The 68,354-nt window shown below is 56.6% G+C and overlaps 3 protein-coding genes and 1 pseudogene across 3 annotated transcripts in view; all 4 read left to right on the forward strand.

Moving 5' to 3' along the window:
* The first annotated feature begins 4,122 nt into the window (after positions 1-4,122).
* LOC101529318 (actin-related protein 2/3 complex subunit 1A-like) lies at positions 4,123-5,711 on the forward strand (annotated as a pseudogene).
* Positions 5,712-27,476: 21,765 nt separating this feature from the next.
* On the forward strand, positions 27,477-53,928 carry EEIG1 (estrogen-induced osteoclastogenesis regulator 1). Its single transcript, XM_004593536.2, has 11 exons — positions 27,477-27,763; positions 44,877-44,997; positions 45,802-45,831; positions 47,390-47,506; positions 49,827-49,873; positions 50,004-50,155; positions 51,709-51,813; positions 51,898-52,093; positions 52,387-52,508; positions 52,604-52,673; positions 53,682-53,928. The coding sequence occupies exons 1-11, from the start codon at positions 27,618-27,620 to the stop codon at positions 53,725-53,727; spliced, it is 1,152 nt and encodes a 383-aa protein (XP_004593593.1). The 5' UTR covers positions 27,477-27,617; the 3' UTR covers positions 53,728-53,928.
* Positions 53,929-57,535: 3,607 nt separating this feature from the next.
* On the forward strand, positions 57,536-60,530 carry DPM2 (dolichyl-phosphate mannosyltransferase subunit 2, regulatory). The gene is made up of 4 exons (XM_004593704.4): positions 57,536-57,613; positions 57,832-57,921; positions 59,465-59,567; positions 59,926-60,530. The coding sequence occupies exons 1-4, from the start codon at positions 57,551-57,553 to the stop codon at positions 59,982-59,984; spliced, it is 315 nt and encodes a 104-aa protein (XP_004593761.3). The 5' UTR covers positions 57,536-57,550; the 3' UTR covers positions 59,985-60,530.
* A 1,376-nt stretch (positions 60,531-61,906) lies between these two features.
* The window catches only part of PIP5KL1 (phosphatidylinositol-4-phosphate 5-kinase like 1), a 6,737-nt gene continuing 289 nt past the window's right edge, over positions 61,907-68,354 (forward strand). Inside the window, exons 1-10 of the mRNA XM_004593537.2 lie at positions 61,907-62,072; positions 62,760-62,963; positions 64,067-64,117; positions 64,260-64,414; positions 64,566-64,690; positions 64,937-64,971; positions 65,070-65,125; positions 65,553-65,665; positions 65,930-66,083; positions 67,590-68,191. Coding sequence (XP_004593594.2) covers positions 62,043-62,072; positions 62,760-62,963; positions 64,067-64,117; positions 64,260-64,414; positions 64,566-64,690; positions 64,937-64,971; positions 65,070-65,125; positions 65,553-65,665; positions 65,930-66,083; positions 67,590-67,860 — 1,194 coding nt within the window. The 5' untranslated portion in view covers positions 61,907-62,042 and the 3' untranslated portion in view covers positions 67,861-68,191. The remainder of the gene's footprint in view (positions 62,073-62,759; positions 62,964-64,066; positions 64,118-64,259; positions 64,415-64,565; positions 64,691-64,936; positions 64,972-65,069; positions 65,126-65,552; positions 65,666-65,929; positions 66,084-67,589; positions 68,192-68,354) is intronic.

Consider the following 68,354-nt stretch of genomic DNA (forward strand, 5'->3'; position numbering starts at 1 on the left):
TCCCAGCTGCTGCATTTCTGATCCAGCTTCCTAATAACGCACCTGGGGAAGGAGGTTCACGTGGCGCAAGTGCTCAGGTCTGCGCCCACCTGGGAGACCCGGATGGCGTTCCAGGCTCCTGACTTTGGCCTGGCCCACTCGGGGACTAAATCAACAGACGAAGGATCTCTGTTTCTCCCTTTCTCTCTGCAACTCTGCCTTTGAAATACAGAAATAAATCTAAAGAAAAAAATCTAAAAATCTAAAGAAAAAAATGACTTGGGGAGTGAACCAGCAATGAAAGCTTTCTCCTTTCTCCTCTAAGTACTTTTTTTTTCCTTGAAGAAAAGGTTTTAATAATGCCTGCTGCTGCCACATGCTCTGTGCTAGATGTCACTGGAGCAGCCCCCACCACGCCCTGCCTGTCAGCCTCTGCCTATGCGCTGCCGTAGACCCTCGCAGACTGGCCACGTGACTAACCGTGGCCATCCAACATTGATAAGCACAATGCAAACCTTGGTTCACATTTTCTTTTTTGAAGTTGGAAAGGCAGATAATAGTCATGGAGAGAAAGAGAAAGAGACAGAGAGAAAGATCTTCCAACCGCTAGTTCACTCCCCAAGTGGCCACATTGGCCGAGTTGAGCCCATGTGAAGCCAGGAGCCTGGAGCTTCTTCTGGGTCTCTCACATGGGTGCAGGGTCTCAAGGCTTTGGACTGTTCTCAATTGCTTTCCCAGGCCACAAGCAGGGAGCTGGGAAGTAGAGCAGTGGGACACAAACCAGCATCCATAAGGGATCCTGGTACTTGTAAGATAAGGATTAATCAGTTGAGCCACATCAAGCCAGGCCCTGTTCTTTTTTTTTTTTTTTTTTTTTTTTTTTTTTGAGGTTTATTTATTTATCTGACAGCAGAGTTATACAGAGATTCTCCATTTGCTGGTTGAATTCCCAAGTGGCTATAGTGGTCAGGGCTGAGCCAGACTGAACCCAAGAGCCAAGAGCTGCTCCTGGGTCTCCCATGGGGATGCAGGAGCTCAAGGACTTGAGCCACCTTTCTGCTGCCTTCCCAGGTGCATTAGCAAGGAGCTAGATCGGAAGTGGAACAGCCGAGACTCAAACCCATGCCCTTATGGGATGCTGGCATCTCAGGTAGCAGCTTTACTGGCTATGCCACAACACTGCCCCTAGCAAACAGATTTTTTTTTTAAATATTAATTTTATTTATTTAAAAGGCACGGTGACAAGGAGAGACAGAAAGTGACCTATTTCACTCTCCAAATGGCTACAACAGCCAAGATTAGGCCAGGTTGAAGCCAGAAACCCCATCTGGGGCTCCCCTGTGGGTGACAGGGTCCTAAGCCCTGGGGCCATCTTCTGCTGCTTTGCTGGGCACTTTAGCAGGGAAGCCAGCTCTGAAGTGGGTCAGCTGGGATTCCACTCTCACTCATCTGGGTTGGGACTTTTCCTGCTGAGCCACAGTGTTGACCTGGTTCTGCGGCTGCTAACAGCACACCTCACTGGGAATCTCACTTAGATCCGTTCATCTGCTGGATGACCCCACAGTGAAACCAGGTCGACCTGTCCGCCTCTTACCAAGGGGCTCTGGGCAGCCCCCAGTGCTGTGTGTGAGACAAGCCAGACAAACTGTGCTACAGTAAATCCCTGCTCATGGGAGTGGCGTTCCCGGAGGCCTTGCTGCTGGGTTGTTGGGGAGGTGTTTGGGAAGTTTGCGCCAAGTCATCCTCCAAAGGGGTGCTTGTGAGGAGTGATTCGAACATCCCATCTTGGACCCTGTGCCACTTCCTGCTTCCCTTCCCCACAGCTCCTGAAATTCGTGCCGTCCAGTTATCCACCAATCATAAGTAATCTGGCGCCTCATCTGAGAATCCCACTCCCCAATCTCTCTGGCCCCTCCCCCTAGTCTCCACCCACCTGTGGCTCAGATCATCTCAGTCCCCAGTCCCTGGGGCCGGCACACAGCCCTCACAGCCCTCACAGCCCTCACAGCCCACACAGCCCACACAGCCCTCACAGACCTCACAGCCCACAGAGCCCACACAGCCCTCACAGCCCTCACAGCCCACACAGCCCACACAGCCCTCACAGCCCACACAGCCCACACAGCCCACACAGCCCTCACAGCCCACACAGCCCACACAGCCCTCACAGCCCACACAGCCCTCACAGCCCACACAGCCCTCACAGCCCTCACAGCCCTCACAGCCCACACAGCCCTCACAGCCCACACAGCCCTCACAGCCCACACAGCCCTCACAGCCCTCACAGCCCACACAGCCCACACAGCCCACACAGCCCTCACAGCCCACACAGCCCACACAGCCCACACAGCCCACACAGCCCTCACAGCCCACACAGCCCACACAGCCCTCACAGCCCACACAGCCCTCACAGCCCTCACAGCCCTCACAGCCCTCACAGCCCTCACAGCCCTTCCCTTCTCCTTTCCCCTCTCTCTTCCCTTCTTACCTGCTCTTCCTCATCCTCCTCCATCTTGTCCTTCCCCTACCCTGGCAGGCCCCATCCTGCCACCATGGCAGGCGATGTGTCCCCTCCAGTTTTCTCCCTCTCCAGCCCTGCTCCCGTTCCTACCCTGCTGGAATAAAGGATCTACTAAGCACCTTGCTGTGTCTGGGATTGTGGCTTGCTGTAAACTAATCGTGAAAAGAGGACTTACTGCGGAAATTAGCTGCGTCCAACAACGTAAGAAGTTTAAGTGAGTTTAAAACCTAACAGTTGGGCCCGGCGGCGTAGCCTAGCAGCTAAAGTCCTCGCCATGGATGCACCAGGATCCCATATGGGCGCTGGTTCTAATCCCGGCAGCTCTGCTTCCCATCTAGCTCCCTACTTGTGGCCTGGAAAAGCAGTTGAGGACGGCTCAAAGCCTTGGGACCCTGCACCTGCATAGGAGTCCTGGAAGAGCTCCTGGCTTGGGACTGGCGCAGCACCGGCCATTGAGGTCACTTGGGGAGTGAATCATCAGATGAAAGATCTTCCTGTCTGTCTCTCCTCCTTTCTGTATATCTGACTTTCCAATACAAATAAATAAATCTTAAAAAAAAAAAACACAAAAAAAACTCTAACAGTCCTGCCATCTCAGACTGCTGCCTGCCGTGGCCAGGGCCTCAGCACAGACCACTTGACCTTGAAAGGCGGCCTCAACAGAAAGCCAGAGTGAGTGTGAGAATGTTCCCCAGGGGCTGGGAGGCTGAGAGTGGGGCTGGCCAGGGGCAGGGCCTGGGGAGTAGTGTGCCCCATCCTCACTGCCACCTCCTGCCCGGCTCCTGCCCTCAGCCGGTTCCCGTTCCTGCCTCTTTTGCCTGTGCTCAGCACATCCTCTCCCAGCTGGCTTGCCTCCAGGACAGGCCCCAGTTCCTCTCGCCTTGACCCCTGATCTCCCCGACACTGTGACCTCTGCTCAGAGAGGCCCCTTTCCAGCCCCTGGCTCTGCCTCCTGCAGCGAGGGGAGTCTTGCAGGCTGCCCTCGGCTCTGACCCTCTCTGATGGGTTCCTGCTTGTGTGGGTGGGACCAACAGCAGCCACAGTGTGCTGCTGCTCATTCTTGTAGGGGAAAGAGCATGTTGACTCCTTGCATTCTGGATGCCCCACGATCCAGTGGCATCCAAGGCCAATGGCGTGCTCACACAGCGTCGTCCTCCTGGGTGCTTCCATACGGGTCTCTAGCATCTGGAACAAGGGCAAGTCCATGCACAAGGACTCGACTGAGCCAGACGGTGGGAGACCAGCTGGCTGCTGAGAACAGAGTGGCTGTGTCCCTGGTGAGTGCAAAGGCCCTGGGGCAAGAAGAGTGGAGAGATCATCTGAGAAGCTGGAAGCAGAAAGTTGGGGAGAAGGGTCTGAGAGGAGGTCCCAGGGGTGAGTGGGGATGATCCACCAGGTTGCAGGGGCAAAAGCTTTTCATGACCTGCGTCTCTGCCTGTGGTCCCTTCCCACACCTTTAAGGCCATGAACATGGAGCCAAGTCCTTACACCGCCATCTCTCTCGGGCCTCTGTCTTCTCCCACACTGAAGCACCCTTGCAGATCACATCACATCCACCCAGGTGACCCAGAGCCTTCTCCTGACTTTTTTTTTCTCAAGATTAAATTCAGTCCTCTGCCTGTGCCTGCCAGAGCCTGTTCGTGTCAACTGACCAGAGTCCGCGAATTCACCGCTCTGAGCCCTTCTGCAGCCCCCCAACCCCAGCTTTCTGTCCTTTAGAAACACTAAGAATAATGTCTCTGCATCAGTTTTTACTAGAGCCAATCACCTGTCATGCCTGGAACAGGAATCGCACCCAGATTGCCCTCAGCCCCAATACCCACAAGGTGCACATCTACCAGAAGAACGGGGGCCAGTGGGTGAAGGCTCACGAGCTCAGTGGGCACAGCGGGCACATCACAGGGACTGACTGGGCTCCCAAGAGCCACCGCGTGCTCACCTGTGGGGCCGACTGCAACGCCTACGTGTGGAGTCAGAAGGATGGTGTCTGGAAGCCAATCCTGGTGATCCTGAGGATTAACCGAGCGGCCACTTATGTGAAGTGGTCTCCCCTAGAGAATAAATTTGCTGTGGGAAGTGGAGCGCGACTCATTCCTGTGTGTTACTTCGAGTCTGAAAATGACTGCTGGGTAAGCAAACAAGGTCCATTAAAAAGTCAATACGCTCCACAGTCGTCAGCCTGGATTGGCATCCAATGTTCTGCTGGCAGCAGGATCGTGTGACTGCAAATGCAGGGTATTTTCTGCGTACATCAAAGAAGTGGATGAAAAGCCTGGCTGTACACCCTGGGTCAGCTGATGTCAGAGTTTGGTGGCAGTGGCATTGGTGGCTGGGTCCATGAGGTCAGCTTCTCTGCCAGCGGAAGCTGCCTGGCCTGGGTCAGCCATGACAGCACCATATCCGTCACCAATGCCTCAAAAAGTGTCCAGGTCTCCACTCTGAAAACTGAGTTCCTGCCACTCCTGAGTGTGTCGTTTGTCTCCGAGAACAGCATTGCGGCAGCCGGCCATGACTGCTGCCCAATGCTCTTTAACAATGAAGACCGCGGCTGCCTGACCTTTGTCTCCAAGCTGGACATCCCAAAGCAGAGCATCCAGTGCAACATGTCTGCCATTGAATGCTTCCACAACATGGACAAGAGGGCCACAACTGAGGACCACAACACGGCCCTGGAGACCCTGCACCAGAACAGCATCGCTCAAGCATCTATTTATGAAGTGGACAAGCAGGACTGTTGCAAATTTTGCACAACTGGCATCGGTGGAGCCATGACAATTTGGGATTTCAAGACCTTAGAGTCTTCCATCCAGGGCCTCCGGATAATGTAAAGCTGTGTGAGTGTCGCCATCCAGCATGACAAACCGTGGCTGCCTGCGAATCTGCCATTTGCATGCTGGTGAGGGCAGTGAGCCCGAGGAGATGCCGCGTGTCTGCCTGCAGTTGGTCAGAGTGTTGGGGAGATACCGCGTGTCTGACTACAGTCGATCAAAGTGCTGGTTTGTGAAAAGCAGCAGTGAGATTTTTTTTCCTCTCTCTTTCTCTTTTTTTTTTTTTTTTTTTGCTATTTCACCCCATTCTTGACCAAAGCTTCTTTAAGTAGTTAATTATGAAAAATTGTGCACTAATTTAAAGGAAAGGGTGAGGGAAGTATGTAAATTGCCCACTAGAAAAGTAAATTAAAAAATCCTGAATTTGAAAAAAAAAGATTAAATTCACTTTATTTTTGATGACGTTTGCATAGTTGAGAGGGATGCATGCCCATGTGGACCACCGATTAGGGTGGGGAAGGTAGAGGGATGGGGGAAAGTGGATGAGAATGACTCCACTCCCTTTTTTTCTTCCTGTAGCTGCAGAAAATGGGGAGAGCAAGGAAGGGCCGCACTCAACAGCCCAACCACATCAATACCCAGGAATGGGGAGTGGCAACCCAGTGTCATCCCAGGGTCACCAATGGGAAGCATGTTCTGAGGACACTGCTTAAGTGGTTTTGATAGTTCTAAGATGGTGTTGATTTTATGGCTCCAAGGCTGAGGAAATCCTACCAAGGTCCATTGGCTGACACAGCCAACCTTAGAGTCCTCACCCTGATACTTGCTGTCAAAACTTGACCAGGAGAACTATCCAATTTGCCGTACACAGTACTAGATGTCCTCTGAAGGCCTCGATGAACTGGTTGTCATTTCTCCGATGAGCATCTGGGCTTGCCATCCGCTGCACCATCTTCAGCAACTAAGGAGACCCAGTTCTGATACATGCACTCCATGGTCAGACCACAGATCCTATAATTTTCACTGTGGTTGGAGTTCTGAGTCCAGTGATACAGTTGCAGGGGGCAGGGTTCCCAAAAGCAATCTCATGAGAGGTGACTCTAGACATGACCTCTATGTGTGCCAGCCAGTGTAGGGTCCAGCTCAGTTCATCACCCACGTCAGCCCACACTCACACTGATGGTTGTAGTCACCTGGTCAGTTCGGTTCCCAGCACCATCTCATACACAAACCAATGGATACTGTGGCCCAGCCAGACCTAGCTCACTTTACACTAAGCCCTCACACACACCAGGTGGGAACTGCAGCTTAGTCAGAGCAACTCCCAATAACCCCTACCCCTGGTTCCTGCATATGCCAGTATGTGCAGCAGACTGGTTCAGTCTGTCCCGCATCCCATTCAGCTCTCATACATATCAATGGTCATTGGATCCTAGCTCAGCCCAAACGACCCCATTATCCAGTCCACACTCATGCCAGTGGGTGCCACTACCTGTCCAGCCAGGCCTGCCCCTAACTGTGGTTATCATGCTTACCAGTGAGAGCTGTAGCCCAAGAGGGGTGCCCACAATTTCCCTACTAGGCCTACTCCCAACCCTGGATCTTGCAATTTCTAGGTGGTACTGCAGTCTAGCCTAACAGGACTTAATCCCAATCCCAGCTAGTTAATGCTGTGGCAAAATCCAACCAGTTTTAACTTACTCTGGCTCATGCCCTATTGGATATGGTCACTTAGCTCAGCCTGGCTCTCCCCCACCCAGTTCACATGCAGGCCAGCTGGATTTGTAGTGCTGCCTAACCTGGTCTGCCCCTAGTTCTAGCTCTCAAGCTCACCAGTAGGACCAGTGGCCTAGCAGGGAAATCCCTACTGCTCCCCTATTGGTCTCATCACCCCCTCCCCATCCTGGGTCTTATATGTATTAGTGGAAGCTGCAGCCAAGACTGGCATAGCCCACTTCACAGCAGCACTCACCAGCGGGAGCCCCAGCCTAACTCGGCCCAGTTTACACCCAGTGCCAGCTCACGCTGGTGGATGCTGAAGCCTAGCCCAGCCCAGCCCCCAGTCCCAATATTAATGTGAATTGGTTGCTGTTGTGGGCCAACCTGGCCAGACTTGTACCTGTCTTGGTTCTCACATCTGCCAGTGGGTGCTATGAACTGACTGGCCCAGCCTGGCCCGCCTCCAGACCTGACCCATACATATGCTGGTAGGTACCGTAACCTGGCTTGATCTGGGCTGCTGGTTCTTACATTCACCTGCACGACTGTGTCCTGACGGAGAAGTTCCCCAAGCTCCTATCTCAGATCAGCTCACAGTCTCGGCTCTTGCACACACCAGTGAGTTCTTGGTCCAGACTGACTTGGTCCACCTCCTGTCCTAGCAGGTAGAGCAACCTTGCCCAACCGGCTCTTATCGTTGGGTACTACAGCCCAGTCATGCCTGGTTCACCCTCCAGACCCAACTCTCACATGGTTCAGTGGTGCAGAGACCTAGCCCAGCCTGTCCTATACCCACTTTGGCTTTTACAAGCACCAGCAGGTGCTGGAACCTAGCCTAGTCTGACACACCCCAAATCCAGTCCACTCCCATTCCAAGAGATGCTGCAGCCACGTCCAACCCAGACCACCACCCCCATTTCAGCTCTTGTACTCACCAGTGGAAACCGCAATCCAGCAGGGGTGTCCTCTTAGCTCCCCAACCAGGCTCGCTCCCAGTCACAGATCATGTTGCCAATGGTTGCTCCAATCCAGCCTGGCATAACCCATTACCCAGCTTGGCCTTTGCCACCAGATTCTATAGCCTGGCCTGATCTGTCCTAACCCCCATCACAACTCTCACTGGTGGGTGCTGCAGCCTTGCCCTGCCCAGCTAGACCCTATCCTTGCCTTTTATGAAAGCCAGTAGAGATGATAGCCTAGCCGAGCCCTGCATGGCCCACACTTCATCCTGGCTCCCGTGCAAGTCAGCGTGCTATGGTTTGGCCTGGCCCTGCTCAGTCTAATCCCCTTTCCCCTCTGGCCAACCCACATACCTGAGGGCAAGCGAAAAGACCTGCCCTGCTTGACCAACACCCAGCCCTGACTCATGTGCTCACCAACAGAAGCGATAGCCCACCATGGGAGTGCCAAGCCCACTCCCAGACCCAGATCTCACTCGTGCCAGTGGGTGTTAGGCCCTTACCCAGCAGTCTGCACCCCAGCTTTGGCCTTTGTGTGTGCTGGTGGATATCACGGCCCAACCCACCCCACAACCCATTCTTGGGTGCGCCTGTGGGTGCTACAGCCTGGACCAGCCTGACCTGTTGCCAGGCCCAGCACCCTGAGTGTTGGTGAGTTCCATGGTCATGCCTAACTCAGCTCATCACCACCCGTAGTCCTCCTCAAGCAAACCAGCTGGTATGGCAGTCCCGTAGGGGTGAGCCCACGATCCCCCATAGAATCTTCTCACAGATCCAGCTCTCTCATGTGCTAGTTAATGTCATGGCCCAGCCTAACATGGTCCATACCCTGACCTGATATCCATTGGCAAGTAGTGTGATTGAGCCCTGCCAGGCAGGCCCCCATTTATGACTTTCGTGTGTGCCAGTAGGTAGTAGTTGATACTGACAATCCCAGCTCAGGTCTCCCACGTGGGCAAGTGTATTGGTTTTCCTCCTCTAAACTAACTGGTCTCAGCCCCCTCGTTTACCTGCAAGTGCAGTAGCCTGGTGGAAGTCCCCAGAAGTCACTCTTTACCTGTCACATTCTCCCTCACCAGTCCTCCCTCCCACACATCTCTAGACCCACTTTCTTGAGCAATCCACAGTCACCCCAACCCCACCATGCCTGCAAGTGCACAAATCCTCAAGCCTGGTCCTCTGGCAGTGTAACCTGGCTTGGTCTGGGTTGCCAGCCTGGGGCTCTTCCTGGCTACCCAGGGCCCATGCATGTTCATGTGTAGGGTCCTAGACCCTGTCTGCTGGCATGCCAATGTTTACCCCCCACATATCTTAAAAAAATCAGAATAGGCAAGTATGCTGGTATACTGGTATAGTTAACACAAATTTTGCATTAACCAGGCCCAGGATGCCTGTCAGCTATTAGCTGCTTTTCTCCCAGCAGTGTAACACTTGCCTAGGTACAATGTAACCCAGGCAGTTGCCTGCAGCTGGAGCCTCCCCCTGATTTGAAAGTCAACTGATGAGCAGGCTTAATCCTGCCCCCCCTTTGCTGTGTCACCTAGCACATGCACACGTGTGCACGTGCACACACACACACACACACCTGTCAGGACATAGACATCTTGGGGGCAAGATTATGATCTTGCAGATCACACCTCCCCTGTGGGAGCCTGTCCTTTCCTGCACACACAGCCAGCCTGGGGGAAGTGTGCGCGGCCCAGCCATACACCTCTGCAGAGGCTTTTGCGTTTCTTTTTGGAGAAACACGGAGCCTGGTGTTATTTGTTCTAGTCCACAGCTGAGAAAACCAAAGTTAGGGAGCTCTAGTGGTTGTGCCAAGGTCACAGGGAGAGGGTTGGACATTGCTAAGTTGCCCTCCTCCTCCCCTGCTTCCCAATCTTCAAACAGCCTCACCTCCCCCCTCTTGTCATTGCTGTGATCCTCCAAGGCCACTCCAAGTGAGTCCTCTGGCCATTGTGCCCTTGCCGCTGGCTTCTTGCCAAAAGTCACAGGGTCATACTTGAAAGACTTCCTCCAGCCCGCCAGGCACTGCTCCAGAGGGTTCTGCCTCAATTAGAAGCAGGAATTGCTCCCTATACTTTGCTATAGGTCCTGCCACGGGTTTCAGTGTATTCCAAAAACCTTCAGAATGTGCCACATGAAGGAAACAGGCAGGGACGCACTTTCGGGGATGGCCTCGTAGTGAAATAACAGAGCCACCTGGCATACCCGCCACGAGGGTCTCAAGGGAATGGTGGGCTTCACTGAGCCTTCTGTGGCAGGTGCCACATCTGTGCATCCTGCTATGGAGTCAATCAGCTGCAGAAGAAAAATGTTCAGCAGCTTAAGCCACCACCTACATACAGTGCCAGCCTCTCAACAGAGTGCCAGTTTGAGTCCCAGCTGCTCTGCTTCCTATCCAACTGCCTGCTAATGTGCCTGGGAAAGCAGCAGAAGGTGGCCTAAAGACTTAAGCCCCTGATGCCCACGTGGGAGACCCAGACGGAGTTCCAGCCTGGTTCAGCCATGACTGTTGCAGCCATTTGGGGAGTGAACCAGTAGGTGAGATCTCTACCTCTCTTCTTCTCTAACTGCCTTTCCAATAAATATACACATCTAAAAAAAAGCATAAAGAAAAAAGATTATGCCTTTGCTGGTCTTGCACACTTACCCCTTTGCTGTTTTGCAAGCAGTACAACATAACTATGTATGTAACAGCCACATTGCCTGAGCTACTCTAAGGGCTCTTGAGATGGGTTAGCATCTACAGAGGATGCCCTTAGGTCCTGTGAAATAGGACACCATTTTACATAATGGAGCATCCCGGAACCAATCCCCTTTGGATATGGAGGTTTGACTGAGCTACTGGGTCATTAAAAATAAAATGTGGATCCTGGCCTCTCCATATTCCAAGACGGTTGCAAAGATGGAAAGCTGCTCTACTCCATTAGTGCATTAGTCAGCTTCTCGTGACATTAGTGAAAATGCCTGAGAGGCACAGCCTTGGAAGGGAGAAGCTTATTATGGCTCACAGTCTGGCTGTTCATCAGCCGAGGTCAAGGGGCCCCATGGGCTGAGGTGTGGCTGATGGGTGGCTGTGGAGCCTGTGCTGAGGTGGAAGGTCACATTCCACAGCGAGACAGGGAGCAGCGAGCAACAGGAAGCACTTTCAGCCCGAAGGATGAATCCTTTCCCAAGAAGCACCTTTGGAAGGCAAGCCGCCAGGGACCCAACCACCTCCCTTGGGGCCCACCTCCCCAATGTCAGCTATAATCCATTAAGCATGAACATCAATCCATTGGCTGACAACATAAGATTTTCGGGGTTAAATGCTGTTGGCATGAGTTTAGGGAAGCAAATCCTAATCAGATGGTGATAATTAGTCACAAGGGAAATGCAAATGAAAGCCACACAGATAAAATGGAAAAAAACTAAATTCCTCCTACTGCTCCCCTCATTCAGTATTGGCCAGGGAGTGGACTCGCTGGCACTTGTCCATGCTGCCAGTGGGGGTGTAGGATGGTAATAACCCTTCCGAAGGCAGTCTGGTCGTTTCTCAAAAAGCTACAGACACTTTTTCTAGCATTCAGGGGTTCCTCTCTGAGACATTTACCCAAGGCAAATAGCATGTGTCCTATAAACACTTGCATATAAATATCTATAGAAGTTTTACCTCCAAACTGGAAACAATTGAAGTGTCTATTAGCGGGTGATGGGTAATCAAACTGTGGTCTAACCACATGACACACTAGCACCCAGCAAAGGGAAGGAGCAGCCAGGAGCAGGCGTTCGGCCTTGTGATTAGGAAGTCCATGTCCCATCTCCAAGTGCCAGCTCTACTTCCTCACGCTGGCTTCCTGCTAATACACACTTTGTGAAGCAGCAGGTGTTGGATCCAGGAATTGAGTCCTGCCACGCACCTCGGAGACCTTGACTAGCTTCTTGGCTTCCAGCCCTGGTTGTTCTGGGCATCTGGTGAGTGAACTATTGGGTGAGAACTCGGTCTCTCTATCTCCCCATTTTAAAAAAAAGATTTATTCATTTTTATTAGAATTCTAGCAGATTTACAGACAGAAGCAGAGATTGAAAAATCTTCCATCTGCTGGTTTACTACCCAGATGGCCCCAGTGGATGGAGCTGAGCTAATCTGAAACCAGGAGCCAGGAGTTTCCTCTGGCTGTCCCACGTGAGTGCAGGGTTCCAAGGACTTGGGTCATCCTCTGCTGCTTTCCCAAGTCACAAGCAGCAAGCAGGGTGGGAAGTGAAACAGTTGGGACATGAGCCAGTTCTTGCAGGTGGAAGGATTAGCCTGTTGAGTTACAGCATTGGTCCCATCTGCCTCCCAAATTGAAAAGAAAGAAAGAAAGAAAGAAAGAAAGAAAGAAAGAAAGAAAGAAAGAAAGAAAGAAAACACAACTAATCAGTACACAATGAACATGGTGAATTTCAAAATAATTCTCCTGACTGAGAGGAGCCAGAGAACAATATGACTGCTTTCACTTCTATAAAATCCTGGGGAGATACAAACTCATCCCAATGACGTACAGCCAACCCAGCATTGCAGGCAAAGCAGAAGGGTGTCCAAGGGTACCAGCAAACTCTGGGGCTGTGGTTCCTGCGTAGATCGTGGTGAGGGATTTGTGGATACACACAAGTGCAAAACTCCACACAGGTTAGGTACAGTTTATTTATTTAATTTTTCATGATGGACGGGAAGGATCGAGGGTTAGGCACAAATGGGTGAACTCATTATTTCCAATTTTGCTATTTATTTTTCTTGTTTCTGGGGGAAGGGGAGATATAAAGGGGAAGGCACATTCAGCTTCTCAAATGGCCTAGTACCCAGGGATGGGGAATCGCCACCCGATGTCCGCCCAGAGTCCTGGTGTGTGCATGTTCCGAGGGTTCTGCCCAGGTGGTTTGGATATTTCTGAAATGCTATCAGTTTCACCGTTCCAAGGATGATGCAGCCCTCCCAATGTCCATTGGCTGACACAGTCAGCCTCAAGTCTCCATTCATCCTGGTCATTATCTGGCTGGGGTACCGTCTGATTTGCTCTGTTCTCCTTCTTCTGTTATGGTACCAAATGGGCTGCCATATTCTTCATGTGTGTCAGGGGCTGTGTCCATTGCTCCAGCTTTTTGACTGAGGAGGGCATATACTTGCAGGTGAATCCAAAGACCTAGGCCAGGCGACCCAAGTCCTGCCTGACCCCCACTCCTGGGGCTCATGAACCTGGCACCCCTTGCAGATGAGCACAGGGACCCCAGGCCAGGTGACCCAAGCCCTGCTAGATCCCCCAGCCCCATAGATCCCCCAGCCTGGGGCTCAGTTAGGTACAATTTATTTCATGTCAATTACTCCTTATGTAAGCTGTGTTTTAGGAAAACTGCCCTTTGGACACACACTAAGTTCAGGAAGCAATGGAAAACAGATTCCAACATTATATATAAATTTCTTTGCTGGGGGAGGAAAAAAAGTTTGGGTGTACATGTGTGCGTGTGTGTGTTTTGGGTAATGGGGTCAGAGGTGGAGCCCACCTTTTTGTTTAGATTCTTGGGAATTTGCGTAAAGCTCTTTAAAAACCACACGTTTGCATTTATATTTATTACAAACAAAGCCAGTTCCATTTTGGCGAGGGGAAAACAGCGAGTGTTGGCAATAGGGCTGACCTCGGGAAAGCTCTGCTGCAGCAGCAGGGACCCCTCCAGCCGGAGACACAGACTCCAGGGCTTCCTGTGTACTGCAGTCACGCCAGAAGCCCCAGGGCAGTGGTGGCAGGCAGATGCTTCCCGGAAGGTTGGGGTCAGCCTGGGTCTCAGAGGTAAATTGCCACTATTGGCGGTGACGGTGCTGGTCCTGGCTGTACCCGCTGCTGCAGGGCTGGGACAGTTCCTCTGCGGATGGAGGGCCAAGACAGGGAAGGGAAATGCAAACACTCAGCTTGGATGAGAGTGGGGGCTTCCGCTAGTGCTTGAAGGAGGTGGAAAGTGCATCACACCATGGGGCAAGTGGTGGAATCCCAGGGTGGGCAGTACAGCTCTGAGTCCCCCGCCTCTGGGGATAGAGACAGAAGGAAGCCAGAAGGACCCTCTGAAGTACTTTGCACCAAGGACTCTGTTTGATGCTCTGTTTCTCTGGACACATGGCTACCTGGTGGGTACTTCACATGCCAACAACACTAGCTCCAAGTCAAGAGTCCCAGGGTAGGATGAAATTAGTGCAGCTTCAGTCAGGGGAGGCCAGAATTCTACAGGGGTTCCCACGAAGCAGTTGAGGACAGCCCAAAGCCTTGGGACCCTGTGCCAACGGAGGAGACCCAGAGGAAGCTCCTGGCTCTTGGCTTTGGATTGGTTTAACTGCTGTTCCAACAACTTGGGGAGTGAATCAGCTGATGGAAGATCTTCCTGTCTCTCCTCCTCTGTGTATCTGACTTTCCAATAAAAAAAAAATCTTAAAAAAAAAAAGTGGTTCCTATGTAGTGCTGTCCTTGGTTGGGGATTCAGCACAGCCATCCTGGTCCAAGCACCCTGCCATGGAGAATTAGCACATGAGGATCTGTGCCAAGGCTAATCTTGGTGACAACTGCTTAGATTTGTGCCCCAGCAGCAAAAACACTCCTAAAATCAGAACAAGCTTATTGTGGGGCACCACTAGGCTCTAGTCAGTACAGTAGAGGTGGGAGAGTGTGTACAGGGCTGCATTCATTAGCAGTGGAGGGGCTTGTCACTGTCACTAGAGCCACAGTCCCCAGGCTGCAGCCTGGACATGACAACCATGACAAAAAAACATGCTTACAGTGTGGCCAGCAAGTCCCATACAGGAGGATGCTGAGTCATAACCATGAATGCCAGTTGCAGGTGTAACCTGGAAGGTCCCCATCCAACCATGAGCATTTAGTGTTAACATTAGCCCTGATCCAGCGCCTCATGTGCACTCACTCTTGTAGCCCTCCTACCAGCTCTGACAATCAGTCAGGTACCACCATCCCCATTTCACAGACAGGAAAACTAAGGTGCAAACAGATTCAATGATTTGCTCTAGTGGACAGAGGCAAAAGTCCAACCTCAGTTGTCTGGTCCAGTGTCATGTTCACGGCCTCAGAGCCGTGTTCACAGGTTGGCCTGTGCCTGACACTGTGCCAGCTACTGGGATATGGACCAAGATACAGATTGTACAGTATGGACCTGACCCCCTGGGGGAGATGGACACAGAGAGTAATGACCCATGGAACAAGCTGGCTTTGTTATCTTGGTACCTAGACTGGGGCTGTCCTTCCCCAGGGGTGTCAGGGAAGGCTCCCTTGATAAAATGGCATCAAGGTCAAGGTCTTTAGAGGGACAAGGTGCTGGGGGCAGGGTGAGCGATGGAAAGGGGCCCAGATGAGAGGGGATGGTGTGTGAAGCACACCCAGATTATGTCAGCATTCTGTTGAAGGTCAGCCAAGCACCAGTGATAGCTCAATGCCAGCCTCTCTGGGACTCCTTCTGTTTCCAGCCAGCAGTCAACGCCCAGGACTGTCTTGGAGGCGACAGGGCAGACTTTTGCTCCCAAGCATCCCAAAAGACCATGAGGCACTTCAGTGCCCAGTTTGCAGGACTCACAATGATTCAGGGAAAGGCTGTTGACTGGAAGCTGGATGGGAGTTCAGCCGGCCCAGCCACGCCTGCATGGAGATAACTAATAAGAGGCTCTGTACTTTGTGCTTGGCAGCCCTGGTCTCTCTCCAGGGACAAACCTGTGTGTTCTTGGGCTTTCCTCAGTGGGTGAAAAGACAAACACTGCAATTTTTGACATGTGCTTCAAGCACAGTCCATTTCTGAATCGCTGGACCAGTGCTGTGGCATTGTGGGTTAAGCGGCCATTTGCAATGCCAGCATCCCATGAGAGCACTGGCTTAAGTCCTGGATGCTTCACTTCTGACCCAACTTCCTGCTAATGCATCTGCAAGGCAGTGGAAGATGTGATCCACCTGCTTGGACCTCTGTCACCCACGAGAGGGACCTGGATGGGGTTCCAGGCTCCTGGTTTGAGTCTGGTCTAACTCTGGGTGTTTGGGCCATTTGGGGAGTCAACCAGCAGTTGTTACGATCAGACAGAGGCAGTTTTTTGTTTGTTTTACCAAGGACTGAAAGTAGTGGGGAATCAGGCACTAGCGTTTGTTTTGAATATTTATTAGATTTTTTTTAAGGTTTATTTATTTTTATTACAAAGTCAGATATACAGAGAGGAGGAGAGACAGAGAGCAAGATCTTCCGTCCGATGATTCACTCCCCAAGTGTGCGCAGCGGCCGGTTCTGTGCCGATTCGCAGCCAGGAACCTGGAACCTCTTCCGGGTCTCCCACATCGGTGCAGGGTCCCAAAGCATTGGGCCGTCCTCGACTGCTTTCCCAGGCCACAAGCAGGGAGCTGGATGGGAAGTGAAGCTGGCGGGATTAGAACTGGTGCCCATATGGGATTCCGGGGCATTCAAGACAAGGACTTTAGCTGCTAGGCCACGCCGCCAGGCCCTATTCGATATTTTAATAAGTTTTAAGATGTATTCAAATAAAAATATTTGAAAGGCAAATCTTGCAGAGATAGATAGAGGGCTTTCACCCACTGGTTCACTCCCCAAATGGCTGCAACAGCCAGAGCTGAAAGATCCAAAGCCAGGGACCAGGAGCTTCCGCATCTTTCACATGGGTGTAGAGGCCCAAGGACTTGGGCCATCCGCCACTGGTTTCCCAGGCCTTTACCAGGGAATTGGATCGTACGTGGAATTAGTCAGGACCGAAACTGGTGTCCATACAGTATGGTAGTACTTGTAGGTGGAGAATTAGCATGCTATGCCACCCCACTGGTCCCAAGGCATTTGTGTTTCATAGGACTAAATGTGTGTGTGTGTGTGTGTTTGTTTTTAAGATTTATTTAATTTTTAGGGGCAAGTCAGATATACAGAGAGAAAGATCTTTTGTCTGTTGACTCACTTCCCAAGCGGCCACAATGACCAGAGCTGTGCCAATCCAAAGTTAGGAGTCCAGAGTGTCTTTGGGTCTCTCACACCCCACGTGGGTGCAGCTGGATGCGAAGCAGGGCAATGGGATTAGAACCAGCACTCCTGGACCTGGCGCGGTGGCCTAGCAGCTAAAGTCCTCGCCTTGAATGCGCCAGGATCCTATGTGGGCGCCAGTTCTAATCCCGGCAGCCCTGCTCCCTACCCAGCTCCCTGTTTGAGGCCTGGGAAAGCAGTCAAGGACAGCCCAAAGCCTTGGGACCCTGCACTCGTGTGGGAGACTCAGAAGAGGATCTGGCTTCTTGGCTTTGGATTGGCTCAACTCCAGACATTGCAGTCACTTGGGGAGTGAACCAAGATCTTTTTGTATCCTTCTTTCTGTACATCAACCTTTCCAATAAAAATAGATAATTCTTAAAAATCAAAAAAGAGTTGACTTTAAGCCAGCTCAGGGCAGGGGAAGGTCAGCTCTACTCTGACTTCCTACTCTCCTTTCCTTCAACTCCAGCAACACCTGGGCACCCTGTGTTCACTCTTCCACAGTGCACCCTCAGCACCTGTCTGTGTGCCTGGCACTCAGTTTTTGTGGTCAAAAACACACTTTACAAACACATCCTCCTTCATTGTTCATAACCACCCCACGAAATGGACAGGGTTTCCAACTTACAGATCAGGAAATAAGCATAGAGAGGTTCAGTAACTTGCCCGAAGTCACACATCCAAAAAAGTCCCACAAGGAGGGACTGAGATCTGGGAGGGTAGAATCCTGAAGTCAAACGGCAAATTAGAACCCCAATCTCCCAGCTTTTCTGCTCCTAGGCCTGAGACCCTGGGCTGCCAGGAGTTTGGGATGAGAGGGAAAACCTGGATGGTGCTAAGCTCCTTGCTGTGGCTGCCATGAGTAACAAAAAGCCACTCTCCAGACCCAGTGTGACATTAATAGCTAGCTTTAGTTGAGCCCTTCCTTGTGGAAGGTCATTCACCATGCTCTTTATATACACTGTATAGTGTAGACAATGTACCCTTTATATGATGATTTCTTTTTTTAAAAGATTTATTTATTTTTATTGCAAAATTGGATATAGAGAGAGGAGGAGAGACAGAGAGGAAGAACTTCCGTCCCATGATTCACTCCCCAAGTGGCTGGAATTGAGCTGATCCAAAGCCAAGAAGCCAGGAGCTTCATCCAGGTCTCCCACGCGGGTGCAGGGTCCCAAGGCTTTGGGCCATCCTCAACTGCTTTCCCAGGCCACAAGCAGGGAGCTGGATGGGAAGTGGGGCTGCAGGGATTAGAACCGGCACCCATATGGGATCCTGGCGCATTCAAGGTGAGGACTTTAGCCGCTAGGCCACCGCGCCGGGCCCATGATGATTTCTTTTGAGCCTTGTCAAATCCTCAGAAGAATTCCATGAGGCTAACAGTAGCTACTAAACCCACTTTCTGGATGTAGGAACTGAGATGCAGAGACTTCAGGCAATAGGAACCTAACAGAAAGAGGAGTCTAGGACTCACACGGAGTAAGATCTCTGGCCTCTGCTGCTGACCCCACAGGGCCTCATGACCAAATGCCACCGCAATGAAGACACTAGCTGGGGCTGTGTGCTTGGTGTCCCCACCTGGGACAGCAGCACTTCTGATTCAGCTTCCCGCTATGTGTGCCCTGGGAAGGGAGGGAAGAAGGGCACTTGAGCTCCTGCCACCCAGCCTGGCCCAGCCCTGGCTGCTGTGACCATTTGGGGAATGAACCAGTAGATGGAAGATCTCTCTCTCATTTCTGTGTCTCTCAAGTCAAATGCAAACACAGAAATAAAAAGATTAAACACAAAACAATAGCGGTTGCTGATAGTAACACCAGGAACTTGTGACTAAAAGTTCAGAAAAGACGCAAAACTCAGCCAAAGGCTGGGTGTGTGCGGGTACTTCAGAGGACAGGGAGCTGGGCTGAGAAAACCTCTTAGCAGCCACGGCCCTGATCATTAGGTGAAAGGTATTAGACTCCTGCCAGATTATGCAAGCTCCCTGCCCACCTGCCGGCTGCTGGCCTGCTGGGGGCAGGGGAGGAGGAGATTGAGAAGGTCTGGAAGCCTCCGCCTGGGCCCTGGAGGTCCTCCTTGAGGCAAGCTGTCCAAGAAAGGCCTCAGTCGGCCTTTCCTTCCCTGCCTCCTGGGGCCAGCTGGAACCTTCTAGAAATGGGAATTTTGCTTGTGTGCTGGGAAGTCCCTCCGGCCCCCTCTTGACTCGGCTTTGCTCAGCCCAGAAGGCATACATGTGCAGAGTTCAGCTGCTAATTGGCTCTGCGCCACGCACTTTCCCCTCGGAACTTATGTAACTGGGTAAGGAAGGTGTCATTATCTTGGGTTTACAGGTCAGGACATTGAAGGCGAAGGAAGTTAATCATTCCCTGGAAGTGATAGGGCCAAGGATTGGCTGCGCTGAGACTGAACCCAGGTCACCCCTTAGGCCCTGTGTTCCTGAAGTACTTAGAGACCCACATGGCAGGTGGAAGAAGAAAGGGTGGGGGCACTAAATTCCCAAATCCAATGGGAAAGCAAAAGTGATGTGGGGGCTGGCCTGGCATCATCCCCTATTCTCTTTTGCACTGTCTGTAGCCGCACCCCATTACCTTTTAGGATAAAGTGCCATATCATAAATATGGTCACCAGTCTCCCCATTCCCAACCCTCTGCACCTAGCCCTCCTGCCATGCCCCCACCCTTGGCAGATTCTGGGGGCTGGCTCAGGCTGATCCCACCCAGCTTACTTCTTCTCATTGTTCAGGCTTGGTCCCACATGCCACACTCCAACCCTCTGTCTGTGTTCCCACCGCTTTTAGAAGTCCTACTTCAGCACTGTTCTCCCCTCCTCCCCCATTCCAGCAGGTATAAAACAGCCATCATGGCTTGGGCCACGTCTGCAAGCCCCTCACTGCAGCCCCAGGCCCAGGGCAGCTGGCAGGGTCAACATGCATGTAGGAGAAATTGAGGAGGTGAATGAAGGAAAGGCTCAGCAGACTGCGGAAGGGTAGGGCGGGCACCAAGTGTATGTGAGGAGGCTGCCGGGGCTGACCCACGGGTTGGACAGTCATACAAGGGCAGGGCCAGCCCAGAGGCTAGAACACAGGACTTTGCCATGTCAGCGATTTGCATTTCCCTGTTGTAGGTGTGCTGGAGCCAAGACCTGGTTTCAGAAGGGATAAGTCACAACATAAACGGGTCAAAGGCACATTTGTGCTTCAGCCTGAGAAGTTTATCTCACTTTATCATGCTGGGGCAGGTGTGCTCAGGGCTGGGCCTTTGCACACAGTTGAGAATAAAATCTGTTGGAGAACCCCAGAAAGCAGGGGTTGTGGGGGTCCCACTGAGAAGACAGAGACATGGAAACCTGCAGCAATAAAGTGACCCGAGTCACATAAGACATCTCTAATTCCACCTGACCACAACCCTGTGTTGCTGTCCATTGTTGCAATTTTAACAAAAAGAAATGCAAAGTTGAGCTCCTCATTTGTCCTGGCCACACGGCTACTGTGTTAGACAGGGATCCTATGGAACCTCTCTCCACAGTTGAAAGTTCTCCCAGGCAGGCCTCACAGGCCACCCAGCTCAGGGCTAAGAATTGAGAAGACCAAGGTCAGGTTCAAAGTCAGGTGGCAAGTCAAAGCAGAGATGGAACTCAAACCTCTGGGCTCCTGACTGCTGCTTCAAGGTGCTCTCCACTGAACTGGATTGGCTCCCATCTCTTAGCTGGAATGAAGATGCTTCTGGGAGGCCAAACGACACTATCAACAAAATCTACAGATAATTGATGAAGTGGAAGCAATGCTTGGATACGTTTAACAGAGGCTGATATCCACACTATATAATAAACTACTGCAAATAAATGACAAAAAGATGATGAATCCAGTTAAAAATGAGACAAAGGGGGGCTGATGCTGTGGCACATCAGGTAATGCTGCTCCTTGTAGCACTAGCATCCCATTTGGGCACCGGTTTAAGATCCAGCTTCTCCACTTCTAATCCAAATCCCTGCTAATGCACCTGGGAAAGCAGCAGAAGAAGGTACAAGTGCTTGGGCCCTTGCACTCACGTGGGAGACATGGAAGAAGCTCTTGGTTCTTGGTTTTGGGTTGGCCCATTTCCAGCTGTTGTGGCCATCTGAGAGTTAACCAGTGGATGGAAGACCTTTCGCTTTGTCTCTCCTCTTTCTGTAACTCTTCCTTTTAACTAATATTTTTAAAAAATGGACAAAGGACATAGATAGGTAATTTCAAATGGCCAGAAAATAGGAAAAGATGTTAACCAAAGGAACCCAAGTCCTGTAGGATGGCCATCTCGTTAAAAAATCGTTTTGATCCAACAGGTTGTAAAGATGGGGAGGATGCACTGTGGGGGTGGGGGAGGGGACAGCAATGTGTGCAGCCTTTCAGGAAGGTGGCTGGACAGCCCCTCCCCACAGCAAACAGGCAAACACTCTCTGACTCAGTAATCCTGGGCTGGAACCCAGCTCTGGCTGACTCCAGATCTCGTGCTCTGAACCATGACTGCCCTGGGTGAGTGACAGCCAGGCTCGGGAGGAAAAGGGCAGATCAGCAGGCAGGCTTGTGCACTTGGCAGTGGGAGGCCTCTGCCGGGCAGCTTGCCATGGGCGAGTTCTTTGGAGCCTTTATCTTCTCCTGGGACAGACTCAGATGCTAGCAAGAAGCCGGGCACAAATCGATATGCCCTCGGTCAGCTGCTTTGGTGGCTCATCTGCCATTCCAGTTCTGCAAATAATTGGAGTCCAGTCCCTGGTGAATCAGCTCTGCTGCCCTTGGCAAGCAGGGCCGGTGCGATGGCTCGGTGTGACGTGTCTGTGTGAGGCAGGCAGGGCTGAGGGTCAGGTGACTGAGACACAGGGCCAGCTGGGGAACTGCCCTCAGGGCGACTTGGGGAAGTGACATTCCCCACCCCTGCCTCAGTTTCCCCTTTCTTTCTCTATTTCTTCCCTGTTGTCTCTCTCCCTCTTCTGTCCTATTGCCCTCCCTTGCAGTGAAGGCCAGCTACACTCCAGAGTGTTCAGGGATTTGAGAAGACAGAATAGAAGGTCAGGCCCTGCTTTTCTTTTCAGAACACCTTGGGGGTTCAGGGCAGGGTGTGGGGCGTTGGGCCTGCCAGGGAACAGAAGGGAAGGAGAGGAGAGGAGGTGCTTCAGTGAAAGCCAGACTTTTGTAGGGGACACTAAGTGGGCAATGTGGGCTTGGGGCAGCAGAACTGGGAGAGGCAGAGGGAGGATGGGAGTGAGAGCCTGAATGTTAGGCTAAGTATCTTGGATACTGTCTAGGGGAATAGAGACACAGGAAGATCCTTTGTTTATAATATCCTTTTAATCACATGTTGTTCAATTACAGAACAAACTCACCCTACTACAAAAAAGTAATTGGGGGCTGGCATTGTAGCTTGCAGGTTAAGCTGTCTCCTAACATGCCAATATCACATATGTGTGCTGGTTCAAGTCCCAGCCACTCCACTTCTGATCCAGCTCTCTGTTAATGTGCCTAGAAAAGCAGCAGGGGATGACTCCTGTCCCATGTGGGAGACCCTGATGGAATTCTAGGCTCCTGGCTTCAGCTTGGCTCAGCTCCAGCTATTACAGAGTCACCTGGGAAGTAAAGCAGCAAATGAAAGCTCAATATCGCTCCTTCTTTGCCATTCTGCTCTTTTAAATATTGAAATTTTAAAAATCTTTAAAAACCTCACATGATGTCAAGAATATATTCAATAATATACTCAAATAAAGTAAGCATTTCTTGGCCTGACACGGTAGCCTAGCGGCTAGGGTCCTCGCCTTGTATGCACTACAATCCCATATGGGTGCTGGCTCTAATCTCAGCAGCCCCATTTCCCATCCAGTTCCCTGCTTGTAGCCTGGGAAATCAGTAGAAGACAGCCCAAAGCCTTGGGACCCTGAACCCAGGGGGGAAACCCAGAAGAAACTCCTGTCTCCTGGTTTCAGATTGGCTCAGCTCTAGCCATTGCAGGTGCTTGGGGAATGAAGCAGTAGATGGAAGATCTTCCTCTCTGTCTCTCCTCCTCTCTGTATATCTGCCTTTCCAATATAAATAAATAAATCTTTTTTTTTTAAGCCAATATTTCCCTCAAGGCTTCTCACCAGATAGAAGCCCCCAACCTCACACCAGAAGTGTGGGGTATGTCCTCCTACATGTTTCTTTCCTTTTTAAAAAGATTTATTTGTTTTTATTTGAAAGGCAGATTTTACAGAGAGAGAAAGAAAAATGGACAGAGGTCTTCCATCCACTGGCTTACTCCCCAAATGGTCACAATGGCCAGAGCCAAGCCGATCTGGAGCTGGAATCTGGGAGCTTCTTCTGGGTCTCCCACAGAGGTTCAGGGTCCCAGGGTCTTGGGCGATCCTCTGCTGTTTTCCCAGGCCATATGCAGAGAACCAGACAGAAATGTAGTAGTTAGGACCTGAAACGGTGCCCACATGGGTTGCTGGCACCACAGGGTGGAAGAGTAGCCAGCTGTGTGCTGGCTCCAATAAACCTCCATTTCTCTTCACAAACTGCTCTGTAACAGCTGAGCCGCTGGCATCCTCCTCTGCAGCTCCACTATTCCACCCTGCCTCACTTACACCTCCCTTCATTGGACTGACACCAGCCCCACTATGCGCCAGGTGCTGTTCCTGGTACCTTGGATGGAGCAGAGGACAAAACCCAGTGATGCTTTCTAAGCCTCCCTTTCTCCACTGCTGTCATCGGGCAGCTCCCAGCCCTTTCTGTAACACCGACAGGGCGGGGATCATCTTGTCCCTGCAGTTTGTGCACATACAAGTGCCTTTTCAGAAAGATATATTTATTAATTTGCAAGGGAGTGAATGAGAGTGGGAGAGGGAGATTTTCCATCTGCTGGTTCATTCCCCAAATGCCTTAACAGCCAGGGCTGGGCCAAGCAGAAGCCAGGAGGCAGGAACGCAATCTGGATCTCCCACATGGATGCATGTGCTCAGGTCCTTGGGTGGCCTTCTGCTGACTGCCCAGGTGCATTTTCAGGGAGCTGGAGAGGAAGCCGAGCAGTGGAACTCAAACCAGGCGCTTTGCTCCAAGAACGGATGCCAGTATCAGTGATGTTGCAAGCAGTGGCTTAACCTACGACCCCTGGAGGTTGCAGTCACACGAAATTCCTTCACTGCCCTCTGACCTCACCCCATACCAGCTCTGCTGCTTAGGCTAACTTTTCTTTCCTCCCAGTTTTCACCTCCCCATGGCCTTCAATGCAATTCACAACATTGGGACTAGTCAAGGTGGTTTTTTTTTTTTTTTTTTTAGCTTTTGACCACAACTTTATGCAACCATGACCATTGCCCAGCCTGTTTGGTCAACATTCCGTTTCTGCAAGGTATTCCCTTTCTCTCTTCATGGCTAGGTCCAGGGCAGGCTTGAGTCGTCCTGTGAGGTTGGCTGACTCAGCCTTCTCCCCTCTCTGCTCCTATTCTCAGCCCACCCCCCACCTCCAGCAAGGAAAATCCTGTTTTGGATCTTGTCGCTTCCCTGCTGACATCCTCCAGCGGCATCCCTTTGGACTTAGAATAAGATCCAAGCTCCTCCCAGGAACCCCAACCCAATCATTCGTATCCCTCATATTTGCTGGCGTTTCCTTCTCCAGATCATTGGTCTGACAGAAAATGCTTGGTATTCGCTTCCTCCTATGTGTGGTCAGGCCTCAGGGAGGTAGGAAAGGCCATGTTTGGGAAGTGAGGGGCAGGAGAAGTGTGGAAGTGCAGGCCTGGAGCTCCTCAGGTTTTGCCAGGCCTAAAGCCTTTTGTAGGCACTGCCTCTTGAAGTCCTTTCAACATCCTGGAAAAGTTGGTATTGTTATTTCCAAAACTACTTGCAAGTTTGGTGCCACAGGTGATCAAGAAGGTGCCAGTCAAATCTCAGGCTCAGCTCCCTTAGGGTCCAGGGCAGGTGGTCCTACTTGCACTTTACTGAATCCCTTCCCCGCTCAGGGACCACTCCCCTGTCCCCCCACCCCCCAGGCCTGACCAAGTCTCAGTGTACTGAATCCCCGCCACAGTGCCAATCCACAAGAGGGCTGAGATTCTAACCCAGGCTTGGCCCAGCCCACTTCCAGCGTCCTGTCCTAGCACCATGATCTCGCCCTGTCTCAGCTACCATCTGGGAAATGAGACATGGGGAAACTTCCTGGGCTCCCAGCCCTGAAGCTGCTGGGCGAAAAAAACACAACACCTGAGCTAAGCCTGGCAGCAAGGCCCACCCTACTTCCTGTTGGAGTACCCTGAGGTTACTGTGGGTCACCGACAGGCCTGAGGATGTGCTTAACCAGCTCTTTGCTCTGGCATCTCCTCCTAGGATCAGGTAGCTAGCTGGCTCTTCCCTGTGTGCGGGCTGGGCAGCTTGGCATCTGAGCTCCGGGGTCAAGTCCCTGATGAAGTGACTGCAACCCTTTAGCTTTCGTGTCTGTACCATGCGACACACAGTAGTATGTGTTCACGGTTGCCTTTCTCCAATCTGGCTTTTCCTTTTCAAATGCAGGACACACTGTTTAGCAGCTGGAAAACAGGAGGAGCCAGATTTAAACACCAACCCTCTCCTGCTGAGCCCATTTTTGGCCTGGACCCAAACACACCTGTTTCCCATTTTCTTCCCTCCCTGTTACTTGAAGCTAGAGCTTTTGAACAAGAACAAGCAATCTGATCCGACCTATTGGTAGCTCAGAAAGTCGGCGCCCCCTCCCTACTCCGTTCTACAAGACCAGGCAAGATCCAGCTGCTACAGGCCTTTCCAGTCTCTAATTGCCACGGGGCAGACAGCCGATTGCAACTAGAGGAAACTGCACTGGTGGTGGTGGTGGTGTGGGGTGGTGGTGTGGGATGGCGGATTCCCAGGCCTCTGGCACCCCTTCTGCCTGGACCCCGCTGGTCCTGGGGTCCTGCTTGTCGTGGCTGGGGTCATTTCTGAGTCGTGCCTGCCATCCCCACCACCCACCGCATTGCACACGGCCTGAATCCCCTTGTAGCATCCAGCAGCTGCATAAGGCAAAGCCCATAGGCCTCCCTGGGGATCTCCAGGACTCAAGAGTACTTGTCCCAAGTATTTGAGGACGCAGAGGGCCTGGGAGGTCTGAGGCGCCTAAGGTGGTCTCCGCCCTGGCGCCCTCACTCTTGTGAGCGAGACCGGCTGTAAGGAAACCCTCCTGAAAGACAGCCTGGAAAGACCCAAGTTGGCTGTTAAAAGGCTGTGCGTCGAGTCGCCCTAAATCGCCCCCTCAACGACATTTCTGCTCGCAGCTGAGAGACCCGCGGGCTCTCAGGCCACCTCGCCAGGCACCACGGCTCTGAGGAATAGACTCTGCCCTTCGAGCGGGACCCCGGGAAGGCCGTCCCAGCCCTCGCCCCCACACCATTTCTCCTGGTCATTGTTTCTTTTTTTCTCAGCTCGTGCTCTCCTCCCGGGGCCCGCCAAGCCCGGCTTCCCCGCCCCGCGACCTCCCACAGGTTTCCCCCTCCTCGGCCCCCTCACTAAGCACCGCCCAGCCCGAGGTGGTGGGCGGGCTCGGCCGCGCGACGCACCAATCCGAGCGCCCCGCGCCGCCTCGGCCTCCGGCGACAGTCCCGCCCCCACGCCGCCGACCACCAATCGGGCTCCGCGGTCGGGCCACCCAATCGCGGGCGGGCTTGTGGACGCCGGCGCCCCGCCCCCTGCCGCGCTCGGCGGCGGCGGCGGCGGCTGGGCGGCTGGGCGGCTGGGCGGGCGGCCGCGCTGGGCCTCGGGCATTCTCCCAGCCGCTCGGCGCAGCGTGCGGTTCGGGCGGCCGCCTCGGGGGCCGGGGGCAGGTGGGGCGCAGGCAGCGGCGTTGCTGCTCGCGGGGGGAGGCCTGCTGAGCGGAGGCGGGCGCCACCGGCTGGGCCGGAGGGCGCGGGAGCTCCGCCGGGGCCCGCAGTGCGGGTCCCAGGACCGAGGAGGAGGAGGCGGCGCCCCCCGGCTGCCCCGCTGCCCGCCCGGAGGCTATCCGCAGCCGGACTTCCGCGGCCCGCAGCGTCCCCGACGGGCCGTCCCCCCCAGCCCCCGGGGAGGTGCCCGCACCCTTCCCCAAGCTCAGCCTCACCTGCGCAGGCCGCGGGGCACCCAGGTGCGGGGGCGTGTGCGCAGCCGGGGCGCCACCCCCGGGCGCCAGCGAGGCGGGGGCGGGGCCGCCGCGGCCCTCACCGGTCCTCCGGCTAGCCTGCAGTCTCACCGGTTCGCCCGCTGCGCCCGTCCGCGCGGCGTGAGCTCCCCGGGAACCGCGGCTCGGGATGCTGCTTCCCGCCCGCGCGGCTGCTGGCTCGCCGCCCGCCTCGCCCGCCCTCACCTCCGGGGCCGTGCCCCCGCTGTTTACATGCCGGTGAAGCCCCCGGCCGCGTCGAGCCCCGCCGAGCGCCGGCGCCCCGAGGGTGAAAGCAGCCAACCCTGCAGCAACTGGACTGGTTGCTCCGACCTGGGGCTCCGGACTCAATCTCCGCCCGCTCCACCGCCGCCACCACCACCACTACCGCCACCGCCGCCTCCGCCAGCATCTGGGCGGGCTCCGGCGCTGGTCTTTTGAGGAGGGGTTGTGGAGTAGGGACAGGAATCCTGGGGATTTTTGGGGTCCCCTCTGGTTTGGCCTTCGCGGCGCTTCTGTCTCAGGGAACTCGCTCATGGCTTTCTTGATGAAGAAGAAAAAATTCAAATTCCAAACCACTTTCACCCTGGAGGAGTTGACCGCAGTCCCCTTCGTGAACGGGGTTCTTTTCTGCAAGATCCGGCTGCTGGATGGCGGGGATTTTGTCAGCTTGTCGTCAAGGTAGGAACTGGGGCTGTGGCACCTGCATGTGGGAGTTGGGGATGGGGGGATGCAAAGGGCGGTGAGTGAGATCTGTACACTTGTGGAAGCGCCCCTGGAGGGTGGGCAGGAGGGAGAGGGGGTGGGGGTGGGCATTAGGTGTGTCTGGGGCAGGTTTGCACAGGGCAAGACTGGGCCTGAGCAGGCTGGCGGGGTGCCAGGCACGGGCTGCAGGTGACGTGCAGCAGGTGGGCTGTATGGTGGGGGGTTCTTGCAGCCTCCTCCTAGGAGTTTTGCAGCCGGCACCCCCTGAGACCTGAAGCCCAGTGGGATTTGTACCTCAGGAGTGACTAAGGGAGGAGCAACCCCGGCCACCATGCAGTCCTGGTGGCATCTTGGGCATAGGCCAGCCACAGGTTCCCAGCACTTTGCAGGTCCCTCTGGGCACTGGCTCCCTGGCCAGGTTGGCAGGAGGTGGCTGTAGTTTGGACCTTCCAGTTCCCCTGCCGGTCTTGGGGCTGGAGCGAGACTGCTTTGCATTGCAAATGCCCGTGGGCACATCTTGAAGCTGCTGCCTTCTCTGCAGGAAGCCTGGCAAAGTAGAGTTTAGTGTTCATGCCCATCCTGACAGGTTGAGCTGCCCAGCTTACAGCAGAAGGCAGCTGATACCCAGGCTGTCCCCTCACAGCCTGGGCCCACCTGGGGCTCCACAGGGTCCAGAGAGAGAATGGAGTGCAGCAGATGGATGGGTCCTCATCCTGGCCCTACCCCTTCCTGGTTCTGGGCAGTGGGCCTGTTGCAGCTGTGACCAGCAGAGAGCTGAGAAGTTTTGGCAGCCAGCACACAGTGCTGGGTCTCTGGCCTGGGGGTCTCTATGGTGCTTCCCGACCCAAGGGTCACTGTTGGCTTCTCAGGCCTCCAGCCTGCCCTCCTTAGCTGGAGCCGCCACGATCGTGCCAGATAGAGGCATAGGTGGCAGGTGGGGAAACTGAGGCCACAAGAAAGGAATTGGCTTGCTAGGGACTTGGCTGCAGACGGTCATCCTCTGAGCTGGACAAACGCGGTGGCTGAATGCAGAGGCAGAGTGTGGAAGGGAGAGAAGTCAGGCCTCTCTGGTACAGTCAGGAACAGCACTGGCCCTAGTTTCTGCTTATCTGAGGAATTTGCACTGGGTCTGCCCTCTACAGTGGGAGGAAGGGAGGGTGGCCTGGGACCACCTTCGTGGGACAGGATGCTGTGCTCTGAGCCCTGGCTGGCCTTGGATGAGCTCCCTAACCTCTCCATTTCCAAGCAGGGGAGGAGGTGCAGGTGCGATTGTTAGTCCCATTTCACAGAGGCACACCCTGAGGCTCTGAGAGGGGCTGGCCAGCCCAAGATTCCAACTCAGGAAGTGCTTTCAGCTGTGCCTCTGTAACTCATGTGCCTCTCCTGTGAAATGGGCTGGCCGCAGCCATCCCCAGGCTCCAAGGGGAATGCATTACTGTGGGCAGAGGGTTCCAGATCCCCAGCTCCTCCCAGGTCTTGGGAGAGTTAGCAGGGGGTCTCTGGGTGGACCAGGAATGGGGATAGAGTCCTGAACCCCACCAGGGACTTGATAGCTGAGATCCTGCTCTTCCAGGCAGGCTCCTGAGCCTCTGCCACCTGTCAGTCTTTCCATTGCCCCGCCCTCTCATCTGGCAAAGTCTGGAATGTTCTGGATCTTAGTGCCCCAGGTCTGAATTTCACCTCTGTTTTCCCATCTTCCCTCCTGGCAAGGAGCCTTGAATTCCTGAAATCCCCTGAGGCCAGACAGCTTTCCCTGAATGCAGGCTGAGGGACTGAGGACAGGGAGAAACTGGCTTTGGCTGCCTCAAGGCTGAGCACTTAGTGGGCATTGGGCACCTGCTGGCTAGAGGGAAAAGTCAGTGGAGTCAGACTTGAGGGGGGCTGTGCTTTGGCTTTCATTCCGAGATGGGGGATTCTGAATTCCTACGCCCATCCTGGTCTGTGGCCTATAGGCCTCAGACCCCTTCACTCCAGACAGGTAGCCCAGGCTGCATCGTTTGCACGTTGGGGTAGGGTCTAGGTTGTCTGGCCCTGATTGGATCTTGGACCTGGATCTAGATCAGCAGCCTGTTCCCCCACAGCTCACAGAGATCCCTCAGGTGGCCCCGAGACCTGGTGAGGGCAGCCTGGGCTGTGTCAGTGAGGCGGGCCCAGCTCCACTGCTGTGTAGCTCCCGCCCTCCTGGCTTGAGTGTTTCCCTGGGTGTTGGGTGCCATGGCAACAGCTCGGTACACAGCTCTGCCTGACCCAGTTTGAGCAGGTAGAACAGGTGGTACGTCTGGCTGCTCCTAGGCCTTATCTATCTGAGGCCACCTGACAGACGGTCACCCTCACGGTCACCATCACCAGCACCCATGCTGTGTGCCAGGCCTCATGTCTCGCAGATGGCATGTCTGTTAATCCTCTCGGCCAGCCAGAGGCCAGGAGGTGACACTGCACACCAGAGGTCACCTGGGTGGTGACCGCCAACAGGGACACTGCTGCTGTGGTGGTGACTTAAAGCCCCAGTGGGTGCTGACCTGTGTGCGTGCCAGCTCAGCCCGTGCAGCCTCCTGCTGAGCTGAGAGCGTGCTCCCCTGCAGATCGGGACAGATTGGCCTGTGTCCTTCACTGGGGTGTGGTACAACTGTGATTTGACTGTGGGCAGCCCCAGCTCGACAGCCCTGTCTGGTGTGGGAGACAGTGGGCTAGAAGCAGACCACAAGGGGTGTGTGTGTGTGTGTGTGTGTGTGTATGTGTAGGGGAAGAGAGGTAAAGGCCCTGTCGTCGATTGGGAACCGGGCACAGGCTGGCACTGGAGGACACTGAGCGTTTGCCAAGGTCTCCACCCCAGAGGTCTCCCTGGCAGACACATGCAAATAGCATCTGGGTCCCAGGAGGCTGTGGAGGTCCTAGCCAAGTCTGGCGAGTTCAGAAACAGTGAGCCAGGCACAGGCTTACAGCCCTGAGCCAACTTGTCCGAGGTGACCCACAGGCACGAAGAATCCCAAACATCCCTGGAGGGCCTTGCTCCCAGCTGGCACTGGTCCTCTGGGCTGCCCCATGCACGTGGCTGGCAGTGCCAGGGTCGAGGAGCACAGGGGAGGCACAGACTTACGTCACAGCAGGTGCTTGCTGAGGGAGAGAAGCTGGGAGCTTCTCTGGCCAGCGGATGGGGAAATGGAGGCCTGAAGCAGAGATTTGCTAGGGCTGCTCCACGGGAAGAGCTAGTGACACAACTGGGCACACTCTAGTCCTGCCCCACCCTCTTGGCTCCTTGGCCTCAGTACTGCTACATACACAGAGGAGGCAGGCTGGCCCCATAGGGCTCTGTCCTTGGCCCCAGGTCACTTGAGGAGCAGGCTGACTTGGAGAGGATGTTACTTGTGCTGTCTTCCTTGACAGCTTTTGTTTTTAGGTTAACTTCTTTATTGGAAAGGCAGAGCACTAGAGAGGGAGACAGAGATCTTCCATCCACTGGGTAGTTTCTGTGACTTGCTGCAGCAGGCTAGGTTTGGGCCTGAACCAGGAAACTCCAGTTGGGTCTCTTAAGTGAGTGGCAGGGGTTCTGACATGGCAGTTACCATACACTGCTTTCCCAGGTGTATTATCAGGGAGCTGGACCAATCTAGTACCCCAGTATGGGATGCCAGTATCACAGGTGGCAGCTTAACGCACTGGGCTACCACGCTGGCCCTAGCTTAGAGTCCTCAGTTGGTTCTCAATTTTTTTTTTTCTCTTTTAAATTGGAAAGGCAGATTTAAAGAGAGAAGGAGACACAGAGAAAGATCTTCCATCTGCTGCCTCACTTTCCCAGAGGGCCACAGTGGCTGGAGCTGAGCCAATCCGAAGCCAGGAACCTCTTCTGAGTATCCCACATGGATACAGGGTCCCAAGGGCCACCCTTCACTGCTTTCCCAGGCCACAAGCAGGGAGCTGGATAGGAAGTGGAACAGCCAGGACACAAACCAGCATCCATATAGAATGCAGGCATTTGAAGTGAAGGATTAGCTCATTGAGCCACAGCACTGGCCCTACTTAGCGGTAGTTTTTAATCTGGGCAGCTCTGTTGGGAGAGCCACTCATGACACAGGCTCTTCCATGCACACAGCCTGGTGCCGATCTAGAATGGAGGCCAGAGAGGGATATTTGGGATTCTTTGAGCAGGAAGGAGGCCTGGGATGGGTCAGCTCTGCAGCTGGAGGCCCTGTGCCCAGACCCGCTCCCTGGGGAGGCAGGCCAGCTTGGGTCTTCCCTTGCACACCCTGCGTGCTTGGCTGATGCTCCGCTCCCAGGCCTGGCCCCGCCTCCTTGGAAAAGGCTGTGGAATGCCACTTGAATCCACAGTCCCATGAAGCCTGCTTGCCGCCAGCCCCTCTTGGTGTGGTGGGGAGGGAAAGCAGATGGGGCTGAACATGTGGTTGTGTTCCTCAGGGCTGTGGGGAGCAAGGAAGGCGTGGAGGTACAGGGGGACCTCCAAGATGAACAGGATATCCACTGTGCCTTCCACTCTGGGTGCCTAGAGCACCAGGGAGGGAGGAGGGGCTGGGAGGTCCATGTCCCTGTTCTGCTGCTGTATGGCACCCTAGGCCTGCAGAGGTGAGTGGGACCAGATCGCCCACTCCCAGGGATCTCCCAGTTTGGGCACTGTGTGTTGGTGGGCATCCTGGATGCTGCAGAGCCACAGGTGCCTGCCCAGGCTGGGCAGCGCTGCCTTGTGGGGGGGTCCCATCATCACAACAGGTACAGCTTCCCCAAGGGAGTGAAGCCTTGAAGGCCCAGAGCCTTGCCCTAGGAGGTTGGAGAGAACCTTTAGCATTGAGGCCCCTGGTCCATGTGAGGGGTCAGAGCGTGAGGCGGGCCGGGAAGAGGTATAGACCATGAGGTTTCCCCACCAGGACTGTGGTGCTTTGGTGCCTGTACAGTGAGGAGCAGCTGAGGTTGGCTGGGTGGGCAGTACAGAGGGAGAGGATCTGGCAGGCTGGGGAGAGGGGTCAGCAGACCGAGTGGGCAGGAGGGCGTCTTTGACCTGGAGGCCTAGCCCCGCACTAAGCGCTTAGGAGATGCTGAAGGGAGACATCCAGCCCAGGTGCACCGTGTGGCCAGGGTGTGGCCAAGGTTTTTGTTGATCTGACACTTCTCCATTAGCCTTGGGCTGAATGGAATTTTAGCTCCGGGGAGTCCACAGCCACCTCCTGGTGTGTGCTGCTTGCTTCCTCGAACTTCTCCTGGCCCCTGGCATGCCCTGGGATGCCTCAAGTGCTCTGCCACTTAGAGTTTGCGTAGTCCAGCCTGGTCCCCGGGGCCCTGTGTGTTGGCTTTCCGTGTATAGGCACCAGGGGCTGAGCTGTCCATGGCAAGAAGTCTTGCTGGCAGGCCTCAGAGGCCAGCCTGGCAGCGAGGCTATGGCACCAGGCCAGCTGCTGGTGGCCTTGGGGAAGCCTGAATCTGCCCAGTCTGTGCCGGGCCTTGGGCTTCTTTCTGGGTCCTGCCTTGGCTGCCAGCTGGCCATGCCACTGGCAGGTACCACTCTGCCACGTGCCTGGCTGCCTGATGGCTGCTTCAACTTAAAATGATTAACTATGGGACACCAAAGTCTGTCTCCTGGAGGTTGTTCCCCACCTGGTGCTGTGCTGACAGCCTCCGAGGCCAGCTACATGCCTGTGGGCTCTGCTTGTCTTGGGGGTTAGGGGATGGCCAAGGGACCCTGAAAGACGTTGAACCCTGCTGGTTAGTACCAGGAAGTCCTCACCATTGTTCTAAGGCCCTGCCTAGCTGTCGGAATGACTGCTGGCCAGTCTACTTATGGGCCTCAGGGGCCTAGGGACTCACCATGGAGTCTGATGGGGCTATGTAGTGATACAGTTTTTGCTTACCTACTAGTAGGAACAGGGGGCAGGGTGGGAGTGTGTGGTGCCTGAGACCTGCGGCAAACAGTACACGCCTCCTCACCTCACCAAGTCTTGGTTGAGAGGGGCACAGATGCCAGATGTGCTTAGCAAGATTCCTGGAAGCAACCAGGGTGGAGAGTAGGGGTAGTTCTCCTTGGCATGCATCTTGCCTGGCAGGTGCTTTGGCTTGTGGGGACACTCCAGACCTGACCTCAGATGTGCTTTGGGATTTGTCAGCTACCCTGTGGCCGGTGGGTTCCCTGTGAGGTCCGACGGCTGGAGGTGGGCTTCGTAGGGCTTGTCTGGCGTGTCTTTCAAGGGCTCTGCTATAGACCCTCGGTTCTGAGCCTCTCTGGGCACTGTGACCCGGCTCTGCCCGTCCCTCCACAGGGAATGGCCAGCCTGTGGCCCCTACGGTTGCTTCATTTCCAGGTGGGGAAGAAGGATTGCTGAGTGGGGACTTTCTCTCTGTTTGGTTTCTGCCCTGCTGGTCCCCCACCACCACCCCAGGGTGGGGGACGTTCCGTGTGTCCTGTCTCACTGCTCACTACCTGTGTGTTGGCCAGGGACATGGCCCATGCCTCATCGTCGCCGCCTGTGAAACGGGCTGCTGTTGCCTGCCTGGTGGGGCTCTCGGGAGGACATGGTAAGAGCCATTGGGTAATGCGTGTGCTATGGCCAGCTCAGCTCCTGACACAGAGTGTACACACTGTAAGACACAAACTGTCCTTGCGTTCCTGGGCTGAGTCAAGGCCGTGGGCCGGATGGTGAGCTCACTCACCTCTGGGGGCCAGGACATGGGGTGCTGCCAGGAGGTGGGCTTCCCTGTTCCAGGCTGTACGCTCTGCCCAGCATGAGGAGCCAATGACGGGCATACCTGCCCCCGAGCTCCGTGTCCCCAGGGGGCTCAGCCTGCCCTGCAGTGGTCAGGGGCTGAGAGGAGAGCCAGAGAGCTCTCACGTGTGGAGGAGAGGGGATGGAGGGGCCTCTGCTTGGCCAGCTTAGAGTCCTGCTGTAACCAGCAGGGGACAGCTCCTCTCAGAGGGTGAGGGCACCAGCTGGCAAACTGCTGGCCGACAACGTGTAGGAGCTAGCCAGTATCCCCTTGGTGGGTAGGGGGCTTTGTCGCTCCTGGCCTTTGTCACGGCCGTCGCTGCCCCACCCCCTCTGGTCTCAGGGCCTCTGCTCCCTTCCCCTCCTCCACCTTCTCAGCCCAAGAGCCGTTTCTTTCAGGAAGCCTTCTGGGGGCTCCTTTGGCCTTGTCAGTCCATAGGTCTCTCCTGGCCAGGAGTGGCCCCACTGCATCCCATGTTCCAGGCCCGGGGCTTCCTGCTGTGGGTCGGTGTTGCCTGAGGCCTGGGAATCTTCTTCCCTGGCTTAGACCCAGCATGGGTGTGGGTGCTGGACTGTGTGGTGGCCACTGCCAGCTGCAGGGCCTGACCCCTCCCCACCCTGTGCCGGAGGTGTCAGCCCGTGTCAGGAGCAGCCATACTGGGCAGCTGGGTGCCCACATGGACTCAGAGACTGTGAGAGAGGGGGAATTGGGGGCCCTGAAGGCTTGGCAGTACTCCTGCAGGGGACAGGAGTGCTTAAAGGAAGGTGGAGGCTGGGGCTCAGTTCTGTGACAGTGGCTGGAGGTCTTGGTCTTGCAGTCTCCTTCTCTGTAAAATGGGGTTCCCACAAGGGCTGGAGGATGGGCAGCTGGGCCCAGAAGCTGAAAACACAGAGGAGCTTTGCAGCCTGGTGCTTGGGAGCACAGAAGTCTGAGTCCTCTTCACCACCAGGTGCTCTCACCACTTCCTCCGCAGGCGGCGGGGTGACATATCTGCAGCTCCTGCTCAGGCTGGACTCCCTGTCCCAGTCACCCTGTGAAGACATATTGGCTATCTTCTGTATGGGGTGCTTGGGCTGGGTTTTTAGGATTCAGTCCTTCCCCCAAAGGGCCCCCTGATGTTGGGACAGACCCAGGAGCCCAGTGGCGCTATTTTGACAGGTGATGAGGAAGTGACATGAAACTTACTGGGAGGGAAGAGGAGGGGCTAAGGTCAGCCCAAGACAGAGTGTGGCAAGGAGCCTGAGAGCCGCAGAGAGGGACTTGGCCTGTGGGGGTGCGCATGTCAGATCTGTGTTTTAGAACCAGCAAAGCAGCCATGGGTGGTCTGCTGAGGCCCCAGGTTGCAGGACAGAGCAGGTGGCTATCTCCCTAAATGGTGGCTCCCCTTCCCCCATCCTCACAGAATGTTTCAGAGCTGAATTTGACATGGGTGTGCAGTGGAGGGCACAAACTAGCCCCAATACTTGGTACTCACCAGGCCCTGCCATGCAGATATCCTTTGTGTCCAGGCAAACAGGGCAAGGCTGTCCTGGGCAGGCAGAGGGTCGCGTTTGCTCCTTGGTGGTTGGCTGCATGGCTGTGTTCTCTCCAGAATGCTGTGCACCTTGGGTGGTGCTGGACAAGCTCGCTGCAAGTCCTGGAGTACTGCTGTGGGTGCCTGAGGATCCCCAAGGAGGCCTGGGGTCTTGTCTTGGGAATTTCTGCTGAGTGAGCTGGAAGTACCCTGGCCCTGGGAACTCACTCTGGATTCCAAAACCAGAGTTCCTCCTGGTAGCTGCCCGGTCTCTCTGACTAGCGGTTTCCTGTCTGCCTCTTGCAGCCTCTGGGCTGTGGGTTTGGCAGTTTGGAGGGTGGGAGTGTAGGTGGGCTCCTGAGGCTATGTGACCACAGATCTCACCCTGCCTTGCCTTCCTTATCTGTGAAATGGGGTCATAAGTTCCCCTGGTGTTTGAATGAAACGGGTGTGTGCTGATTAGGTGCCTGTCAGCCCCCAGAATGGAGTAGGAGCTGGTAAGCTGTTGGTGGTGTGAGTCCAGGGCTGTGACAAGAGGGACCTGAGGTGGGACTGAAAGGAAAGGGGCTTATCCCTCCCTTTCTCCCCTGACCTGTTTCCCTTCTTGGTGCCCAGCTTTGTCCACTAGGCTAACATTTGTTGAGTGGAGCCATGCCATGCCCCAACTTGAGACCCATCAGGCACATGGAGAGAATTATAGAACATGGCTGCAGGGAGTGTGTGGGAGAAGTGGGGCTTCACCACTCAGCCAGTGCTGGCCCAGAACCCCCTCTCTGGGGGTGGTCTTTGGCTAATGTGCCCTGTGCCAGTACCAAGAGCATGCCTGACACTGGGCAGCAACATCTTCTGGGGGCAGGAGGAGGGTGGCAACTGAAGCAAAATCTCCCCCCTTGCAGCCAGGCTAGGGTGAGGATGGTCATGCTCAGTGAAGTCATGTGGAACAAGTGGATGTCTCAGCATCAGGCCATGAGTCTGCAGAGATTTAAGTGTCGTGGGAGGAGGTGGAGACCAGGAGCCCTGTTGCCTGTGATTTGAATCGGGGGGGCTATGAGGAGAAGTGCCTATGACTGAGAAAGTCAGGGCTTACCCTGTGGATCAGTAGGCACACTGGGTAGGCGGGTGCCGTGATGGTGGTGAGCCCTGGGTCCTGCATAGAATGAGGCCCAGCCACAGCCAGGGCACCCTGTCTCTGAAGAAGCCAGAGGCTGATATGGGAGCTAGATGTGAGGGACACTTAGTCTTTGGGACAGGGACAGCAGTAAGAAGAGGCTGTGCCTCCAGCTGCCCCTTTTCTGGAAATGGGCGCCTTGCCCAATTTTAACCAGACCTACCAAAGGCCCAGGCCCCAGTGTGTTGCAGAGGCCTTGGCATTGGCATGGATAGGGGGCTGAGGGTAGGAGTCCAGGGGAAGAGGCATCCCCGGGACTTGAGTCCAGCCATTTGTCGAACTGGGCCCTGGACAGGGATCCTCCTTCCTCTTCCTTCCTCCTTGGGTGAATAAACCAGCACTCAGGCATGAGTCAGCCAGGAGAGGCCCGGATGTGCCTGGACTATCTGCCAGCCCACCTCCCTGGATGTCACAGCCAGGTTCAAGGTCTGGTCCCTGGTCCTGGATCTTGGGAGGGGCAAGGAGACCTGGGGCAGGGGACTTTGCAGGCCCAGCCTCTTGCTGGGCCACCCCAAGCCCCACTCCACATACTCATTTCTGAGGGTCAAGTCCCTGGCGGCCTTTTGGCATGAGTGCCAGGCGCTGTAACAATTCTGGGAGACAGGGACAGGGTGGTGATGGAATGATCCCTGAGTCTCCAGTGGGGAGCAGAGTCTGGCCTTGAACCCCACTCTCTGCCTCCCCTTGCTGCATGAGCAGGCCTGCTGGGAGCCTGCTGGCTGCAGGAGGGGAAGTCCCCTGAGCGGAGCTGCCCCGCAGCTCTGTTTTGCTGGTCGCGGGTCCTGAGAGAGGAAGTTGCTGCCGCTGACCCAGCCTGACGCCCACGATGTCTTCTTATTTATGTTCCTGGGCCCCCAGCCTGGCACAGGGGCCTAGCCCTGGGCCTCAATTTTCCTTGCCTGTGACATGGCTGATGGTGGGCAGTATCTGGGGTTGGACTGTGTGTGACGGGGGTCAAGTGGGAAGCACTTGTAGGTGGGAGGCCAACCTTGGGGGTGTCAAAGACAGAGTCTGCTTATTGGAGAGCATTTTCCCACTTGTCCTGCACCCCTGGATTGACATTAACATGGTTGGTTCCTGACAGCAGCAAATCTTGCTGAGTTTGGTCTTACGCGCTGACCAGGGGCTGTCACTGTTGGCACAAGCCTGCCTTCACAGTACCCCGGCTGTGATGTTGGACCTGGCCATGAAGCATCAGTCACAAACCTGAGTCCAGGGTCCCTGGCACATGGTGCACAAATGCCATGATCGCCCAAGAACTGGTGGCTCTGTCACCCTGGCAAATTTCCAAGGGATCCTGCAGGGTGGGCCTGGCAGTAAGACCATCGTGACCTGCACCATGTCTGGCCAAGCACAGTTCCCTGATCTGAGAAATGGAAACAGGAAGTGAATGCTTTGGGAATGCTTGGCACATGAAAGTGTGCCCAGGAAACAGGAGCCAGATGTGGCCATGCTCCCTGGCATGGTTGGTGTGTGGATTTGGATGAGCACTTGGTTCAAGCCTGCAGTCGCTACATGCTTGCCTGGCCGTGAGAATGAGAGGGCCCCTTGCTCTCAGCTGACAGTCACATCCTCTGGCTTGTGCCTGGGCAGTAGCTTGAGCTACCTCTGGGTGCAGAATGCAGAGCAGGGCGGCTGTCTACCTGTGTCTGAAGACAGGAGTGCTGACACCTGCCTATTGTGTGTGTTTGTTTTATTGAAGGGCAGCTTCAAGAGGTCATGCCCAGCTGCCCTGCCAGTGCCCCGGCCACTCTTAGGCCCTCACTGCAGGGAGGTGGAGAAGGCTGCCGGTGACTGTTCAGAAAGCTCCAGCATCAGGCACCCCGGGGCCTTGGCTTTTAGGAGTTTCTTGCTGCCTTGTAGTAGGGGGAGGGGTGGACCTGCCACGACTGGAAGGAGCAGGCGCTTGCCCTGTCCACGGCCAGCCCTGAACTTCTGGCTGGCTGAGCTAGATGCTGCTGGCCTGCCACGCTGGCTCTTCCGCCCGAGCCCCTAGCTGGCCCCTCCCCAGGCGGCTGCACTTTCCTCTCTTCGGGGAAACGCTGGCAGATGTTGTTGATTTAAATAGTTTCCTTATTAGACTCTCACTCTCTGGCCCCAGCTGTTTCTTCGGCCAGGAACCTTGATTGCCTCACTATTCGCTGCACCAAGGAGCCCAACCAAGGCTCTAGGAGAGCCCACCGTCCAGGAGCTGGTGTGATCAAGGAGTGGCAGGCTGGATGGCAGGGAGGGGGCCTTCGACTGTGGAGCATGTGGTATCACAGCTGGGCCAGCACTTGGCCAGCTGTGACCTCCCAGCCACTTGCATTGGAACCACCTGTTTCCTTACAGGACTGTCCTTTTAAGGCCTGCATGGAAGTTCTCAGCCTCTGATGCACTGCACATCTGTAGACCATTTGGGTCACCAGTATCTGGGGTCGCAGTGCTGGCAGAATGCAGCGGCATAGCTCACCCCTCCCCTCCACGGGAAACCCTGTAGTCAGTCTACAGTTCTGGTGCAGCCTTGGTGCGTAACAAGCCTTGGCTCACGAGGCCAAATGTCTGTTGCCTGCAGGATAAGATCTCTGGGCTGGGCACGCTGTGATTGGGCAAACAGAGCTGGAAAGGGGAAAGCCATGGCCACCCTGAGGCTTTTCCCACGGCCCTGACTGGGCTAGGCTGTCTCCCTGGTCCCCAGGGTTCCCTTGACTTTCTGTTCCTGTGATGACCATGCTGTCATCCTGTGTGCCCATGCCTTAGCTCTGGTTCTGGCGAGAGGGTCTGGATCTGCTAGAAACCAGCAGCCTGTAGCCCGGAAGTGACTCCCACGGCACTGTCCCTGTCATCTGAGTGGTGGAGGCCCAGGGCTGCCAAGATAGCTGCATTTGTTGGGTAGTGCCACTGACACATGCTATGTCCTTGGGGTGGGAGGTGGTAGTGAGCTGACCTCAGAAAACCATGGGGGCCACATTTGCTGCAAGTCCCAGATTTTGCTGTCCCAGAGGCCAGGGACAGTGCCTTCGAAGACTGCTCAGTTGCTGGGAGCCCGCTAGGCATTGTCCCCTTTATCCAGGATGGCTACTCTACCAAGGGCTGAAGCTCCAGGGTCAGCACACACCCCTTGGTTCTGGGGCCTTATCTCCCCTGGTTCTTGGTTCCCCTGGACCTCTGATTCTTCACCTGGAAACCCCAACAGAGGGTGCAGGTGGGATGGAGTTACCATGCACCTGAGTCCCAAGGAGTGGAAGGCATTTACACTTCTGAGTGGTTGAGGATGAACACAAGAGCAGGCCCTGGGTGAGACCCTGCACTAGTTCTGGGAAGACTGGGGTGACAAATAGAGGACATGTGGTCCCTGTATGCCTGGGACCCTGAGGGTGGTCAGCTGCCCTCCTGGGTCGCCTGAGACTCACTGAGGACAGGCGCTAGGATGCTATAGCTACACTATGGGTGGGCAGGTAGCCCTCCATGCTCCCTCAGCCTGATTCTGCTCCTGAGTCCCCCCTCCCCTCAATCTCCAGCTTCTCATCCTTTCTTGGAGACCATCGCCTTCCCTCTGAGTTCTCCCCCTATGTGACTTCACTCACTGCCCAGGACACACTCCTTGAGGCTCTGGCTGTGAGATCACTGCCCCTCGACCAGGTCCAGAATCTGCTCTGTTCAGTGCCCAAGCTCCCCAGGAGATGCCCACCCATGATGGGTGACCCCTCCAGGACTTTGGCCACACTGCGCCTTGCCCTGAGCTGGTGCCCACAGTCTCTGGGTCCATCCTAACAGCCCCTGTCCCTGTGTCCCCTCATCATTGGCAGCTGTCTAAGGGAGGTCCTGTCACTGGGCTGGCCTTGCTGTGGTGGGGAGAGCCCTGGGGGAGTGTGGTGGGAAGAGGACCTATTTCTAAGGCTGTCCCAAAATAAACTCCTCGTTTGGTGACAGCCACCCACCGAGGTTGCGGTGGGTCTAGGGCCTGCCCCACCTCACTGGCTTCACACATCTAATTGTACATCTTGAAGCTAAAAATGGAACCCAGGCCCTGTAATTACCTGTCCCCAGCCACAGGGAGCCAGGGGAGCACGCCCTGAAACTCCAGGCTGGGGAGGAGGGGACATCATGCTCTGTTGTGGCGGTGCCCACTCCTGCCAGCAGCCCCACATCTTGCACGATGACCTGCCTTGGCAGTGCCCGGGGAGGCCGTGGGCTGGAGTTTTGAGTCAGGAATACATCCTGGTAGCCAGCCATCTAGCTGAACTGCACTCCTTGTCTGCTTCAGTCTTATACAAACAGCTCTCAGCCATCCCCTGTATCCAAACCACGCCTGGCCTCTGGTCACCCCAGTCCACAGAGCCTGGCTTCTCTCCATCTTTGACCATGCCAAGGTCTTGAGCTGGGATGGCCTCTGCTCCTCTCTCCCCAGATGGCCACCTCCAGGACTCACAGGACAGTTCATTCTCTTTAGGCCAACTTTTCAAAAATTCAGTTGATGCTTGCAGTTCGGAAAAAGAAACAACACAATGTTTCCTCCCCCACTTGTTTGTTGTCCCCTCCCCTGTCTGCGGAAGCCTGACTGAGTGAAGGGACCCTCATTTGCAGAGTGGCATGGGTACCTCCCGTACCCTTTGTGTTCCTGGACACTCACGTCTGCCCCTGCACCCATATTTAGTTTCAGTAAGAGTGGAGTCCTGTTGGAGAGCCTTGCCTGCAGCTTTCCCACCCTGTGAGCAGAGCCTGCCCTCCTGTCCCTTTGATGCAGTTGGGCAGCTCCTGGTTGCACGTGTGGGTGGTTCTCACTTTTGCTCAGCCATCAGCAATGCTACTATGGCCACTTGTACACGTGCATAGTCAGAGCCTCTACATAGCCCCAAGCCCACCTGCCTGCCACCTTCCCCCTCCCCATTCTGTGACCCAGCTCCCTCCCTGTGTGTGTTCTGTGGGGAAGGGGTGGGGAAGGGGTGATGCTATGCCTCCCCCATAGGATCAGCAGTGCTTGTGAGCCTTGTCCTGGTCTGGGAAGTAGCCGTGCTGGTATTTGTTTGGCCCTGGGTGGGCCAGGGCGAGGCAGCTGCTGTGTCCTGTGGGAGTGGTGACAAGGAGCAGGTGATTGTCCAGAGCCCTCTGGGAACCGGAAGTGCCCTGTTCACCTTCCCCAGAGGGAGGGAACCCCGCCCGTCACCTGAGCCAGTCAGGGCTCCACACTGCTGTCCCTGGCCTGACGTGGCAGGGAGGACAAGAACCACAAGCAGGCAGCATTCCCACAGCCGACTCAAAGGGGAAGGGAGAAAGGCCGTAGTGCTGGATCAGCTTTCATTCCCAGACTACGATCCTAATCCCCTGGGTGTTCCAACACGCCCCAGAACACCGAGCTTCCTCCCCAGCTCTCCAGCAGCTGCTGCCAGCTCCGGGAGGAGGTGGGGAGACCAGGGGCCTGGGAGGTCCTTATAGGTATCCCACCCTGTTTTCTCCTGGGAAGCGTCTCTGTGCTCTTTGCACCTTTTGTCTGCAGCCCCCGTGGCCACTTGTGGCTTCTGCCTGTCACTGTCTATGGGGACAAGGCAAGAATCACTCTCTGAGTGAGACCCAGCACCTCCCCTTTGGCTGCTGAGGTCTGGGAGGGCTCAGCCCCTACTCCTCACCCACCTCACCCTCTGCTGTTTGTCCACTTGCCAAGCATGTTTCTGCCCCCGGCCCTTTGTGCTTGCTGTCCATTCACCCGGCAGCTCTTAGCCAGGCAGATGGCACTGCCTGAGCGGCCATCCCATCCACCACCTCTGCAGTGGCCACCACCTTTTCCTCTGCCCGGCACTCCCTGCTGTTCGTTCCCCATCTTTGTGTTTGTAAGTCACACATGCCACACCTCACCCAAGGGAGGCGCTCAGGCCAGTGGTTTCCCAGTCTGTTTACAGAGCAACCATCACCAGTCTACTTTCAGAACCTTTCATTACCCCAGGAAGAAGTCCTGTGCCCATTTGCCATCGTTCCCTGTGTGTCCCCAGCTGCCCCACCCACTGGTATCCAGGGCTCAGCTTGGAAAAGGAATCATAACAGCACCTTGAATTTGGCTGCTGGCCTCTCTGGCTTAGCACAGTGTCTTCAAGGTTAACTCCCGTTGTCACAGCTGTTCCTGCCTGACTTGTTGGGATACTGTTTGCTTGTGTGGCTAGACAAGTCACACCTCTGGTCAGTGCTTGGGCTGTTGTTGTGGATAACACTGAGGTGAACGTGTATACAAGCTCTGGCGTTGGGCCCCTTTGGTTTCCTCTGGGAGTGGAGTTGCTTAGTCACGTGACAGCTGTACCAGGTGTTTTGCAAGCAGACTTGGCTAGGGGCCTCGAGTACACAGCTGGCCCCACCTGCCTGACTCTCCTGGACCCCTGGCCTGTGTGAGTTGAGATACTAGCAGAGGGCTCTGCCTCGGAGTCAGACAGTCCTGGCTTCCTGCCTGCATTTTCAATCCCTTGGAACATGATCTGATGTGTGTATGTGGACGGGGGTAGGAGGGCTTTTTTGGGGTACCTCTGCCCTGGTCTGTATCGGGGGCTGCCTATAGCTTACCTTTAGAGGCTGTTGTGAGGAACAAACAGGCAGATGTTTTGACGCTACTTGGCCATGGTCCTCTGACTCTGATCTCCCACCTTCAACCCCAATAAGGCAATTAACCCACGTTTCCCAGTCACCCCAGGCTAGAGACATCACTTCCTGAGCTGTCCACTTTACTGTCCGGTTAGACTGGGCTGCAGGTGATGCCTCCAGCACAGGCCCTGCCTGGCAGGCCCTGGGGGGCTTCTCTCTGCTGATGCCGCACCCGATCCCACCTGACCCCTCCCCACCCCAGCTGCTGGGAGAGGCTTATATGAGCCTCTCTCACCCATCCCAGGGCATGGTGCACCTTTTTGGTTAAAACAGTACCTGCCTTTTCCTCTTGGTTGTGCTCCCATGCCCAGGAGGAACTTGAGGGCACTACAAGGCCAGACCCCCAGGGAAGCCAGTGCAGACTGCTGCAGCTCAGACCTGTTCTGCCCCTTGCTGGGACTCGTGGCCCCCAGAGCCCTGGTTTTCCTCAGTGGTGGGAACCAAGTACTCCCTTCAGAAAGCTCTGGCCTGATTGCCTGGCTCTGCCACGTGGGGCAGGGGCGCTTACTGCTAGCTTCTGTGAGCCTCTTGAACAGCTCACAGGCCTGTGGGCCCAGAAAACCTGGCTGCTGGAACCTGTGGGGGTGTGAGTCTGGCCAGATCCTGCTGGTCTCCAGGATGCCGTCTGTCTGGAAAGCAGCACGTGAGCGGCAGCTGTTACTGTTGTCACAGGTGTGGGAAGGGGCTCTGCCATCGTGCTGGGTTCTGGGCCAGCCTGGCTGTTGCCCGACTGGGCAAGGCTGGGAAGTGAGGCTGCCCCGTCTTTCCATCTGCACAGTGGATAAAGAGTTAAGCAGCTTGGGAAGATGTAAATGGGTCACCAAGGTCACAGAGGCATGGGGGTACTGCACTGGGCACAGAGGTCAGGGGACCCCTGGGATGGACCACTACCCTGAGCCAACTGCTCGCATGTCTGCTGTCTCTCAGTAGGTTTTAAACAACTACACCTGTGTGTTCCAGGAGAAGGCAGTCCCTTCATGTCACAGAGTGTCATGGGAGAGTCTCTCTTTTCTGACTCCCACAGACAGGGTCCCCACCCTGCCCCTCCCATGGTAGCCGTGCACTGACCACATGGTGTCCCTATGTCCTCTGGCCCGCAGGGAAGAGGTGCAGGAGAACTGTGTCCGGTGGCGGAAGAGGTTCACCTTTGTGTGTAAGATGAGTGCCAACCCGGCCACTGGCCTGCTGGACCCCTGCGTCTGCCGAGTGTCCGTGCGCAAGGTGAGCCAGGGCAGGTGTGGGCTGTGTCCTGGGACATGGGGAGGGGTGTGCCCTTTACTATTTGAAAAGGAGAGACAGCTCTCCTATCTACTGGTTCAGTCCCAGTTGGCTGCAGTGACCTGAGCTTGGGTAGTCCAAAGCCAGGAGCCAGGAGCTGGGAGCTTCCTCCAGATTTCCCATGAGGGTTCAGGGTCCCTAGCATTTGGGCTGCTCTCTGCTGCCTTCCCAGGCACATTAGCAGGGAGCTGGATCAGAAGCAGAGTAGCAGGCCCGACATGGTAGCCTAACGGCTAACGTCCTCGCCTTGAACGCACCAGGATTCCATATAGGTGCTGGTTCTAATCCTGGCAGCCCTGCTTTCCATCCAGCTCCCTGCTTGTGGCCTGGGAAAGCAGTTGAGGACTGCCCAAAGCTTTGGGATCCTGCACCCAAGTGGGAGAACCGGAAGAGCTCCTGGCTCCTGGCTTCAGATTGGCCCAGCTCCAGCCGTTGCAGCTGCTTGGGGAGTGAATCATCGAATGGAAGACCTTCCTCTCTGGCTCTTCTCGATATATCTGCCTTTCCAATAAAAAAATAAATAAATACATACATTTTTAAAAAGTAAGAGTAGCTGGGATTCGAACCAGTGGTTATAGGGGATGCTGGTGTCACTGGCAGTGGCTTAACCTGTGCTGCCATGCCAGTCCCTCTGCCCCTTTTCTTGCCCTCCTTCCCTGGCATTCAGATTCGGTGGGATATGGGGGTCCTGAGAAGCTTACTGGATTCCCTGGTCACACTTTTGCTTATGTCTCCCTCCCCGTGTAGGAGCTGAAAGGCGGGAAAGCTTATTCCAAGGTAAGGGAGACTGTGAAAGGGAGGGGTGGTGGCATGGGATGGCCCAAGACAGGCAGGAGAGAAGCTTCCGGAAGCTACTTGTAGCTTCCTCTGTCTCATGCAGACAACTTTTTCAGACACACGGACACATGGGTTCTGCAGCATGGGCTTCCCCCACCTATCTTGAGGACACCCTTTGTGTGGGCACAGGTTGCCCTGTGTCCCTTGAGTAACCAGTGACAGCCAACTCAAACAGGCCCACGATGGGAAGTGTGGTTGTCAGGTTTGTGTGGTACCCACAGACATGATGTGGCCAGCACGGTAGGACCTTTTCCCTGGGCGAGAGCTCAGGGGAAGAGGCGAGAATGGTGCCGGCCTTGAGGAAGCCTGCGCTGCCCCTCCCAACTGTACTGTGACAGGAGGACGGGGGTGGGGCAGCAGCAGGAAGGGGAGAGGAAATGCCGCGCCTCACCTCCGCCTCTGACCTGCTGCGTGGACGGCCAGCGGATGGCCGGTGGGAAGTGCTGCCGCAGGCAGTGCCCTTCCCAGTGACCCCATCCTGGGTGCTGGGGCATGGGCTGGGCTGTGCCCTCTGCCCTGGGCCTGCTGGAAGCACAGGGCAGGTTGCTGGCCCCAGGCTGTGGAGCTTCCTTCCTGGTGATGTGGGCAAAGGCAGCAGCTGACTAGGAAGGGAGCTGCCTGCAAACATCTTCACCTCCAGCTGACACTGACAGGCACCTGACCATGCCCCCTGCCCCTCTGCTCTGCACCAGACCCCCTACCCCACCCCACCCGCCGCAAGCTTAGTGGCATCTTACAGAGGAGGAAATGAGGCCCAGGGAAGTGGCCGGACATGGCTGGGTTTTGATCCCAATTCTGCCACTTCCCCTCCCTGGACCTAGCTTCCCCACCTGAAAAATGGGGGGGCCCTGCCTTGGTGAGTCAGTGGCAGGGTTGGGGTCTGAGCCCTGTTGCCTGATTCTGGAGTGAGACTTGGTAGACGTCCCTGCTTGCTTAGGTTGTCCCCCATGACCCACACCTAGCACTCCACCTCTGCCTCAGTCTCCCCTCTGAGCTGGGCAGGTTGTGCTTTATCTGAGGGGCCCCTGTAGTTTATGTGTCTCGCTGCACGTTCCTGCACATGCCTCCCTGGATGTGGGGTCAGGAGCAGCCCCAGGCCCCACCAGCGGCTGGCCCTACAGCATGTGCTTACCGACCCCCTTCCGTGGGGTGTCCTTTCTGCCCTGCCCGCCATCAGGTTCCCACAGGCTTTCCCTCCTCCTGCCTGCTCCACAGCACGGCCTTGTTTCCCAGGGAACAATGTGTCTGTGTCACCGACAACAATGTCCTTTCATCTCAGGCGTGCTGGCCCCGGTGCACACTGGGACACGGCACAAAGGCTGCTTTGTGCGCCTCAGGGATATGAGCTCCTGGCTTTGCCACATCGCGACCCAGGGCCTCCATTCCTGCCCCCCTCCCCCGTTGCATAACCCAGCTCCCTCGTTGGAGCTGAGGGGCAGGCCCAGGGGCTCTGCCAAGTTAACCCTTCTGGTGCACCTGCCTGCCTTTCCTCTCCCAGCTGGGCTTTGCTGACCTGAACCTGGCCGAGTTCGCAGGCTCAGGCTCCACGGTGCGCTGCTGCCTGCTGGAGGGCTACGATACCAAGAACACACGCCAGGACAACTCCATCCTCAAGGTACCCACTGGCTCCTCACCCCACCCCCCAGAGTGTGTGGGAAATAGATTTTCACCTAATGGGCAGCGAAAGATGCCAGGAAAGTGTGGGCCCAGAGACCAGGACACAGCAGATGGCAGCCTGGGCAGGCTTCGGTTTCCCCACCTCTGGTCAGGGGAGGGTGTGCCGGTCCATCTGGCTTTAGATGCACTTTCTTTGGAGTTGCATGGTGCAGAATGCTCACAGCTCTCACCCTGTGACCGCAGCAGCCCCGTGGGGGTGTGGTATCTGTTCTTGGCCCCAGTTTTGCATAGGAGGGAGATGGTACACAGGATACAGCCATGGCCTGGGAGTCACCTGACCCCCAAGCCACTGGACTCTGTGGCCTGGCCTCACCTGACACAGGTAGCCCGGCTCCTGGCAGGGTAGCACTGAGTGGAAGAACCTGTCCTCCCCAACTCGTGTCTGCGTGGGCAACCATGTGATGCCTCGGGGCAGACCCATCCTGGCTGGCCACGTTTGGGTTTCCGGTGGCTGCAGCAGCTCTCGCTCCCCAGGTAGTGGCCTCTCTGGGCTCCTGAGAGCGACATGTCTGGGTGTCCGCAGCCGGTACACCTCACTTCTTGTGTCCTGCACCGGTCTCCTGACAGGCGAAAACAAGCTATGTTGATATGGCCTCTGGGAGCATAGCCTGTGTTAGGGCAGTGGACCCAGGCAGATGGGGGCAGGGGCTCTTGGCCTCCACAGCCCTCCCAGAGACCTGGGGGCACCAGAAAAGCCCAGGTGATGGCATGGAGCGACAGGGCATTTCCGCTACCCATGGTCCCGTGTACTGTCAGCTGGGCTGGACCCAAGGGCCAGTGGGTCAGAGAGTGCTGCGTTCAAGACCAGCTCCCCCATATCCTGTCCCCAAGGTCTTGGGCAGTTGCTTCCCCTCCAGGAGTCTCAGTTCCCTTGTTTACAGCATGGGGCTGTCGCTTTGCAGACTGCTGTCAAGGCCAAAGCCAACACTGTAGAAAAAGCTTCAATCTGGGCTACTCCACTCAGCTCTGCTTCCAGTACAGCTGCCTGCCAATGGCCTGGGAAGGCAGTGGGAGATGGCCCCAGTGCTAAAGCCCCTGCACCCATGTGGGATACCCAAATGGAGCTCTAAGCTACAGGCCACAGCCTGGTGTGTGGCCATTTAGGAAGTGAACCAGCAGATGAAATAATTCTCTCTCTCTTCTCTGTAACTCGGCCTTTCAAATAAATCTTTGAAAACAAAACAAGAAGTGAAAAAACAAAACTCTCCACCATTGGAGCCTTGTTGGTATCCAGGAAGACCCTGGGTTTTTAGCACCTCCTCCCCACATGGGCCTCCTGTACCTGTGTCTCCATTGCAGCCCAGGTTTGGGCACCCAGGCCTTGCTGTGTTTATGCCATTGCCAAAGTTTGTTCAAGGGGATGTTAAATCCTTGATGGTTTCCTGCTTTCATTACATCAAGCTTGCACCAGCCCCTGCCAGCAGTATTAACCTCTGAGTGGTCACTGCCCACCATGGGGAACCCTCCCTCGAGCTGGGTGCTGGCGATGGGCCCAGGTATGCAGCCTGGGCACTCAGGGAGCCCACAGTCTACTTACAGCAGTCCATTTATTTGTTTGAAGGGTTGAGTTTACAGAGAAAGGGGGAAAGACACACAGAGATCTTCCCTCCACCGGTTCACTCCTACAACAGCCAGAACTGGCTGATCTAAAGCCAGGAGCCAGGTGCTTCTTCCAGGTCTCCCACCAAGGACTTGGGTCGTCTGCTGCTTCCTCAGATGTATTAGCAGGCAGCTGGAACAGGAACTGGTACCCCAATGGGATGCTGGCATTGCAGGCAGCAGCTTTAACCCATTATGCCACAACACTGGTCATCCCTTCCTTTTAAAAAAGACTAATTGATTTGAAGAGGGAGTTGGAGACTTTCTATCTCCTAGTTCACTCAACAGATGGTTGTAACAGCCAGGGCTGGGCCAGGCTAAGGCCAGGAGCCAGAAACTCCATCTTGGCTTTCTACATGAGTGGCAGGGGCCCACACCTTCTGCTGCCCTCCTAGGCATGTCAGCAGGAAGCTGGATAGAAAGCTAGAACTGGCACTTCTATATGGGATGCCAGCATCTCAAGTGAAGGCTTAACCTAATATACCGTGTCAGACCCTTACTGCTGATTCTTGCTGTGCCGGTGGGTTTGATTCCATCCACCACAGGGTACTCAGTGAAGTCAAGTGGCCCCATGGGGGTCCCTCAGTCAGGGAGCAGCCTGCATCTGGGCTGGGTGTGGGTGGCTGTAATAGCTGATTGTCCACGCGCCCCCCCCCCAGGTCACCATTGGCATGTTCCTGCTCTCTGGAGACCCCTGCTTCAAGACGTGAGTGCTCCTGGGCTGCAGGATGGGGTGGGGACACAGGGACCCTCTCTTCTCCCAGGCCCGTGGCTTCCCTGTCTTTTCCTGGTTCCTGGGGTGGGACACCCCAGTGACACCTGTGTATCCTGCTAAGGCCACCGTCCACTGCCAAGTCCATCTCCATCCCGGGCCAGGACTCCTCCTTGCAGCTGACGTGTAAGGGTGGCGGGACCAGCACTGGAGGCAGCAGCAACTCTCTGACTGGGTCCCGGCCCCCTAAGGCACGACCCACCATCCTTAGCTCAGGTACTGTTCCCTGCTTTCTCTGCTGTGGTGTGCCCAGGTCCTGGGGGAGATGCCTGCTGAGGGAGGGGTGGTGGTAGGCGATGGCATGCCTCAGTCGATGCAGTCTGCACACCCTGCGTGCGTGCCCATGGTCACAGCAGCTGCCTGCACCGACTCACACGGCATCCCTGTCTGCTGGACTCTGCAGTCTAGCCAGGGACTCAGGCATTAGAACACCAGTAAAGCGTGTGCACGTCCTACAGACCTGGCGGGAGCTGGGGAGCAGGGTCAGAGAGGCTCCTTGGAGGAAGAGGTGTTTGAGATGTCATCCGGCATTATGTGCCCCCCCAGGCCATCTGGGAGCTTTGCTTTTCCATTGACTGTGTGTCCTTGTCCCCGCCTGGGTTGTCCTCTATCAGGTGAATTACTTCCGGGTTGGCTGTAGGGATGAGCTAAGCAATGTGTGGGCCTGCCTGCACAGCAGAAGCATGCACTGTGGACATTAACGTGAATGCTTTGCAAGAAGGAAGGAGCCAGGATTCCCAAGGGAGACGTGTGGGTGGACTGAGTACCAACAGCAGGGAATCCTGGGATGCTCTGTATTTCTTGGGCTCCCAGCCTGCATCCAGTGCTGTGCAGGGTGAAGCAAGGGTCCGGAGCTGAGAGCTGTGGCCTCACACCCTATTCCCCTCTGGCAGCTCCTAGCTGAAGGGCAAACTGCCTGTGCTTATCAGTGAGCAAGTTAGCACACCTGGCCCTCATGCTTTCCATGAGGGGTTGAGAGGTCAGGGCCTGGGGTAGCTTGTCAGAGAAGTCTGCACTCTCAGGCCTGAGGGCCTGTAGACCTAGAACAAAAGCTGGGCTTCTCCAACTCCTTGCCTGCCTTGGCGCTGGGCCCCAGTGCGCTGTCCACCTACAGGGGAGACCAGACCACCAGGCCCAGCTGGGCCTGGGAAACACGCTTGCCCTTCCCCCTCCGTGGCAGAGACCCTGTTTTGCTGGGGCTTAGGGCAAACTTGGGGCACTCACCTCTGGTGAGAGAGTGTGCATTTGTCTTTCCTATGTTGGCCGTGGGTGCTCAGTGAAGCCCTGCCTGGATCCTACTACTTCCCTTGCACCTTCCTGGGAAAGTTGGCCTTAAAAGTCACAGTTGTGGGCAACTTGGGGCAGAGCCACCGGCCTCCCCCTGCCCACTGCCTGATCGCTGGCAGTGCCAAGCCAAGCTGCTCCAGCCTCAGGCCCTCTCCTTTTCCCTCCTTCCTTCTGGAAAGCCTTGGCAAACTGCCTCCCTGCCACGCGTCCTGCAGGTCTTGGCATTAAGGCCAGTTTGGAGAAGCACTGCCCACTCCTGGCTGGGCTGGCCTCTGCTGGGCTCTGCTCACAGCTCTGCAGCCGGCCATGGGCGGCCATGGCCTGCTGTTTGCTAGGCCTCCTTCCTCTCCACTCATCTGTGGCCAGTCCCCCCCCCAGCTGCGGAGGAAGTGACTCTGGGTTCAGAGGCTTGGGGAGGAGGGACATCATGAAGGACTTACGGGGTCCCCTTCCACCACCAATAACCCTGCTCTGCCCCCCAGGGCTGCCAGAGGAGCCGGAGCAGAACCTGTCCAGCCCTGAGGAGGTGTTCCACTCTGGCCACTCCCGCAACTCCAGCTATGCCAGCCAGCAGTCTAGGACCTCAGGTGAACAGCTGCCCAGTCCTGCTTTGCCACAGCCCCCACCCCAGGGTGCCTGTCACCTTGACCCCTAGCTATCCCCGCCCCCAGGCTGCAGCACGGAGCACTCACGCTCCTCCAGTCTTTCGGACCTGACACACCGCCGCAACACATCCACCAGCAGCAGTGCCTCAGGTGGCCTCAGCATGACCGTGGAGGGCCCCGAGGGCAGTGAGCGGGAACACCGGCCCTCCGAGAAGCCACCACGGCCACCGCGGCCCCTGCACCTGTCAGACCGCTCGTTCCGGTGAGGCCCATGTGCTCCCTGGCCCCAGGACCCCTTGCCATGGTTCTCTGACCCCCGAGGCTGGTTGAGTGATTGGAGGGCCAGGCAGGGTACAGCTTCCTGTGGCTGCTGACTGGCAGCCACGTGTGTGTACGGTCTGGGGGCCCTGCATGCTGTGTGGCCTTAAGCTATTAGCTTAACCCCTTTGCATTCCAGTCACCTGGGGCGCACGTAGGGGTGTGCTGGGGCTCGCTCTCTCTGCCCTCCTGCTCCTGCGCTGCCTCCGCCCTGACTGCCCTGACCCACCCCTCTAGGCGGAAGAAGGACTCGGTAGAGAGCCATCCAACCTGGGTGGATGACACACGCATTGACGCCGACACCATTGTGGAGAAGATCATGCAGAGCCAGGACTTCACCGACGGCAGCAACACAGAGGGTGAGTGGCCTGTGCTGTCAGTCTGGGGGCGTGGCCACCTGTATGTGCCTCCCCTGCGCTAAGCCTTGTCTTCCTCCTCTCCCGCATCCCCACAGACAGCAACCTCCGGCTGTTCGTGAGCCGTGACGGCTCCACCACGTTGAGTGGTATCCAGCTAGCCAACAGGTAAGGAATGCAGGTTGGGGCTGCGGGTGTGCAGGGGATAGGTGCCACCAGGCCTCAGTTTTCCTATCTGTAGTAGTGTGGATGACAGCCACCTTCCCTGGAAACCTGGGACAGTACAAGCCTCAGAAGGCCAGGATCCTGGGTTACTTGGGAATGCACCCGGCAAGGGACCTAATGCCAGCAGGGCGTTTCTACTGTCCTTGTCCTAGGTGGCTCATAGGTGACTGAGTGCCACCCACACCCCAGGCACTGAGGTGGGGGCGGGGTGTGACTGTCAACAGCTGAGGGCATGCCAGGGTCAAGCTTTGACTAGGTTGCTACTGTGGACAGCCTTCCTACAAGCTTCATCCACAGTGTGCTGGCTGCACCTGGCACGCCACATCCTTGTCTCACTGAGTGAGCGAGCAAGCACGTGCCCTGGGCCCAGGGCTGTGCTGAAGATTTCTTCCTGTGTGTGCCTGTGCGCCAGGTGGGGAGGTGCTAGCTTAAGCTGCAAGCTGTTGGACAGCCCTGGTGTGTTGCTCTGCTGACCCCTGCTGGTCGAGGTCCAAAAATGCATCCATCAGCCCCCAACTGGTCTGGTGGACTGCCTGCCCGCTGTGCGGTTCACAAAAAAATGAAGAAGTTTGTGAATTTCCCTCTCTAGCTCACTGTGAAACAAAGAATTCAAGGCTCAGGAGAGGGAAGAAGCAAGCTGAATAACAACCAGGTTATAGCAGACTGCACATAGAGCCCCAGGACAGGCCCGTGCAGCCTCGGCAGGGGGCAAGACTGGCAGCTTCCCACTTGTTCACTGCCCTCCAAGGCTGGTGGGGCTGGGCACAGTCTTTCCCTGCTGGAGCCCCCGCGAGGATGGAAGCAGACCCCTGGGTGTGAGTCACGGTGCTAGCTCCCCATCCTCACACCCCAGTCCTTGCCTTCAGGTCCCTAAACCACAGATTTAGTCCCTCTGTGAAAGGCCTGCCGGGCCTGGGGCACTCAGGGACCCAGTTGACCTGTCTTCCACAGGGTTTCCTCCGGGGTCTACGAGCCGGTGGTGATCGAAAGCCACTGAAGAGCCGGCGTCTGGGCTGAAGAAGGTTACAGAGCCGCACTGTTCCGTGAGGGACCACGTGCAGAAGTCAGCCTCCCGTGGATTCGCACCTACGCCTGCCTGTGCCCAAGTTGTCATTCCATCGTCCTCCCCGTCCTCACTGGGACCCCCTGGCCTGGCCAGGCCCCAGACACCACTGTGAATATCCTCCTCCGAACCACTAGAGCCCACGCTGCAGGGGGAACTTTCCCTGGGCTGGGCAGCTCCAGGAGCTGTGGGGATGCCTGTGGCCAGAGTGCTCTCGCCTGGATCCCCACTCACTCCAGGAGTCCCAGCCTTGGCTACAGCCGGGCAGGGCCCTGGAGAGGCCAGTCCACCATCCATCCCTGTAACCCTCTGATGGCTCAGTGCTTCACTGTCCCTGCCTTGTGTCCTGGAGGTCCTGCTGGCGGCCACCTCCCGAGAACCAAGATCAGACCCCAGCCACACTCCGGATTGTAGCCCCCTGCCTCCCTCCCACGAATGTCTTTCTGCTGCCCTCGCAGCCTGCACTTTGCACGTGCTTGTCCCAGCACAGCCCCACTTCCCTCACCGATCCCCTGAGCCCCAGGCTCTGCCTGCTGTGCAGCCAGTAGCCTGACATCTGGCAGCCCAGCTGGAACATGGCGCTGCCTCCACTCCCTCCAGTCACCCCCGGCGCAACCCTGAGCCCCAGTGCAGAGATAGGGCTGGGCCTTGGGCGCCCTCCTGTCCAGGGCTGGGTCCTGAGCAGGCTGGTGTTCCGACAGGAAGGTCAGGGGCCTGGCTGGGCTGGGCTGGGTGAACAGAGCCCCCTTCCTGTGCCCACAGGTCAGCAGCCTGGGCATGGCCTGATGCCAGGAAGGCAGGCAAGGGGGCTGGGACTGGATCGGCCGGAGCTGGCTTCCTGGCTGAAGAAGCCTCTGTCCCCCTCTGGAAGCAACTGCCCCTCCCGGGCAGAGCTGGGGTGGGGCCTGCCCTGGGTATGCTCTCCTGAAGGGGGGCAGTCTGGTCCTGCCCCTCCCAAAGCCTCAGCTCTAGCACTTTGCCCCTGGCCTTGTGAAGTTGCTCAAAGGTGGGTTCTGGCTGGTAGCCAGCCCACCTGGGCAAACCCCCCTGCCTCCTTCAAGTCTCACTCATTTTGTATAAACCCAGCGGGCTGGTGTTCTAGACCCTCTGCCCCCTCCTGCCTTCCATCTCTGCCAAGTTTGGAGTTCCCACTTTTGTTCTTCCTCCGCCAGATGAGGGAGGTGTTCCTGTCCACTGCCCTACCTGCTGGCGGGGTCCCAGCAGGCCTGGGGGCTCCACCCCCACCCCGGGGTGGGGACCTTGTTCTCTCGCTGGGAAGGGTGCTGGTGCACTCCCCAGGCCGGGAAGGCTCTTTGCCCCATTTTTGTCTGCCCAGCAGCCAGGCCATGGAGATTCCTGGTGTCGGAGCTGCCTGGCCCCTCGACCAGATCCCTTCCAGGGTTTCTGTTGTCATTGTCGCCCCTGTCATTTTAATAGCCTCACTCTGGTAGAGAGTGAATGTTAGAGGGAGCCTACTCTGCAGGCCAGGACCTCGGCTCTGGCCGGGGCAGGCTGTCCCAGTGTGCAGGTCCCTGACACTTTAGAGGGAAGCTGGCCTCACCGTGTGCGGGCCCAGCAGCCCCAGGAGCCAGGGGTGGCAGTGGGGGAGAGGGCACTGCTCTTCTCTGGTGTCCTTTGGTTTGATTTGAAGTCCAGGACTCCCCATACCACCCTGACCACGGGGCAAGCGTGACAGTCACCACAGAAAGACACATTGCCTGTGGTGTCTTCCCACGCCAGGCCCCAGGCCCGTGTCACTGCACTCAAAGTTTGGCCACAACCAAATTAATGCTGGCTGGAGCGTGTGCGTCCTGGAGCTCCGGCCCAGCCCGCACCCTGTCTCGGGGAGCCCACCCCGCAGGCTCAGTGATTTCACCAGGTGTTGTGTCCTTGCCCCTGGGTTTCAGATGCTATAGAGAGATAAAGTCTATTAGAGATATTTTTGGAAAGCTGTTGGTCTATGCAATGCCGGTTTGGAATCTTGAAAGTTTAACGTTTTTACTAGGAGAGAGGTAAAGAAATGTCTGATATTTTTAGGGATTTTTTTTTCTCCCAGTGTCCCCTACAAGCTGACCACAAGGCCTGATCTGCCAGGGTGCAGAATGTCCTGCCTCCCCATCCTGACAGGGCTCCCTGATGGTGTGGGGGAGGGGTGTCTGTTTCTGAATTCCCCTCCTTTCTAACAGAATGTCGCCCCTCCCCATTCCTGGTTCCCTGTGGGTCGTGTTTGTATCTGCCCCAACTTCTATCATAGAAAATAACATTGTAAGGGGAAATTGGCCTAGTGTCAGTGTCTGGGTTTGGGGGAAAAACAATTAAATGTTGCAGTTTTTGTTTCTGCTGTTTCATTTTTGTGCCGTGTGACTTCAGCACCTTGATTTCGAGGTCAAAGACAACAGCCAAAGGAAGCCAGATGTACAGTTGGCTCTTCCAGGGGGTAGGGATATGTTGGGGTCCAAGAAGCTGCCAGCTGGGACCTGGGGGTGGCAGGGAGCCAGCTCACAGCTGCTAAGTGGCAGCCATGGCTCTGCAGGTCTTCTGGTGGCCACTGACGACAGGGAACTTCCTGGGTGTCCTCGGCTGCAAATGGGCCCACAGATTGAACGCACACTGGGGTTAGGGAGGCCTGAGCTTGGTGGCTTGGCCATCTCTGGGGTCTCAGCAGGAAGCCTTTGTTGGGGACAGTGTCCTCACCTGGCTCAGGGCTGGCCCCTCACAGCCCCCCTCATTCCAGGAGGCTGAGGACCAACACTTTGTCCACACACAGCCTAGCTCCCAGCCGAGCCCCTTAGTCTGGGCTGCAAGTGGAAAGGGGGTGCTTCTGGCAGCTTGGGGAGGGCAATCCCCAACTCACCTATTGGCTTAAAGGACCCAGGGCAACCAGTGCCTACCATGCCTCAGGCTGTATCCAGTTTGTCCTCCCCACCAAGCTCAGATATCAGAACTGCCCCCAAAACATTCAGGGATGCCACACTGACCTTTTGGGAACTTCGCGAAAAAAGAAAATCCACTAAGTCATACAGGTTGAAGGTGAATTCAAAGCTCCAGCTTGAAGCTTGCCCCATTCTGGAGTCTGGGATGCTGCAAGGACTACTGACCCTGTCCCAGGGACTTGCACTCTGTGAGTGAGCCAGAGGAAAAGTAAATTGGTGAGTTGTTTTATTAAACATTTTTATTGAGAAGGCAGATTTACAGAGGAGATACAGAAAGATCTTCAATCTGCTGGTTTACTCCTCACGTGGCCACAACGGCTGGAGCTGAGCTGATCCAAAGCCAGGAGCCAGGAGCTTTTTTCCAGGTCTCCCAACGTAGGTGCAGGATCCCAAGGTTTTGGGCTCCTGGCTTTAGCTTGGCCCAGTTTAGGCTGTTGCGGTTGTTGGGGAGTGAATCAGCAGGTGAAAGAATCTGTCTCTCTGTAACTCAAATAAGTTGACACACAGGCCTGTGGAGCTTGGTTGGATGGGGGGGCACTTCCGCTTCCAGCTGGGAGGGTGTCCCTAGGGTATGGGGTGCCCTCATGAGGCCAGGTGACTTAGGGGCAGCCTGCCCTGTTACAGTACTCCTGGCCCAAGCTGGAGAAGAAGCATTGACGATGATCTGTCCCAAATGCCCCTTGTTCTTAGAGGAAAATTTTTCCAGCACCAGAAATTGGGAAGGAGCACAACCCACAAATCCCTCGGAAAACTACCCTTCCCGACATACCAAGGGAGACAGCCTGGGAACTACGACTCCCAGCATGCCTCGCGGCCACACGTCGATGGTGCCCGGATCGGGAACCGGATGTAGCTTAGTGCTCCGGTGGCAAAGCGCCGGGGACATGGTGAGGCAGGGGCGGGTTGCTGGGCTTAGAGGGGGCACAGCGTGCGGGCTGGGGTCTGCTGGGGGAGCTGGGGCTCGGGCTTTCGGAAACAGACCCCGAATTGCCCTGCAGACGGCACACGCACGAAGGAAAGGCCGAGCCCTGGCTGCGTGCTGCGTGGGGTTAGGGTTAGGCTGCGCCGCCCTCTTCCTCCGTCAGCTGCGCCCCTTCTCCTCCAGGCCACGGGGACAGACCAGGTGGTGGGACTCGGCCTCGTCGCCCTGAGCCTGATCGTCTTCGCCTACTATAGCGTCTGGGTGGTTCTCCTGGTAGGTCGGCCTCCCCTGCCCTCGGCCAGGTCCCGGGTCCGGGGAGCTCAGGGGGATCCAAGCGCTGTCCAGCCGAGAAGGTTGGGGCTGCCGCAGGGTGCGCTTTTTTATATTTAAACTTTTACTTATGGGAACATCAGAGACCGAAGGACCGTCTAGTTCACTTCCCCAAATGGCCGCAGCAGCTGGGACTGGCCAGGCTGAAGCCAGGAGCCGAGCTCTGTCCCGGGCTTGGCGCTATCCCCTGCTGCTGGCAGGAAGGCTGGGTGGAAAGCAGTCAGCCCTGGACTGGATACCGGGGCCCCCAGCCGTGGTGCCATCTTCACCTCAGCAGCGAACTACTTGCCCTGCTTCTTCTTTTAAAGATTTATTTTTATTGCAAAGTCAGATATATAGAGAGGAGAGACAGAGAGGAAGATCCATTCGCTGGTTCACTCGCAATGGCAGGAGCTGAGCCGGTCCAAAGCCAGGAACTTCTAGGTCTCCCACGTGGGTGCAGGGTCCCAAGGCTTTGGGCTGTCCTCGACTGCTTTCCCAGGCCACGAGCAGGGAGCTGGATGGGAAGTGGAGCTGCCAGGACATGAACCAGTGCCCATATGGGATCCCGTTGTGTGCAAGGCAAGGACTTTAGCCACTAGGCTGTGCTGGGCCCCCTCTTTTCTTACTTAAAGATTTATTTGAGAGCCCGGCATGGTAGCCTAGCGGCTCACATCCTCACCTTGGACGCACCAGGATCCCATATGAACGCCAGTTCTGGTCCCCGCGGCCCTGCTTCCCATCCAGCTTGTGGTCTGGGAAAGCAGTTGAGGATGACCCAAAGCTTTGGGACCCTGCACCCACATGGGAGACCCAGAAGAGGATTCGGGCTCCTGGCTTAGGTTTGACTTAGTTCTGGCCGTTGCAGCCACTTAGGGAGTTATCTTCCTCTCTGTCTCTCCTCCTGTGTATCTGACTTGCCAATAAAAATAAATCTTTAAAAAAAATTATTTGAAAGGCAGAGAGTGAGATTGCCGTCTCATCCACTGGGTCAGTGCCCAAATGCCCTCAACAACCAAGGCTGGGTTCCATCAGAGCCATGAGCCTGGGAGAGGGTAGGTGTTGGCACGGCCACATGACCAGCACACCCGGCCCAGGACTGCTCCTGTCTCTACTACCCTGGCAAACCCTGTGGCCTGTTGGCATGGCCTTCTGATACCTGGGCTTGGGAAGCACTGGTGGGTTTTGGGAGGGGTCTTTGGAGTGTCACATTTCTGGTGGAGAGAAACCTTGGGTAGTGGCAATCATTCCCTCGTGTGCCCTGTGCTGGGCTCTGGGTGTCTCAGGGCTGGTCCCCCACACCAGTACAGGGCTGCGGGCACCATGCATGGACTCGGTCAAGCAGCTCTCGGACAGGGAAGAAGGCCAGGGTACCCGGAATGCCACCATCACAAAGCTAAGAGCTGGCGGCCCAGGCACGGGGTGGGTGTCAGCTGCTTCAATGGATGAGGGGCAGTTTGAGGATGGGGCTGGCAAATGGTGCTCACTGGAACTGCCCTCGGGCCAGCCTTTCATCGACAGCCAGCATGTCATCCACAAGTACTTCCTGCCCCGAGCCTACGCCATCACCATCCCGCTGGTCGCGGGCCTCCTGCTGCTGCTGTTCGTGGGTGAGTCCTGCCAGCACCTTACTCACCTGTGGTGGCATGCGGGCAGCGGCTGTATGTCTGTCTGCTCGGGGCTCCCTGCTCCCAGCTCTCCGCTGCCTTCTGTTCTGTGTGCCCTAGGCCCTGGGCACTGTGCTGGCACAAGTCCTCACCCCTCAGCCCCCTGACCTCACTGCCTGAGGACAGGCCCCGTGTCCTCAGCTCCCAACACAGGCTGTGGCGTGAATGGAAAGCCCCAGAGGGTGGTTGGGATGAGCCTGCAGTCTGATGACTGTGTGGCAGGGTGGGCTCTTGTTCCCAGTGGGATCAGAAGCAGGCGACGCGGCATCCTGCCCACATGTGCCCTCCCTATGTGATCCAGGTCTGTTCATCAGCTACGTGATGATGAAGAACCAGAGGCCAGCCAAGAAGGCTCAGTGAAGACCCAGCGTGCAGGGCTGAAGCTGCCATTCCCACGCTGCAGCTCCTCCCAGGCAGGCACACGGAGGGAGCTTGCAGGACTGACCCAGGCCCTGTGTCCCCACAGGCCTCCCTGTGGGGTGAAGCTGATCAAGACTCTGACGGATCCCCCTACACCCCACCACGCACACACAGTCACCCTCTGGAAGCCAGAGGGCTGGGTGCCTGGAGACCTCCCTCTCTTCCCGCTGTGTCAGGGCCTGGGCAGCGCTGTTTCTCCTCAGCCTGCTTCCAGCGTCCCTGGCTCTTCCTCCTTGGGTTCTGTCCACAGGCTCAGCATCCCTCAGGTCACACTGATAGACTTCGCAGGTTCTAGGACAAGCAGCCCCGCCCTTCCACAAAGGCAGCTTTCCTGAGGGCGACACAGCTCAGAGCCCACATGGACTTCTGGACTTGGAGAGTCCTGGGGCGGGATGGATAGACCCCGGGACCACCAGCAGGCTTCCAGGGGCATTAGGGTACTCACACCAGGCTGCGGAGACTTCAACAATAAACCCTGACCACACATTTGTGTCTGTGCTGTCCTTGGCAAGGGGAGCTGGTCTGGGAGGGCTTGACTTTGACCCCGACTTGGTCTCTGGTCAGGAGAGCTTGGTTGGGCTATAGGGTGTCTGGGTGCTGCCTCGGCACTGTGCCTGTGCAGGGTGTTACCTCGGACCAATGAAGTTTGGCCTAGAGGTGCTCACAGCTTGCCTCCCCGGCTCAACTTGGCCCAAGGAACCAGAACCGTAGGCACCCTTCAAAACCCAAGCCTGTCACCCATCTCGTTCCCATCATCCCGGTGTGCACGGGTGGCAGCCCTGGCATCTGTACTGTCCTTGCAGGTGATTCTCGCAGAGGCCAGCATGTCTCCCCGTCCCAGGGGAGGGCTGTCCATGCACACCTGCCCTCCATTCCAAGTGGAGCCGTTTCCCGGGCTTGGGTCTTCTCCACTCCTCCCACACATGCTGTGGTAGCAGCAACCTCCTCTCAGGTTCTCTGCCCAGGGGGAACTGCCTCTGCCTCCAGCACTGTCCTCCCAAGGCTTCCTGAACCTGCTGTAGGAGCCCATGGAGGGGACCCCACTCGCCCAGCCATGCTTCCCTGCGTGTTGGTCTCCACCCCATCATTCCAGGAAGCTGTACCCACTGAGGCTAGGGGGATGAAATGGTGGAGAGATGAAGGAAGGAGTCTTCCATGTGCTGGGGCTCACTCCCCAAGTGGCCACAACAGCCAGCAGCTCCATCCAAGCCATCTGCAGCTGCTTTCCCCAAGCGCATCAGTAGAGAGCAGCACTGGAAATGGAGCAGCCAGGTGCACACAAGATGGGTCGCTCCAGACCACTTACCCCCCTGCCCATCTGTCCTGTCCCTTCAAGACTCCACGTGCCCATTTGCTCCTTTCCTGGGTCCAGTCACTCTGACCTTAGAGCAAAGCCCTCTGCATGCCCTACCATGGATGCTCCAGGCCACGCTGGGCAGTGAGACCGTGTGGGTCCCTGCCTCTGTGCTGCCCTCTGTTCCCTGTGGTGACATCACCCTTGTGTGCCGGCAGTGGTGAGGTCCTCACTGAACCACCAGGACCGATCCTGGCCCAAAGCAGGCGTCCAAAATAGCCAAGATACGGATGTGGAACGAATGGGCGCCCTGGCCTCCTTGTGACTTGGCGGGTGTCACCTCCGGAGCTGGGTCTTACCTTGCCCAACTGAAAGCAGTTAGTGGATCAATGAGTGGGCCACCTCCCCCAGACGAGCCCAGAGACCTGAGCGCCTCTCTCTGCGCTGGGGAAAGGGCAAGAGGAAAATGAGGGTTCCTTCCAGAAGCCCCCAGCCAGCGCCCCGCCTGGACCGCGGTCTGAAGGATGCTGCAGCCGCGGGGGCGGGACCTGCAGGCGATCGCCAGCATCCCCCCACACGCGGATTGGCTGCAGCCGTGATCGGCGCCGAATGATTGGCCCGTGGGGAGGCAGAGGCGGGGTCTGACTCCCGCAGCCCGGGCGGCGCGGAGACACCGCCAAAGCCCGGGAAGCTGCTGCGGGGCGATGGCCGTGCCGAGCCCGGGGCCCCGCGAGGTAGGTGCGGACCCGCGAGAGAACAGGAGAGGGCAGGTGCCAGGGCCCCGGGTCGGTGAATGGTGTGGACCCGCCCCACTCAGGGAGGGGCCTTGGGCTGGGTGAGAACCAGCAGCCGCCCCTGCCCCTTCCGGATCACCAGTATGAATGGGGGTGATCTGGCGGGTAGCCCCCCACCCCATCCAGGCCTTCCGAGATGAGGATGGACGCTCCTTCCCAGGCATGCCAGGTACTGGGTGCTGGGCACGTGGTCAGCAGGTGCCGGCTGGAGACACTCCGTGCAGAGGGCAAGAATAGATTTGAAGCCCACCACTGTGATGGGCAGTAGTAGCTGCCAGGAAGGAGTTGTGACAGATCTCCTGGCACAGGTGAAACAGACAGGCTCTGGGGTGGTTAGAGGACTTAGCTGTGGTCACACTGCCATGCTCACATCTGGCTGGACCGCAGTGTACATTCTTTGCTATCACTGTGCTGTCGGGGTGCTGGTCACCTGCCAGGTACTGTGCCACCCCCATTCCCCCCCCACACACCTGGTGAGCTGGCTCCCAGCACTAATCTTCGACAGCAGAGGAAACTGAGGCAGGGACAGACTCATAGGTGGTACATGGGACTTGAACCCGGGTCTCTTCCCCTTGGAGATGTTGCCACCTGCCCTTGGCATCCTGTGCCTTCCTCCCCACTCCCCAGGTGCTGGCCCCCTCCCCAGAGGCTGGACACAGAGCAGCTGCCTCGCGCTCCAGCCGTCGTGGACTCTTCTGGCGCCTGCGGGACAAGCAGTCTCGCCTGGGCCTGTTTGAGATCGGCCCGGGCCACGAGCTGCATGGGTTGGCATGTATGATGCAGGCAGGGCTATGGGCAGCCACCCAGGCCTCCATGGACCACCCGCCCATGGTGAGTGGCCAGCCTGCCTCCTGCATCCCCACAACAAATGCCCTGTCCAGCTAATCTTGGGGATCAGAGAAGGTTGTCAGAAGGAGGAGGGTGATCCTGGGACAAGGCTCTCAGTGTTGAGGGGTTGAGAGCCACCTGGCAGGTGCTCGCTATGTGGCTGTGGGGGCCCTGCCCCGTCTCAGCCTCATTACCCCCATCTGTGCAATGGGTGGAGGGGATGGTGCTACCTGGTTTGAGTCCACCCACTCCCCAGTCCTGCCAGGGTTGATGGTTGAGAAGGGGATCCAATCCACTCCCACCCTATCTGCTCTGCCCATTTTCCCCGGAGCCAAGCTGGGGCCCGCCTGGCTCAGCAGAAAGGCTCATCCAACTGCAAGCTCAGCAGCTGAGCAGGGCTGGATGGGCACGTGTGTCCTATTGTGAACAGGGTTGGATGGGCACGTGAGTCCTGCTGTGGGCACATGTGTGTACAGGGTGGATGAGCATGTGTGTTCTATTTGTGTACCATGTCTGCATTCAAGAAGGGGTGAGCATGTGTGTGTGTGCGTGTGCGTGCATGCGCATACTGGCTGGGCAACCAGCGTGTGAGGATTAGGGTCCCTCCCCATAAGTGGTTACAGCCACTCAGGCCCTCTCTGCCTCCCTCCTTTGCTGGTGGCTATAAGTGCTGGCCCCACTGCCCTGACCCAGCTCCCCTTTCTACTCCCCCATAATATTTCTGCCTAAGGTCACCTCCTTCAGGAAGCCTTCCCAGATGTCTCCAGGCTGCATCAGACACATCCCTGACTCTAGAATCCTCCCTTGGTGCTAGGCTGCAACCCGGCTTCCCTCCACCTGCGTGTGTACGGGGCAGCCTGGGGACATGGGCCAGTCTTGAGCACAGACCTGGTGGGGAGCATCAGATACACTCAGACCTATCGCTGATCCCACAGGTCCTCCCTCCTGCCCAGGCTGTGTCCCCAGTTCAGGCACACCCAGGGCCAGCTCAGGTCCCTGTTTGCTGAGGGAACCATATAGGATGGAACGCAGGGGCAAGGCCCGGTGAAACCCTGCAGGGGTGAGCCGTGAACTTGTAGAAACCCTGAACTCCCTCTTCCCTGCAGGGGCTGCTCACTCAAGAGGACTTTTCTGAGGTGCTGACCCAAGTTCATGAGGTAGGCAGCCCTGGAGTCCCCTATTGGCAGGAGCCTGGGTTCTCTGCTCCCCCCACCAACCCCAAGGCGCCTGGGGCTCCTGTGGTCACTCTGGCCTTCTGTCCTCACCCGAGGCCTTGGGGGCCTTCTTGCTCCCCCACAGGGCTTCGAGCTGGGCACCCTGGCTGGTCCAGCCTTTGCCCGCCTACGCCGCTCGCTGGGCCTGGTGGAGGAGGACTATCAGACGGCGCTGGGCCCCGGAGGGCCCTACCTGCAGTTCCTCAGCACCTCCAAGAGCAAGGCCACCTTCTTCCTGTCGTGAGCTGGAGGCAGGGGTGGGGCGGGGATAGGGATGGAGGAGAAGCAGGGGTGGGGCCAGGGGAGGAGGCGCTGGCCATTACCAGGAGCAACAGAGTTACGTGCCCAGGCCGCGGGGCGGAAGGAACTGACCTCTCCCTTCTACCTCCAGCCACGATCAGCGCTTCTTCCTGAAGACCCAACGGCGCCGGGAGGTGCGCGTGCTGCTCGCCCACCTGCCCCGCTACGTGCAGCACCTGCAGCGGCATCCGCACTCGTTGCTGGCCCGCTTGCTGGGTACGGTGGGCCCCGCCTCTGGGGCGGGGGCTGGAGGGACAGGAGTGCGATTGGCTGATCTGGCCTGGGGGCGGGGCGAAGGGGTGCGCGTCCAGCCTCGCGCGTGGACTGCGGTTGGGGGGCCCGGGGTGGGCTTAGGATCCCGAACATCTGGACAAGGAGGCAAGGCCTGGAGCGGGCAACGAGGGGCGGGGGAACCCTGGGATGTGCATTTTGCGTCCCTCACCAGACGACCCTCTCTCCCAGGAGTGCACAGCCTGCGGGTGGCTCAGGGCAAAAAGGTGGGTGAGGCCGAGGGAGGCAAGGTGGCCGGGGCGAGAGACGGCAGCAGGGGGCCACTCCGGGCTCCCCTCACCCGCACCCCCCCGCCCATCCCCAGAAATACTTCATCATCATGCAAAACGTCTTCTTCCCCGCTGGCCGAATCGCTGAGAGGTGAGTATCCCTCGGCTCTGAGGTTCCAGAAAGAAGCACAACCACGCTTCCAACCTTGATGCCACCCCTTATGTTACAGGGGAGCAGGTTATACAGGTTGCTGAGGTGAGGGGGCAGGGGTGAGAGGCTGAGGAACATAGAGATGAAGGTGGGCACAGCGCCAGGGAACCCAGTTCCAGCCTCACCCACCGCACACAGCAGGGTACCAATGACACCCTTGGGGGTGGGGACAAGGTGCTCAGAGGCAGGCCGACCCAGGCCTAACCAGGAGCCTTTCCCTACCGCGTGAGCCTCAGCCTCCTGATCCCTAAGGTGAGAGCAGGTTAGGTACCATCAGGACTGGTGGGGGAGGGACCCCTTGTGTGTCCTGGTTGTCTGTGTGCCAAGGTCGGCGTAAAGCCGTGATGTGTTCTCCTCTGCCTCCCAGGTATGACGTCAAAGGCTGCCAGGTGAGCCGCTGGGTGGAGCCAGGCCCTGAGGACAGCCCCATCATTCTGGTGCTAAAGGACCTCAACTTTCAGGGCAAGACAATCCAGCTGGGTGAGCCACATCTGGGGATGAGGGGTGCAGAGGACGCCTTGGGACCTGTCCTCTGCCCGTAGCCCCAGAGCGCTCCGACTGTCCAACCAGGCAGGGTGGGGTCTGGTCCCAGCTCCCTGGCTCACCGGCTAAGTGACTGGGGTGTCTTTGAAATCCTGGCTCCTGTGGGAACATGGGGACAGGAAGGACAGCACGTGTTTGGGCAGAAGTGGGCGCATGACCGGGCCCCCCACCATGCTCAGGGCCCACCCTGGTGCTCACCAGGCCCTCAGCGGAGCTGGCTCCTCCGCCAGATGGAGCTGGACACGGCCTTCCTCCGCGAGCTCAACGTGCTGGACTACAGCCTGCTGATGGCCCTGCAGTACCTCCAGGAGGATGAGCGGGGCCAGGGAGCCAGCCTCGTCTTCCGCACAGTCAGGTGAGCACCCCGGAGAGGCCAGACCAGGCAAGGACAGCGTGTGGGGAAGAGACGGGGTGGGGTGATGCCTTCCCTGGGCGAAGAGCAGCAAGGGAAGAGCCTGGAAAACTGGAAAGAGCAGTGCAATACTGCACACGTGTGTAGATGTGTGCACATTATACATGTGTATGCGTGCTCACACATGTACATATGTGTGTGCCCATGTGTATGTGTATAAAGGGGTCGGGAAGCTTGGCTGGCCAAGGCAGAGGCAGAAGGCACAGGTGAGCCACGACAGGGGATGGAGCTGATGAGGTCCTTTTGGACAAGGACCGCAGGGCTGCTGGAAATGCTCACCCATTTCCCAGTAGGGAATGTAGAGGCCTGGGAGGTGTTGATCAGGCAAAAGAACTACTTAGTCTTTACTCTTACCCAGTCCCTGCATGGCCTAAGCCCCGCGGTGATTGCCACGCGCTCCCAGTTTGGCACCCTTGCCCCGTGCCCTTGGCAGGCTGACCATGAGCCTCACTAGGCCAGGGTGGAGGGCGTCGGGGACCTGGGAGTTCATTCTCATTTTTAGAGGCTCAGCAGGAGAGCACAGTGGCAGGATGACCTTGAGGCCTCCTTAGCAGCTGTGTCATGTGCTCCCGGTCTCCAGAGCCAATCTCTCAGTGGGGCTGAAAGAGAATTTCCAGGACACAGGGGTCTACACAAGCACAGGAAACCTGGGAGCAGGTGGACATGGAGGAGGAGGCCTAGCCACCTGCCCCAAGGAGGGAAACCTGCAATAGCCGAGGTTTGGACAGAGTCAGGGTCACAACCCTTCCTCGGGCAGCTTGTGGCCAGCAGAGAACCTGCTAGGGGTGCAGGGCAATGGTTCCTTCCCCTAACGAGGCGCTGTGGCCACCCTGGCTCATGTTTACACGGAGTTGTTGCATTGAAATTATTTCTTGATGGCTTGTCCCAGCCCATGTGCATTCATCACCCAGGCCAGCCCTTTGAATCCCAGCACCCTCTGGTCTCCAGTCGGCACCTGGGCGAGGCCTGTTCATTGGCTGATTTTTCCCCAAGGCAGAACAGGGCTGGAATAAAACCTCTGGGTAACTCATGCAGGTCAGTCAGGAGACCTGGGGCTGACATGTTGGCGTAGCAAGCTAAGCTTGCAGCACCGGCATCCCAAAGGTACACGGGTTCACATCCCAGCTGTTTCACATCTGATCCAGCTCCCTGCTTATAGCCTGGGAAAGCAGTGGAGGATAGCTCAAGTCCTTCGGACCCTGAACCCATGAGGCAGATGCAGAGGAACCTCCTGGTTTCGGATCGGCTCAGCTCCAGCAGTTGCAAAAAAAAAAAAAAAAAAAAAAAAAAAAAAAAACACAAAAAAACAAAACAAACAAAACCTCCTAATAAGAAACTTAAAGTCAGGCCATATAAGGCAAAACCGAGTGTCTGTGCTCCATGCACTCTGGACCAACCCCCGTGCCCCCTAGACCCCAATCAGCCTCTCCCTGCGCTGTCGGCCCCTAGGTCCGTGCAAGGGGCCGGGAGCCCGGAAGAGAACGAAGCGCAGAACCGCAGGCTTCTTCCCGACAGCCCCAACGCCCTGCACGTGCTTGACGGGCCGGAGCAGCGCTATTTCCTGGGCCTTGTCGACCTCGCCACGGTCTACGGGCTCCGCAAGCGGCTGGAGCACCTGTGGAAGACACTGCGCTACCCCGGCAGGACCTTCTCCACTGTCAGCCCTGAGCGCTACGCCCGGCGCCTCTGCCAGTGGGTTGAAGAGCACACCGAGGAGTGACGCGCACCGGCGGGGGAGCGTGGCCTCGCCGCTCCAGCAGGGTGCAGCTGCCCCTCACCAGGGTCTCCCTCTATGTGCGCTTTTCCTCAATTCCTCAAGCAAGGCTGTTACATTCTCTTCTTAGAGACTAGGAGATGGAGGCTCTGGGACCGAGCAGAACCACTCAGCACCAAAACTGTCGAGCCTACAGCGGTCTTAACCGCGGGCTCCCACCATTCCGTCCAGCTCCAGGGCAGGGGGACCCCGCAGGCTGATGGCCACAGCTCCCACTTCCCCATGTGGTCCAGATGGGGAAGCTGAGGCCCAGAGACTCCCAGAGGATCACACACGGGTAAGTGGCGAGCTCCTCCTGGCTCCTGCCAACTTCCTGTCCCGATGGAGCTGCAGGTGGGAGGAGGTGGTGGGGGTGCTCCCTGAGGAGGTGGCGGCACCATTGAACGCCCCCCTTTCTCCAGCTGTGAAATGGGGCCATCAGCGCCTGCCCAGCCACTCTT

The sequence above is a fragment of the Ochotona princeps genome, chromosome 14, assembly GCF_030435755.1.
Source record: "Ochotona princeps isolate mOchPri1 chromosome 14, mOchPri1.hap1, whole genome shotgun sequence".
In the NCBI taxonomy this organism is placed as follows: Eukaryota; Metazoa; Chordata; class Mammalia; order Lagomorpha; family Ochotonidae; genus Ochotona; species Ochotona princeps.

Coding starts and splice junctions, on each gene's coding strand:
- EEIG1 (XM_004593536.2), top strand. CDS start 27,618: ATGGCTTTCTTGATGAAGAAGAAAAAATTCAAATTCCAAACCACTTTC. Junction 49,874..50,003: donor GGAGACCCCTGCTTCAAGAC/GTGAGTGCTCCT, acceptor TATCCTGCTAAG/GCCACCGTCCACTGCCAAGT. Junction 52,509..52,603: donor CGACGGCAGCAACACAGAGG/GTGAGTGGCCTG, acceptor GCATCCCCACAG/ACAGCAACCTCCGGCTGTTC.
- DPM2 (XM_004593704.4), top strand. CDS start 57,551: ATGGTGCCCGGATCGGGAACCGGATGTAGCTTAGTGCTCCGGTGGCAA. Junction 57,614..57,831: donor GGCAAAGCGCCGGGGACATG/GTGAGGCAGGGG, acceptor CTTCTCCTCCAG/GCCACGGGGACAGACCAGGT. Junction 57,922..59,464: donor GCGTCTGGGTGGTTCTCCTG/GTAGGTCGGCCT, acceptor CCCTCGGGCCAG/CCTTTCATCGACAGCCAGCA.